This window comes from Vipera ursinii (genome assembly GCF_947247035.1).
Source record: "Vipera ursinii genome assembly, chromosome: 5".
Lineage (NCBI taxonomy): Eukaryota > Metazoa > Chordata > Lepidosauria > Squamata > Viperidae > Vipera > Vipera ursinii.
In genome coordinates this window covers 6271848-6343421 of record NC_139518.1, presented here as the reverse complement: position 1 = coordinate 6343421, position 71574 = coordinate 6271848, and the positions used below count along the sequence as shown (strand labels likewise).

At 45.2% G+C, this 71574-nt stretch overlaps 2 protein-coding genes across 2 annotated transcripts in view; one reads left to right on the top strand and one right to left on the bottom strand.

The window, feature by feature from the left end:
- Positions 1–17006: 17006 nt before the first annotated feature.
- EEF1AKMT4 (EEF1A lysine methyltransferase 4) lies at positions 17007–57381 on the bottom strand. The gene is made up of 3 exons (XM_083363242.1): positions 57168–57381; positions 36894–37177; positions 17007–17936 (listed from the first exon to the last, which is right to left on the bottom strand). The coding sequence occupies exons 1-3, from the start codon at positions 57346–57348 to the stop codon at positions 17649–17651; spliced, it is 753 nt and encodes a 250-aa protein (XP_083219368.1). The 5' UTR covers positions 57349–57381; the 3' UTR covers positions 17007–17648.
- Positions 57382–59164: 1783 nt separating this feature from the next.
- The window catches only part of ALG3 (ALG3 alpha-1,3- mannosyltransferase), an 18090-nt gene continuing 5680 nt past the window's right edge, over positions 59165–71574 (top strand). Inside the window, exons 1-5 of the mRNA XM_083363688.1 lie at positions 59165–59395; positions 61006–61105; positions 63701–63848; positions 66876–67036; positions 68974–69094. Of these exons, the coding sequence (XP_083219814.1) occupies positions 59203–59395; positions 61006–61105; positions 63701–63848; positions 66876–67036; positions 68974–69094 (723 nt within the window). The 5' untranslated portion in view covers positions 59165–59202. The remainder of the gene's footprint in view (positions 59396–61005; positions 61106–63700; positions 63849–66875; positions 67037–68973; positions 69095–71574) is intronic.

Here is a 71574-nt window from a genome sequence, read left to right as displayed (position 1 = left end):
GCTTAAGTAAAATGGTTGCAACAGATCAAGGAGAAGCGGCGGTGCAAGGGAAGAAAAAAAATAGCCCAACTCTTTTAAGAAAACTTACAGAATATGGATGAACAGAGTTGGAAGGGACCGTAGAGGTTGTCTAGTCCAATCCCCTCTCCAAGCAGGAAACCTGATCCCATTTCAGACAAATAGCTGTTCAATTTCATCTTAAAAGTCTCCAGGGTTGGAGCATCCACAACTTCTGGAGGCAAGTAGTTCCACTGATTAATTGTTCTGTCAGGGAATTTCTCCTTCGTTCTAGGTTGCTTTTTTTCCTTGATTCATTTCCATCCGTTGCTTCTTGTCCTGACTTCTGGTGTTTTGAAGAATAGCTTGGCTCCCTCTTCTTTGGGGCAGCCCCTGAGATATTGGAAGACTGTTAATCGTGTCACCCCTCCTCCTTCTCTTCATTAAACTTGTTGTTGTTGTTAGTTGCAAAGTCATGTCCGACCCATCGCGACCCTATGGACAATGTTCCTCCAGGCCTTCCTGTCCTCTACCATCTTCTGGAGTCCATTTAAGCTCACGCCTTCTGCTTCAGTGACTCCATCCAGCCACCTCATTCTCTGTCGTCCCCTTCTTCTATTGCCCTCAATCTTTCCCAGCATTAGGCTCTTCTCCAGCTTCATTAAACTAGACATACCCAATTCCAGCAACCGTTCCTTATATGTTTTAGCCTCCAGTCCCCTGATCATCTTTGTTGCTCTTCTCTGCACTCTTTCTAGAGTCTCAACATCTTTTCTGTAGAGCTTTCACCCTATTTAGAGTGGAGAGATGTCCATCTCAACCATTTCCTTTTGGTCCTTCACCAGGTTTTTTTTTTAACAGGGTCAGTGTGAGGCTACTTGTCCTGGATCTTAATTCTCACATATTATTTTTCTGTAATCCCTCTGGCTTGAAAGTTATAAAACAGGGGTCTTCAAACGTGGCCCTTTTATGACTTGTGGACTTCCTGGCTGAGGCATTCTGGCAGTTGAAGTCCACAAGTCATAAAAGGGCCACGTTTGAAGACCCCTGTTGTAAGACAATCGCTGTGTCCCCATCCTAGATATAATCAGGTCAATTAAAAGCCAGAAGATGTCCTTGCATAGTAGGGTTATCCATCAAGAGATAGGGATTGATCTGGATTAGGAGTGGGGCAGCGTCTTTTAGATGAACTCTGTCTAGAAAATTTGAGGTTGCAGGTATTCTGCAAATTGCTCCAAATGGGTAAATGTAATTACCGGACAAAGTAGATTGTGTGAATGTAGCTACCATAATACTGTATGTAGAAATGTCCTTTCTTGCAACTGTCACTCCCAGCCTTTGTGGCTTCTCCTATAACCAACTTCCCTCTAAAGTAGAGATGTCCAGGTTTGGCAATCCTATGACCCGTGAACTTCGGTTCCCAAAATTACCTAGTCAGCATTGCTGGCTGGGGAATTCTGGGAGCTGAAGTCCACATTTCTTAAAAGTTGCCATGGCTGGACACCCCTGCTCTGGAAGAAAGCCTGGGATTTTTTTCCCCCCCTGGATATTGCAAACTTCTCTCATTCTTGTTGTTATTTGGGGTACAAACTGTGTGGAGATGATTTCCAGGTAGCAACAATCAAAACAAAAAGCCTCAGGAAATATTTGAAAACTATAATAACCACAGAAGCTCTCCAGTAATGGGAAGGGTTATGACAATTTAATCACCCCTAATTTTCAGCTGTCCCCATTTTCTTGCAAGCCCACTAGCTGAGAACAACCAATAGATCAAATCTACTTTGCCCACCCCCCCACCCCAAGCTGTCCATACTATGCTAGATAGAACAAGTTTAATTGGCTCACCCACAGAGCTAAGCCACCATGCTTTTACTTGGGTTTTGCTAGGCACAATGTGTAGACATTGCCATGCTGGGTTGGAAATATGATTTCTGGCAGGGATACAACATAAAAATAAGGCTTGCAAACTACAAGCGTTCCCTTTGTGGTCTCTAGAGTCTTCTCCAAGTAGGACCAAAAATTCAGCATTATTTTATTTTATTTTATTTAAAAAAAAATCACACATTTGATTGGCAGGGTTAGGCAGCATAATAAACCGGAAACCTTGCAGAGATTTTGTAGAAAGTGTATTTTTTCCCCTTCCTTACAAATCTTCAGTCCTTTTAAAACTGTACCCACTTAGATCCCTGACTCGGTTTGTTTTTGACACTGTTCCTGTTGACAAGCTGTTAAAATCCAAGATGGGCCCTTAAGCTAACAAAGTGATGCTTCCGGTCTTATGGCTCCATATTATGTACCCGCTAGATTATAATGGCTTGTTTGACAAAGTATTTTTTGGAAATCAAACCACAGCTTAGTATGATGTCTAAGCTTTAGCCGTAGAATTTAAAATAAAAAAAGTATCCTGGGATTCTTACAAAGAAAAAGGTATTCGTAAATTAGTATTCTCTTCCTATGAAAAGTGAGTCATGGGCCACCATAGGGAAAAGAGGCTGCTGAGCAAAGTTGGCTGGCTAACAACGCGGCATATTTGAAGCTTGAAGCAGTTGCCTCAAATCCATCACAAGCTGTTCTGACAGCTCCAGATAGATTCTGAGCTGGGTTGAGTTCAAAGGGGTCTTTTCAAGCTTCCAGAATGGACAAAGAATCCCGTTTTTGAATTTGAAAGAAAAAAAAGAAAATCTAAATCAGAAACAGGGCGTTTGAACATGGAAACGTTTCAAACATTATAAATTTAAAATATTTGCCATACCTCCTGACAGTTTACAGGTCTTGCACGTAGAAAAGTCTAATTTGAACACCGGGGAAAAAAAATCTTCTCTTAAATCCTGTGTGTTGCATCCAGTAAGCACAAGTGGAGAAATGTACCACATCATTGGACGTGACCTCAGAGGCCATCTAGTCCAGCCCTATTCAATGCTGGGAGGAAACAGGAGGCATTCTCTAAAGCCCCTGAAAGCAGGACAAGAAACAGTAGATGGAAAGTAATCAAGGAGGGAAGCCAACCTAGAATTTACTAACAGTGAGAACAACTAATCAGCAGAACAGCTTGCCTTCAAAGGTTATAGGTGCTCCATCACTGGAGGCTTTTTAAGAAGAGTTTGGACAATCGTTTATCTGAAATGGTATAGGGGTTGGACTAGAAGACCGCCAAGGTCCTTTCCAACTCTGCCATTCTATTATCCTATCTGACTGTATGTTCCTCAAATCTTTGTGCATGTAGAAAATTAGCAGTTCTTCAAATGACAAGAAACAATGGATGGAAAGTGAACAGAGAGAGAACCCAACCAAGAACTAAGGAGAAATTTACTAACAGTGAGAAACAATCAACCAGTGGAACGTCTTCAGAAGTTGTGGGTGCTTTTAAGAAAGGACCGGACAACCATTTGTCTAAAATGATATAGGATCTCCTGCTTGAGCAGGGGGTTGGACTAGAAGACCTCTACGGTCCCTTCCAACTCTGTCATTCTGTTACATGTATTTGGAGGACTGAAGACTGAGCGTTGGGTTGGAGAAGTTTGACTTATGGTAACTTTATTTATTTTTATTATTTTATTATTTAAATTTATATACCGGCCTATTCCCGTAGGACTCAACTTTCCCAGAAGAAATACAATCTACAGGCAGTTTTCAATTTACAACCGTTGAAAGTTATAATGGCACGAAAAAACGGCTTACGATCAACCCTCATACCATGGTAGCAGCAATTTCTGCAGTCACATGATCTAAATTCGGGCACTTCACAAGCGGAATATATTTACAACGATCTTAGCATCCCGGGTTTATGTGTTCACCTTTTGAGATCTTCCCAGCCAGCTTCCAACAAGGAAAGTCAAGGGGGGAGGGGATGGATTCACATAACAACCAAGCGAGTCACTTATCGACTGCACTGATTCACTTAACAATGGTGGCAAAAAAAGAGTGACCGAGAATTAAAGGTCTTTTCCATTCAAGCAGTATAACATCACCATTTGTGTTCCAAAGGCAAAAAGGGGTCTCAATTGTCACGCAAACCCTCCATAGCCACTGCCAGGTTTCATCAGGTCAAAAATGTTGTGTCATTCACTTTTTTTGTTTATTGGGGATGGTGAATTTCAGATACTTGGGCAGGCACTTTTTCACCCATTAAGGCATTCAGACATATCTAGTTCAGGATATGTACTGTAGGTCTAGACGAAGGGGTAGGCAACCTTGGCTCTTTTATGACTTGTGGACTTCAACTCCCAGAATTCCTGAGCCAGCCATGCTGAGGGAAAAGGGAGAGGTTTCCAAGCTGAGCCAAGCTGGCTCAGGAATTCTGGGAGTTGAAGTCCACCAGTCATAAAAGAGCCAAGTTTGAACACCCCTGCTTTAGTGTATAGGCCAGGGGTAGGCAACCTTGGCTCTTTTATGACTCGTGGACTTCAACTCCCAGAATTCCTGAGCCAGCCACACTGAGGGGAAAGAGACAGGTTTCCAAGCTGAGCCAAGCTGGCACAGGAATTCTGGGAGTTGAAGTCCATGAGTCATAAAAGAGCCAAGTTTGAACACCCCTGCTTTAGTGTATAGGCCAGGGGTAGGCAATCTTGGCTCTTTTATGACTCGTGGACTTCAACTCCCAGAATTCCTGAGCCAGCCACACTGAGGGAAAAGGGAGAGGTTTCCAAGCTGAGCCAAGCTGGCTCAGGAATTCTGGGAGTTGAAGTCCACGAGTCATAAAAGAGCCAAGGTTGCCTACCCCTGGCCTAGGGGTAAGAATGCCTGTTGACACTTTCTCATGTTTCTGGAAACTGGCTAGAAAAATCTGCTCCTGGGAAGGCAGATTTTGCCCTCTTATCTGGACTTAACAAGAACATCCAGTTTGTTCCTGGGTGACATCAGAAGCTAGAAAATAATTATCTAAGGAGTCTCAACATGGCTTAAAGGACGGGAAACCGATGCTTCAATTTGAATGCCCCCCAAATGTAAAAACACCTTTCTCTGTCTTTCCTTGCAGCTGGAAAATTAGTCTCTAGGGATGAAGGAGAACCCAAGGGTATCTTTCTTCAGCTGGAGCTTTCCAGATGTGGTAAACTACCTACCTCACCATAGTCATATTTGCCATAGTCTTCCACTTCTGGAAGACCTCAGCTGAAGAAAGGTTGTCTTGGGTTCGTCTTCATCCTTAGAGACTAGTTTTCTAGCTGCAAGGAGAGACAGAGGGAAGTGCCTTTATACTGTGGGTCCCAAAGGTGCTTTTTCAAAAGGCAACTGGACTTCGTTTTTCCTTGAAGACGTTTCCTTGAAGAACTAAAGAAGCTTCTTGGATGAGAAGCAAAATATCTTCAAGGAAAAACACCATTGAGAGATAACTGAGAGTCTCCATAGACCTTTAAAATGGGGGGGGGCATTCAAGTCCAAACATCTGTCTCCCATCCCTTAAGGCTGTGTTTCCAAACCTTAGCCATTTTAAGGTCTGTGGACTTCAACTCCCAGAATTCCCCAGTCATGCTGCTTGGGGTATTCTGGGAGTTGAAGTCCATGGGCCTTAAAATGGCTGAGGTTGAAAAACACTGCCTTAAGCTGAGGTTTTGCTGCTTGCTTGTCAGTTCCCTCAAGTAGCTCATCCTTAGAGGGAGCTCCTCAAAATCCCATTGTGCCTTCCATGGACATACAGCCCCACAGAGAACTGGACTTTCCCAGAGGTGGGATTCAGCCAGTTCGCACCAGTTTGGCAGAACCGGTAGCTACTTTTTTTTCTTGCCCAGACCCAGAATGGACTTCCGGAAGTGGCACCCACACAAGAGAACCGGTTGTTCACATATTTGAATCCCGCCACTGGACCTGCCCCACGTTCTTGTTCAGCAATTTTCCATCCATGCTCTCACACCAGAGTGGAGAAAAAAATAAATAAATTCATCCACCGTCTTTGAACAAGTCCTCTCCTTGGCTTTTGTTGCCAAAAGAGGGGGGGGGGAAATCCCTGGAGAGCGTATAGAAACAAATCAACTTAATTATCTTCGACTGTTTCCAGAATGGCAGTTGAGAAATGAGGTATTTATTTTCTCCCCCAGCCTGGATAAGCAGGGGTGGGGGGAAAGGTATAAATCTGGGTCATGAGTGACACTAATAGGGCTATGCAGGCAAATCCTGATTTAAAGAAAAGAAAAGAAAATGTTACCAAAAAGCAAAAAAAAAAGAGGGCTCTTGTAATGCAGAGTTAATGAAAATAGAACGATGCCTCACAGTTATGATCAAGCTGGTTTGTGGGTAGGTGGGCCTTTCACACCTTCTGCGGATGGAAGAAAACAGGCCGTGAATCTATGCATTAGAATAAATAAAGGTGGAGGAAGGGAGCTGAAGGCCTGACAGACAGCTGCAAATGTTGTGCTTTCCCACATTTCTTTCTTCGTTTATCAAATTTGTTCAAGCTGCCCATCTCGCAACAAGCCACTGGAATCTTAGCATACGCAGCACTGACTATCACCAGTCCTCAACTTAACAGCAATTTGTTTGGTGACTGTTCGAAGCTGCAACGGCTACTACAACCGTTGCAGCATTCCTCTCAGGATCACATGATCAAACTTCAGACGCTTGGCAACTGATTCATATTTATGACGGTTGCCAAGCGTCCTGGGGAACCTTCTGACAAGCAAAATCCACGGGGAAGACAGACCCAGAATGGACTTCTGGAAGCGGCATCCACACAGAGAACCCAGTTGTTCACACTTTTGAATCCCACCACTGCTTGCTTCTGTATGCTATTGAGCTGCTAGGCTGACAGGACTTGAAGCGAGGACGGGAACTCGCCTCGTTGCGTGGAGCTTGGGTCTTGAACCTGGGCTGCCTGCTTTCCAGCCGTCAAGCCCAGCGTCTTAACCACTCAGCCGCCATGGCACCCTGGGCTAAGCCTAGGAATGCATGTTAAAACAGCGCCTTCAAATTATTCGAGATTTCAAATCCATCTCTCCTCTGATTCACAACATTCCCGGCCAAGCTCTGCTGTTATTGTTTAGTCACTGAGTCATGTCTGACTCTTTGCGACCCCCATGGACTCACAGCTCACCAGCCCTCCCCATCTCCCATTGTCTCCTGGAGTTGGCCCAAACCCGTGTTCTTTGCGTAGTCCGTGACCACAATTGATCCCCAAATTCCTGTTGCTAAGCAAGACATTGATGTGAACTTGAGTTCTGCCCTATTTTACGACTTTTCTTGCCACAGTTGTTAAATGAAGTTGGTAAGTTAGTAACTCGGTGTGTTACGTGAATCTGGCTTCCCCATTGTCTTTTGTTTGTCAGAAAGTTGCAAAACGGGATCGCGTGACCCTGGGACACAGCGACCGTCATAAATAAATACGAACCAGTGGCCAAGCATCTGAATTTTGATCATGTGACCACGGGGATGCTGCAACGGTCATAGGTGTGAAAAACTGTCATGTCATGTTTTTTTCAATGCCGTTGTAATTTCAAATGGTCACTAAGTGAGCATTTGTAAGTCCAGGACTCCCTGTAGTGGCTCTTACACTGTTGCTCAAGGCCATACCTGCCCTCTCTCTTTCTTATTTCTCTATCATCCATCCATCCATCCATTTATCCATCCATCCACTATAAGGACAGTTGTTTTCTAATGGAAACACGGAAGCCAAATTCTGTCAACATACTACATCTGATCGTTCAACTAGCCCCTTTTCTCTGGGGCCTCCATGTCCGGGGGTGGTGGTGTGTGTTTTCAAAAAAATCAAGGTGGCAGGTATGATTATGCAATCACAGCCCTGTGTCTTCTTACACACAGCTGCCATCTTGAATTTTTTTTTGACTTTTGCTGCCAATGACCCTATATTTTCCGCTACAACCCACATCCAAAAGATGCTGAGACTCTAGAAAGAGTCCAGAGAAGAGCAACAAAAATTATTAGTGGCCTGGAGGCTAAGACATATGAAGAACGGTTGCTAGAATTGGGTATGTCTAGTTCAGGGGTAGGCAACCTCGGCTCTTTTATGACTCATGGACTTCAACTCCCAGAATTCCTGAGTCAGCTATGTCAGCTATGTCAGCTATGCTGACTCAGGAATTCTGGGATTTGAAGTCCATGAGTCATAAAAGAGCCGAGGTTGCCTACCCCTGGTCTAGTTGAATGAAAAGAAGGACTAGCATTGTCTAAGGGTCTAAGCAATATCTTAGGGGTTGTCACAAAGAAGGGGGGGGGGCGTTCCACCTATTCTCCAAAGCACCTGGAGGCAGAACAAGAACCAATGAATAGAAACTCATCAAGGAGAGAAGCAACCTAGAACTAAGGAGAAACTTCCTGACAGTTGGAACAATTAACCAGTGGAACGGGTGGCTCCCAGACATTGTGAATGCTCCAACACTGGAGGTTTTTAAGAAGAGATTGGACAATGATTTGTTTAAATGGCCCTAGGGTCTCCTGCTTGAGCAGTGGGTTGGATTAGAAGACCTCCAAGGTCCCTTCCAACTCTGTTATTCTGCACCTAATCCAAACGTACTAAGACCTGCAAAGTCTGAAGTTAATATTGATCCTGAAGCGTTGAGTAACGCAGCTGCTGTGTCTTTAACCAGGCTGATAAAACATATTGTACTGCATATGGCTGTCTTTTTTTACTCACAATAACTTCTGTTTAGTTGTTCCACAAGGAAAAAAAAATGTTTACTTCTATAATTCGTGGCAACCCTGCTCCCAGTGAACCTCCTTCAGAGGCAGTGGGATCTGTACCGAAACCCCCGTGAAATTTGACACCGTTCAATCACGATGGACAGGCTTCCAAGAGACATTGATGATACCAATGAGCCTTGGTGGAGCAGTGGCTTAAGTAACACCAGCTGCCTGCAATTAGTGCAGGTTCGAGTCCCACCAGGCTCAAGGTTGACTCAGCCTTCCATCCTTCCGAGGTAGGTAAAATGAGGACCCAGATTGTTGGGGGCAATTAAGCTGACTTTGTAATAATGCCGCTTGGGGGGTGTGTGTGTGAAAGCCCTAACAAGCAGGCATATACATAGAATGAAGGCTACTGCTAAGCTTGTAAGCCGCCCTGAGTCTTCGGAGAAGGGCGGGATATAAATGGAATTTTTAAAAAAAGTGCTGAACGGTCACTGATTTTAAAGCAAGTTTCATTATATTTTTAATGGACATTTTATGAAACAATATCCATTTTAGCCACAGAAAATGAGACGTGCGGGCGTTCTATGAAATCCAGAATGAACACCTGGGACATTGTGGGCTATTCAACACTTGAAAATAAAGTTCATTTAGCGTCCGTTCCAAATTACGACAGCACTTGAATAAAGTGACTAATGACCATTTTTTCAGAGTTACAACCTTTGCAGCATTCCCAAAATCTTGTGATCAAAATTCAGAGGCTTGCTAACCGACTCATATTTATGACGGTTGCAACGTTTCCGGGGACACGTGACCCCCTTTTGCGACCTTCTCACAAGCGAAGTCAAGGGGGAAGCCAGATTCACTTAACAGCGGTGTTATCCACTTAACAACTGTTGTGATTCATTTAACAACTGTGGCAAGAAACGCTGTAAAAGGGGGCAAAACCCACTTAACGAATGTCTCACTTAACAGAAATTTTGGGCTGAATTGCGGTCGTAAGTCAAGTATTTGCCTGTACAAATACAATTCCTTGAGGTTATTAAAATTGGATGTTACTTTACATATGCATTTGTTTATTATCCCATCTTTATTTCTTTTAGAAATAACTGAAGGTGGCATTTTTTTTTACAAGGTGGTTAATAGATCCAGTACAACTTCTTCCTATTTTCCCCCACAGCAACAACAACCCTGTGAGGTAGGTTGGGCTGAGACAGTGTCTGGCCCATAATCACTCAGCCAGCTTTCATCGATAAGGCGGGATTAGAGCTCACCATCTCCTGGGGATTGGCCCAAAGTCACCCAACCGGCTTTCATGGAAAAGGCGGGATTAGAACTCACCATCTCCTGGGGATTGGCCCAAAGTCACCCAACCGACTTTCATGGAAAAGGCGGGATTAGAACTCACCATCTCCTGGGGATTGGCCCAAAGTCACCCAACCGACTTTCATGGAAAAGGCAAGATTTGAATTTGTGGTCTCCCGCTTTTTTCTAGCCTGCTGACTTAATCACTGGACCGAACTGGCTCTATTGCTAAGCACATTTGATTTGTGCTTAGATTGTAAGCCGCCCTGAGTCTTCGGAGAAGGGCGGGATATAAATGGGATTAAAATAAAAATAAAATAAATATGTCTCCTCTAGCTTTCTCCTTGTTACTATTACTTCTTGCTGCTAATAATTGGCTGTTAATGCAGGGAGCCTTCTGCCTAGTACAGGGGTCGGCAACCTCGGCTCTTTTATGACTCGTGGACTTCAACTCCCAGAATTCCTGAGCCAGCTATGCTGGCTCAGGAATTCTGGGAGTTGAAGTCCACGAGTCATAAAAGAGCCGAGGTTGCCGACCCCTGGCCTAGTAAATCCTTCCGCAGCTTCTTTGAGTTTGCCCCAAACCACACTTAGGAATTACAACTGCGCTGAATTCTTTAAAACAAGCCAGACAGTAAATCGCATCTGACATGCCTTAAGACTGCAGCTATGAAAAAGCTAGGCTGTTTTTTAGGCTCACCGAGCATCTAATTGGCTTGTGAAAAGTTCCTTATGCAACTGTCCATTTCTGGTTTAGGTCCCAGCTCTTGACAAGAGCGGCTGCCTTGGTGCAGAGTGAATTCAGAGTGGCTATACTTAGAAACTCAAGGGAAGTAAAATTTATTTATTTATTTATTTTTGTAACAAGAAGAGATCTTTTCACCGTGCCAGTACATGTTCCTGTTCTTTCCTTTGTGGCAACACACAAAACAGGGCAAACATGCATGGATCCTGTTCCTAAGCCGCCCAGCGTGACCTCTGGACGAGACGGGCGACACGTCAATCTAACACAGGTAGTCCTCGGCTTACGTCCACAATTGAGCCCTAACGTTTCTCTTGCTAAGTGAGACCATTGTTAAGTGAATTTGCCCCATTTTAAGAAACTTTCTTGCCACGGTGGTTAAGTGAATTGCAAAAGAGGGTCATGTGACACACACACACCCCCGGGACGCTGCAGCCGTCATAAATATGAGTCAGTGGCCAAGCATTTGAATTTTGATGACGTGACCATAGGGATGCTGCAATGGTTGTGTGAAAAATGGTCATAAGTCACTTTCCCCCCCAATACTGTTAAAGCTTTGATGAAATGGTGTAAATTGAGGACTACTTGAAAATAGAAGATTAGATATTAAGAATAGGAACGCCTCCTTTGTTAAGCCCAGGGCTCAGCAACCTGAAACAATGAAAGAGCCATTCGGAACCGGTTCCCTCACAAAAGGAAAAACTGGGAGCCACAAAAAATGTGTGCACAGGCGCGTACATGCGCGCATGCGCAGAACAGGGTTTGACTGAAGAGTGGAGCCAAGGCAAGATATGCACCTACCCTGCATATTTGAATTGATTGGTTGAAATTTTTTAGTCCCACTTTTTCTTTTTTTGGACTGCACATGGCAGAGGACTGGGAGCCGCAGGAGACGGCTGAAAGAGCCACATGCGGCTCCGGAGCCGCAGGTTGCAGACCTGTGGTTAAGCCCAACCATGGCATCATAGACTTGGGAGGGATATTGAAAGTTTTCTATCTAGTCCAACCCTCATGGAACTGTGTTCGCATTTCAGTTTTTCCCCTTCAGCTGTTTTAACACAGACCAGCCTGAGTTCAAACAAAATTGGCGTTTTATTGGTTTGTCTGTATTCCACTTTTAGTATTTGATTGATTTGACTTCAGACCTTTATGGATTTCCTCGTCCCTTGTTTTTTCAATTTAAAAAGATTATTGAGGTGGAGATACAGTGTTTGTTTCTGCAGAATTGGCAATAACGTTTTTAAAGAGGCATTTATTGTTTCAGGAATTGAGGTTTTAAACAGTCCTACGTTTCCCAGAATGTACTGCACCTGGATTTTTTTTTCTCCATAAATGTCTCCCCACTACCCCGCCGCCCAAATATCTATACCTTGAATATAACATTCCCAGTTACTTTTTTTGCATAATCTTTTAAATCTGTGGATCGTCCTGACGATCGTGTAGTTTCACCTCTGCATATTTTATGTAATTGGGAAGATTGCTGTGTACTTGCCAAACATTTGCTCACAGTTGTGTGTTGTAGCCTTTTTGTTTGTATTCACTGTTTTTTTTGGATTCTGCTCCTCTTTGTAGAATTTTGGTGTTTTAATTTAATTGTCCCACCTTTCTTTTTATATTTCTTATTCAATTCCAAAGTTCTCCCATACATTCCTTTTTTTATTTCTGGGGTATTCTGTTATTCATGCATAACCCACACTATTTTGTACTGGTTAGAAGTGTTTTGTTTTATTGAGCACAGTTTTAAAAATATTTGATTCAATTTCAGCACCATCCAATTCCAAAACAACTCTTTTTATTATTCACAGTCAGCCCACCCCCACCCCCAAATAACTTTGTATGAAAAACATTGCAAACTAAGATTCCAGAATAAACTATATAAGGGCGGCATATATTTTTTTTCCTTCACTTTCTCAGTTTGGTGTTTATGCTTTTCTTTGTCTTCCAAAAGCAGAGAGGAAAATAATTTCACACGCAACTGCATTTTTTCTGGAAACTATTTTGCACAAAAATGTGGAGGAATACAACTGAAGAGGTTTTAGATTTCCTTCAAACATATTTTCTTCTTATGCAACACTTTTTTTAGCCTCCAGAGGAAAGTTTTATTGAGAGGTGGGCTCACTTTGTACCCAGTTTCTCTTTTAGGAAGTAGAAACCTGTAGTCTTTTTTTTAAAATGTAGCAACCTTAGTCTTGATGCAGTTTTCGTAATGTATATGTTGTTTTCCTTTGATTTAGCACCATCCAGGCATTTTTGGACTACAGTTCCCAGAATTCAACACAACTGGGCAATTCTGAGAGTTGCCATTAGAACATTTGAAGGATTCCAGGTTGATCCCATCAAATCTGCATCATCACATCTGTTCATTGTATTTTTATCCTGCCATTTCTCTGATCTTTTTGGATTCACTCCAGGCGGCTGGATGCTGTTTATATTGCTCTTGACAGAAAATCAAAGCTAATGGACAGTGACTGGACAAAGCCCACAAAATTAATCTACAAGAAGGCTAATCTTGAAGGCTAATCCCAAATCCAAGTTTCCTCCCCATTCTAGCTGGCCAGGACCTCTTAAGCCATTAAACCACCAGGAATGGATTTCGTCCTATGCAAACGTGAATATGAAAATAGTTCCACTGGATTAAAAAAAAAATAGAAGCATGTAAAATGTGCTGTGACATCAACCGAAGACTTCAAAACACATTCCTTGGAAAAGCACCATGATCCAAGATGGCCCATTTGGCGGAAGCAGTTAAAGTTTTGGGGCAGTGTCATATATTTTTTTTCCTCACTGCAACTTGCAATGTGTCCATTCTGAGAACGAGCAGCAGAAGCAAAAACAGGATCTATCGAGGAAGAAAGACCAAAGGTCAGATCTTACTCAAAACCCTCCATTAATACGTCTAGTGCAAGGGTAGGCAACCTTGGCTCTTTTATGACTCGTGGACTTCAACTCCCAGAATTCCTGAGCCAGCATGGAACTATTTTCATATTCATGTTTGCATAGGACGAAATCCGTTCCTGGTGGTTTAATGGAGGAAGGGGAGGAAACTTGGATTTGGGATAAGATTAGCCTTCCTATAGATTAATTTTAATTTAATAAGAGCCTTGGTGGAGCAGTGGGCTGATGCCTCCTTAAGTAACACCAGCTGCCTGCAATTAGTGCAGGTTTGCATCCCACCAGGCTCAAGGTTGACTCAGCCTTCCATCCTTCCCAGGTAGGTAAAATGAGGACCGATTGTTGGGGGCAATAACCTGACTTTGTAATAATGCCGCTTTTGGGGGGGAAAGCCCTAATAAGCAGGCATATACATAGAATGAAAGCTATTGCTAAGCACATTGATTTGTGCTTTAGATTGTAAGCCGCCCTGAGTCTTCGGAGAAGGGCGGGATATAAATGGGATATAAATGGGATTAAAATTTTGTGGGCTTTGTCCAGTCACTGTCCATTAGCTTTGATTTTCTGTCAAGAGCAATATAAACAGCATCCAGCCGCCTGGAGTGATTCCAAAAAAGATCAGAGAAATGGCAGGATAAAAATACAATGAACGGATGTGATGATGCAGATTTGATGGGATCAACCTGGAATCCTTAAAATGATCCAATGGCAACTCCCAGAATTGGCTGGCTCAGGAATTCTGGGCGTTGAAGTCCACGAGTCATAAAAGAGCCGAGGTTGCCTACCCCTGGTTAAGGTGCCGGCTTAGAAACCAGGAGACGGTGAGGTCTAGTCTGCTTCAGGCACGAAAACCAGCTGGCTGATTTTGAGCCAATCACCGGGAGACAGTGAGTTTCACTTGTCACTGATCACAAGTGGCTTACATTGAGTGCTGGAGCCCTCAAAAATCTTCTTCTGTTGCCTCCTCTTCAGCGGCTGAATATGAGGGGAAACATCTTCAAGCAGCTGTTAGCACTCTAAAGCGTGAGGGGGAAAAAATGCTATTTCTAGGATATCTTCTCATGCATAACACTTGGATGCTTCTCCTGTTCTCCTTTATGCATGAAGATGGGTTGGGGAAGGACAAGAGATAAGACGGCAGTCATATGGTAGCCCTATTTCCTTTTTTTTCCCTCACAAAGACACCCCCTTGAAGTAGGTTCATGTGAGGGAGATCCCACAGCTGGGACCGTACTTCAGATCGCCCTGGCCGTGGTCGGGTCCCTAATCCCTACTTTTTAAAAATTATTTAAAAATCATTTACAGCTAGTCTTCAACTTACAACATCCGTTTAGTGGCTGTTCGAAAACGACATTGGAAGTGACTGATGACCATTTTTCACACTTAACGACCGCTGCAGCATCCCCAGGTGAACAAAATCCAGATGCTTGGCAACTGGAATGTATTTATGACAGTTGCAGCATCCCAGGGCCATGTGGTCCCCTTTTGTGTTGTGATTCAGTGTCAGTCTGTGCTCCCAGCAGCTGAGTCCGATGAATCTAAGGAGGAGGAGGAGGAGGAGGGGTTTGGAGAGCCTTTGGTGTCAGAGGGAGGCTCTGATGCACTGCAGGACTCTCAGACTGGCCCCTCCAGTCATGTTCCTCATGAGGCTCAGCTGTGTGAGTACAAGGTGTCGACTCAGAAGAGTCACAGTTGAATCTGTTCAGAGACGCTAGAAGCAGAAGGCAATCCAGCAGAGCAGAGCAGAGCAGAGCAAATCAATGAGGCAACTCAGTGAGAGGAGGAGAAGGCAGTGAGAAGCCACGCCTTGGGACTGATAATAAAAGGGGAAGGTGTGGGCGGGGCTGGTTGCCGAAGGCAACCGTTTGGAGACATTCTAAGAGAATCCTGGTCAACATGTTCTTGCTACTTCTGTTTAACTCATTTGTTGACTCTTGTTTGATATTTTGAATCATTTATTGAAGGAAATAGTCTGTTGCTTTTTTGTTTGAACTGTAAATAAATTTGGGTTGGGTTTTTCCAGCCTATTGACTGTAAAAAGGAAAAAGGGGTTGTCCCTGACACAAACAGGGCCGTAGGCTGGAACAGATCATTTTGCGACCTTCTGATTGACTTAAGCACCGTGTTACTAACTTAACAACTGCAGAAAAGTGGTAGCAAGAGGGGTCGTATAATGGGGCAAAACTCACTTAACAACTGTCTCGCTTACAAACAGAAATGTTGGCATCAATTGTGGCCGTAAGTCGAGGACTGCTTGTTTGGAAACAGGAAACCTTTCTCCTTTCGTCTCAGGTTCTCCTTCCTCAGGATGCAACCTGAGCATCACTCTATATTTTAGCAACTCTATATTTCATTGGGAAAAAAACAACTCACGGCACATTAACAACTTCAACCATTCAGGTATACCAAATATGCATAGTAGAAAATCAATGGCGGAGTTCCAGTTTCAGGTTGCAGAATTAATCTGAGATACTTCAACGGTGGGTGGAAAGGCCACTGCCTCCCAGAGGCATTAGGACTACAATCCCCATCACTCCCAGCCATTTGAAAGGCACTGAGTTGGAGAAAATTGCTTAAAGAGGCCGGCAGAGAGGACTTCAGTGGCCGGATTCTCACAATAGGTGACGTCCGTGTTAAAATGGGGTTCAGCAGTTCAAGAGTTGTACAGTAAGATGGCAACTAGATTTTTGTTTACTCTTTGTAGAAAATATTTTTTTTAAAAAAATAACAAAACAAAACCCAAGCACCTCACTCACAGAGGTTGTACAGGCCTCACACACCCTTGATCAGGGGTCTTCAAACGTGGCCCTTTTCTGACTTGTGGACTTCAACTCCCAGCATGCCTGGCTGAGGAATTCTGGGAGTTGAAGTCCACAAGTCATAAAAGGGCCACGTTTGAAGACCCCTGCCCTTGATAGACAGGTTGAGGGTTCCTCCCCAGAAGAACCAGAACAGTGATGACCCTCTAAAATGATCTCTCATTGGAGATCTGGATGGTCTCCTCGTTCATGATTTTTTCCAAAAGGTCTGTGAAAACAGAGGTGGCCGAGAAGAGCCTTGAAGACACTTAATGATTCAAAGCACAGCGGCAAGATTTTTTTTTTTTAAAAAAAAGCCCAAACTCTTCCGTTTCTAATTCCTTCCTTCCCTGCTTTTACCAAATCGGTTCACAACTCTTAAAATATGAGCTTGGTGGGGTGGAAGGGAAGAAAAATGACTTTCTGCAACCAAGTTGGCAGCAGAAAGCGTTCCAATCCAATTCCCCTGAGAACAGGCCACTCCCTTGCCAATTGAAGAGGAGGCTTGATTATTATTATTATTTAAAAAAAGAGTATTTAAAATGCAGGGAATTACCCCAGGTGACCTAGAGCAGGGGTCTCCAGCCTCGGCAGCTTTAAGACTTGTGGACTTCAACTCCCAGAATTCTGGGAGTTGAAGTCCACGAGTCTGAAAGTTACCGAGGTTGGAGACCCCTGCTCAAAGCCACTCCCACTTTCCTTTACATCCTGTGCGAACTGAGTTTGCTGTATTGCAACCGTACCTGGTTAAGTTCACCCAGGATGTAAAAGGCTTTGAGCAGGGGTCACCAACCTTGGCAACATGGCTGGCTGAGGAATTCTGGGAGTTGAAGTCCACGAGTGTGAAAGTTGCCGAGGTTGGAGACCCCTGCTCAAAGCCACTCCCACTTTCCTTTACATCCTGTGCGAACTGAGTTTGCTGTATTGCAACCGTACCTGGTTAGGTTCACCCAGGATGTAAAAGGCTTTGAGCAGGGGTCACCAACCTTGGCAACATGGCTGGCTGAGGAATTCTGGGAGTTGAAGTCCACGAGTGTGAAAGTTGCCGAGGTTGGAGACCCCTGCTCAAAGCCACTCCCACTTTCCTTTACATCCTGTGCGAACTGAGTTTGCTGTATTGCAACCGTACCTGGTTAGGTTCACCCAGGATGTAAAAGGCTTTGAGCAGGGGTCACCAACCTTGGCAACATGGCTGGCTGAGGAATTCTGGGAGATGAAGTCCACCAGTTGTAAAAATTGCCGAGGTTGGAGACCTCTGCCCTAGAGGAGGTATCTTGGTGCGGCCCTTTGAGACTTTTGCCCCAGAAGCAGATCCTTTCCTCGAGGTATTCCTTCCCTAGACATCAGAGCTGAATGTTGAAGAGGTAATTCTCGCAATCTGGCTCCTGAAGGAGGCACACAGGGCTGGGAGGCGAGGGATGCCGATGGAGGGTCTGCCCCAGGGCTATGTCAGAGGGGGTCATCTCCCCACCTTTCTTCATGACGTAGAGGAAATAGTGAAAGTCCTTTCCGTAACTGACATGTTGGATGGACCAGTTGTAGGCACGCTGGGCGTAGTGGCGCTTGCGGAAATGTGGCTGGGCGAAAGTGATGGAGATGAACTTTCCTTGGGGTTGCAAGACTCGGGAGACCTGGGAGAAAATAGGAAAAAGTTACAGAGAAGTCCGGCCCAGGCTAGAATTAACTACTCTGAAGTTAACTGGGTTTGGCATGCAGGTAATCCTTGGTCTACAACCTGTTAAGCTTTGTTGGTGCAACAATTATTGCTTCTTAGCTTGTCAATGAACTTGGGGGGGGGGAGGATGGAGAAATGGAACGCAGGCTACAGAGATAAGGAAGGCAGACCATGAGAATCAAGGATGATTCGCCAGATGTCGGACCAGACTCAGAGACATTTTCTCAAAGCAATATATTTCCACCTAATTGGGCAATGTGACCTGTTCAAGGATGGGAAGGGGAATTCTATACATTTACTATAGGGGTTTGGCTTGGGGTTTGCCAGAGCGGCTTTTGCTTTCATACATGCTGAAATGATGTACTCAGTAAAGTTCTACATTAAGAGATCAGAATATCTCAAAGGTGTTTCCTTGCTTGGGTGCGTCAGTCAGAACCTTGACGCAACTGAGCCCCAAATTTCTGTTGTTGAGCACGTTAAGTGAGTTTTGCCCCATTTTACGAACTTTCTTGACATGGTTGTTAAGTGAATCAAGGCAGTTGTTAAGTTAGTAACAGTGTTATGAAATGAATCTGGCTTCCCCATTGACCTCGCTTGTTTGAAGGTCGCAAAGGGAAATCACATGAACCTGGGACACTGCAATTGTCACGAGTTAGTTGCCAAGCATCCAAATTTTGATCATGTGACCCTGGAGAGGTTGCGATGGGTGATAAGTGTGAAAAGCAGTCATAAGTTACTTCTTTCAGTGCCGTTGTAGCTTCGGTCACTAAATGAATGGTTGCAAGTCAAGGGCCACCTGAGTAACATCTCTGTTGTTTCCTTCCCACACACCTCAGCTGCTCCCTGTGCTGTCATTTGAAATTTCCCACTTGGGCTGTTCTGCAATTTCTCTCTCTGTGTCCTCAGTTTGTGTCCTCTCTCTCAAGGCCCCAGTTTGGTACATTGGCTGACTACAGAGATGCTGGAACAGTCGTAAGTCTGAAAAATGGTCGTAAGTCACTATTTTCAGGGCTGCTCTATCTTCGTACGGTCATTAAAGAAATGGTTGTAGGTCGAGAACTACCTGTAAAATTGGAAGCAATTCACCTTGGTGGTTATTGTGGTCATAAATTGAGGACTCCTTGTATTTTATTGCTTTTGAAAAATGTTCACAGGGCTTGGAAGGTTTAAAGAGCACTATCATCTTGACAGAGAACTTTGCTCATTACGACACAAAAATAAACCTTCACAATCATCCCCAGATTTAAAGTGACAATAAAGATTCTATTCTATTCTATTCTATTCTGTTCTATTCTATGCTATGCTATGCTATGCTACTCTGTTCTGTTCTAATTTCTACATTTTTTTCTGTTCTGTTCTATTCTATTCTGTTCTATTCTATTCTTATTTCTACATTCTTTTCTTTTCTATTCTATTCTATCCTATCCTGTTCTGTTCTATTCTGTTCTTATTTCTATATTCTGTTCAGTTCTGTCCTATCCTGTTCTTATTTCTATATTCTGTTCTATCCTATCCTATCCTATCCTATCCTATCCTATCCTATCCTATCCTATCCTATCCTATCCTATTATTTCTCTGTTCTATTCTATTCTATTCTATTCTATTCTATTCTATTCTATTCTATTCTATTCTATTCTATTCTATTCTATTCTATTCTATTCTATTCTATTCTATTCTATTCTATTCTATCCTATCCTGTTCTGTTCTAATTTCTACATTTTTTTTATTCTATTCTATTCTATCCTGTTCTGTTCTATTCTGTTCTTATTTCTATATTCTGTTCTGTCCTGTCCTATCCTATCCCGTTCTTATTTCTATATTCTGTTCTGTCCTATCCTATCCTATCCTATCCTATCCTATCCTATCCTATTATTTTTCTGTTCTATTCTACTCTGTTCTGTTCTAATTTCTACATTTTTTTCTGTTCTGTTCTGTTCTATTCTTATTTCTACATTCTTTTCTGTTCTATTCTGTTCTGTTCTATTCTCTTCCATTCTGTTCTTATTTCTATATTCTGTTCTGTTCTGTCCTATCCTAACCTTATTTCTATATTCTGTTCTGTCCTATCCTATTATTTCTCTGTTCTGTTCTTAATTCTATTCTATTCTATTCTATTCTATTCTATTCTATTCTATTCTATTCTATTCTATTCTATTCTATTCTATTCTATTCTATTCTATTCCTATTTCTCTGTTCTAGTCTATGACAGAGGCCAAAGGGATGTTTAGCTCTTAACATTCAGTCAAAGCAACAGAGGCAAGCTTTTTCTATGGCAGAAATGCTACAAGGGCTATCGGTAACGGAGACAGCTTGTCTTGGATGGAGATTTTTAAAAAATGACTGCTTCACACACCACACCCTTCTGCTGCTTTCTGGGTTAACTTCAACTTAATGTCATTGAATTATCAATGCTTCCACTCGGCTGGCTTCACCCAGCATGCTAGCATGGCTAGAACTAAGCAAACTGGGGACGTAGGACTAGGCCAGCTGCTAAATCCTTACCCGATTTGATTAAAATGTCTGGCGTCAACCTTGTTGGTCCCGGAGCACCCTGGGGTGATGCTTAATCCAGGACTGGAAAATCGGGGGGGGGGGGGGAGAGAGAGGCTTCTCCAACCCCTCCCACCTTCCCACCCCCACACTGCAATCTGAACATATTTGGAAGGTGTCAGACCAGGAACAGTTAAGAGTTGTGGGTGCTTCTAAGAAAGACTTTAGAACTCCTGACAAGTTCACCCCACAACTGCACTCTAATAAGGCAAGTCTGGAGACTACCTCTTTCTCCTTTCTCTGCCTCGCTCGGTAAAGGCAGGCATAATCCGCACAACTCTGTGTACTAATGATCCTCCTGTGGAGGTGGTTAGCAGCGTCAAGTTTCAAGGTGTGCAGCTAAGGAGTAGGCTGGCTTCGTCGCTCAACAGCGAGACGCTGGTGAAACGGGCACAGCAGCGCCTGTATTTTCTGCGTCGCATGAGAAAAGCACATCTTCTTTCCCCTCTCCTGACCACTTACAACAGAGGGATGATCGAGAGTATCCATTCATATTGCACTATTGTCTGGTTTGGAAGTGTCACTGCTTCAGACCGGAAGGCGGGGCAGAGTGCTGAGGACAGCTGAAAAGATCATTGGCAGTTCCCTCCCTTCCATCCAGGACGTGGCACAGAAGCGGGGTCCGCAAGATTGTCTGGGATGCTACACATCCTTTTCATGACCTGTTTCCCTTGTTCCCTTCTGGGAGGAGGGGGCTCCGTGGTATCCGAAGCAGAACATCCAGATTCAGTCACAGCTTTGTTCCATACAGCATCAGCCTTATGAACTCTCAAGCTTCCTCTTTCCATTACGTATTCGTGATTAATATTTACATGTATATATGTATATATGTAATAGAGATGCGGTGGCTCAGTGGGTTAGGACGCTGAGCTTGTCGATCAGAAGGTTGGCAGTTTGGTGGGTCGAATCCCGAGTGCCGCATAACAGTGTGAGCGCCTGTTACTTGTCCCAGCTTCTGCCAGCCTAGCAGTTCGAAAGCACGTAAAAATGCAAGTAGAAAAATAGGGACCACTACGGTGGGAAGGTAACAGCATTCCGTGCGCCTTTGGCGTCTAGTCATGCCGGACACATGACCACGGAGATGTCCTCGGACAGCGCTGGCTCTTCGGCTTTGAAACGGAGATGAGCACCGGCCCCTAGAGTCGGAAATGACTAGCACGCATGTGCAGGGGAACCTTTACCTTTACCTATGTATATATGTAAGGTAAGCAGTATGTGGATCGAGAACTACCAGAAGTACAGGCAGGATTTCGAAGAGGCAGAGGAACTAGAGATCAAATAGCCAACATACGCTGGATCATGGAGAAAGCTAGAGAGTTCCAGAAAAACATCTACTTCTGCTTCATTGACTATGCTAAAGCCTTTGATTGTGTGGATCATAACAAACTGTGGCAAGTTCTTAAAGAGATGGGAGTACCAGAACATCTTATTTGTCTCTTGAGAAACCTATATGCGGGCCAAGAAGCAACAGTGAGAACTGGACACGGAACCACTGATTGGTTCCAAATTGGGAAAGGAGTCCGGCAAGGCTGTATACTGTCGCCTTGCCTATTTAACTTATATGCAGAGCACATCATGAGAAAGGCAGGGCTAGATGAATCAAAAGTTGGAATTAAGATTGCTGGAAGAAATATCAACAACCTAAGATATGCAGATGATACCACTCTAATGGCAGAAAGTGAAGAGGAACTGAAGAGTCTCTTGTTGCGAGTGAAGAAGGAGAGTGCAAAAGTTGGGTTGAAACTAAACATTAAGAAAACCAAGATCATGGCATCCGGCCCTCTCAATTCCTGGCAAATAGATGGGGAAGAAATGGAAGTAGTGACAGATTTTATTTTCCTGGGCTCCAAGATCACTGCAGATGGGGACTGTAGTCAAGAAATTAAAAGACGCTTGCTCCTCGGGAGGAAAGCCATGGCAAATCTAGACAGCACACTAAAAAGCAGAGACATCACCCTGTCAACAAAAGTGCGTATAGTCAAGGCTATGGTCTTCCCAGTTGCAATGTATGGCAGTGAAAGTTGGACCATAAGAAAGGCTGAGCGCAAAAGAATTGAGGCCTTTGAACTCTGGTGCTGGAGAAGACTCCTGCGAGTCCCTTGGACTGCAAGGCGATCAAACCGGTCAGTCCTAGAGGAGATCAACCCTGACTGCTCTTTAGAAGGCCAGATCCTGAAGCTAAAACTCAAATACTTTGGCCACCTAATGAGGAGGAAGGACTCACTGGAGAAGAGCCTAATGCTGGGAAAGATTGAGGGCAATAGAAGAAGGGGACGACAGAGAATGAGGTGGCTGGATGGAGTCACTGAAGCAGTAGGCGTGAGCTTAAATGGACTCCAGAAGTTGGCAGAGGACAGGAAAGCCTGGAGGAACATTGTCCATAGGGTCGCGATGGGTCGGACACGACTTCGCAACTAACAACAACAACAACAAATATGTAATAGGGACGTGGTGGCTCAGTTGGTTAGGACGCTGAGCTTGTCGATCAGAAGGTCGGCAGTTTGGCGGGTCGAATCCCGAGCGCCGCGTAACAGAGTGAGCGCCTGTTACTCATCCCAGCTTCTGCCAACCTAGCAGTTTGAAAGCACGTAAAAATGCAAGTAGAAAAATAGGGACCACTACAGTGGGAAGGTAACAGCGTTCCGTGCGCCTTTGGCGTCTAGTCATGCCGGCCACATGACCACGGAGATGTCCTCGGACAAGCGCTGGCTCTTTGGCTTTGAAACGGAGATGAGCACCGGCCCCTAGAGTCGGAAACGACTAGCACGCATGTGTGGGGGAACCTTTACCTTTACCTTTTTATGTACATATGTATACATATATGTATATAGCATGAATATATGTGTGTTATATATGTGTATAAACAGAATTTCATTTTTAATGTGGGCCAGTGCTCATAGTAAAAACGACAATAAAGTTCATCTTATCTTATCTTATCTTATCTTATCTTATCTTATCTTATCTTATCTTGTCTTGTCTTGCCTTGCCTTCCCTTACCCTACCCTGTCCTATCCTATCCTATCCTATCCTATCCTATCCTATCCTATCCTATCCTATCCTATCCTATCCTATCCTATCCTATCCTCTTGCAGCTAAATAGCAAGGATGAAGATTGCTGGAGGTTTTCTTCCTTGATATAGGTAGTCCTCGATTTACAGCATTCGTTTAGCGACCGTTCAAAGTCACAAAGGCACTGAAACGAGTGACTTGCGACCGATTCTCACACTTAAGACCACTGCAGCCTCCCTTTAGTCATGCGATCAAAATTCAGGCGCTTGGCAAACTGACTCGCATTGATGACGGTTGGTCATGTGGTCACCCTTTGCAACCTTCCCACCTAGCTACTGACAAGCAAGAGCCAATGGGGGAAAGCCAAATTTGCTTAATGACCAGATGGCTGACTTACCAACTGCAGTGGACTGACTTTAACAACGGTGGCTAAAAAGATCGTTAAGAGAGAAGCTCCAAAAGGAACTGAAGCGCAGGCTTGAAGGAGAGAAGAGTTGGTAGAAGAAAACTGCATTGGAGTTTGATCTGATCTTGCACGTGCTCCAGACAAGCCTTGCTAGATCTCTTACAGTATTAGTTTCCCTCTTAGATCTCATCTTACTCAGGCCTAACTACTGCTTCCTCGGCTCACCCTGACTCTTTGAATCCTAATACTTTTCTGCAAGACTAATTGTCATGCCGGCCTTTGCTACTGTTCTGTACCAGCCTGCTACCGGCCCTGCAGAAAAGGCAGGGACAACCCCTTTACAACCGGCAAGAGGCTGGAATTACGCCTGCCAAATTTATAGCTACAAAAACAAACAAGACACCAACCAAGAAACAGGAGCTTTAAGAAACATGAACCACCCGAGCGGTTGCCTTCAGCAAACCAGCCCTCCCAGACATTCCCCTTATATAGAGTTCAGGGCGTGGCTTCTCTCTGCCTCCTTCCGAGAAGCCCCATTGCCTTCCTCTGTTTACTCCTTATTGACTGCCTCCTGCGTCGGGCGTCCTTGAACATGGCCAGCTGTGGGTCATCTTCATCCACACTGTCAGGCTCACACAGCTGGGTCTCCGTGGTGACCAAATGGGAGGGGCCTGGCTGAGGGCTATCATCAGCAAGATCTTCAACCCCCTCAGCAAGGTCTTCAACACCCCCCTCCTCCTCTGAGTTGTCCGACCCAACTGCCGAACCCACAGACTGACCCTGAATCACAACAGCTTTGCTCTGGCGAGTTCTTAATAAACTGTAAACACCATTTTAAAAACAGGTGTTTTGATCTCTCTCTCTCTCTCTCTCTCTCTCTCCCTCTCCCTCTCTCTCCCTCTCTTTAATTGGATATATACCATTAAACTGTGGTCTCTCCCCAGATCAGGGATGGGCAGCCCTTTTTAGCTTGGGGCGATTTTTTTTTATCTGGGACAGTGGACAGTGGTTCGATGATGTCTCCTTGCCTACATGAGCAATAGATCCACCTGGTGTTTAAAGGGAGTTCAGGACATGGATTTGTGTGTGTTGGTCATTGAAGAGATGGGATAAAAGAGTACTGAGGCCTTTGAACCTTGGTGTTATACAATAAAACAGGGGTCTTCAAACTTGACGGCTTTTAAGACTTGTGGACTTCAACTCCCAGAATTCTGGGAGTTGAAGTCCACAAGTCTTAAAGTCACCACGTTTGAAGACCCTTGCAATAGCATATCATGGAAAAACAGCACAAGTAGTTTAGTGACTGCTCACAGTGGGACGTACGGCCCTTTTTCACACTTACGACTGTTGCCGCATCCTCATGGCCACGTGATTTACAATCAGATGCTTGCCCACTGGTTCATATGTATGACGGCTGCAGTGTCTCGGGGTCATGTGACCCTCTTTTGCGACCTCCTGACAAGCAAAGTCAATGGGGAAGCCAGGTTCCCTTAACAGCCGAGTTACTAACTTAAGAACTACAGTGATTCACTTTACCACCGTGGAAAGAAAGGTCATAAAATGGGACCAAACCCTCTTAACATCTGTCTTGCTTAGCAATGGAAACGTTGGGCTCCGTTGTGGTCTGGAGTCAAAGATCACCTGGACACGGACCACAGAACAAATTAATACAGAATTTTCACCTGAGATGGGAATGACCAGGCTCTAACCACGTCCATCGGCTTGGTTGCTGGTTGTCCTCTTCTGCTCTTTCCTTGAAATTTATGCAACATTATAGGCTTCCCAGGAGGAGCTGGGTCTACATCAGGGGTAGGCAAGCTTGGCTCTTTTATGACTGGTGGACTTCAACTCCCAGAATTCCTGAGCCAGCCTGGCTCAGCTTGGAAACCTCTCCTATTCCCCTCAGCATGGCTGGCTCAGGAATTCTGGGAGTTGAAGTCCACGAGTCATAAAAGAGCCAAGGTTGCCTACCCCTGGTCTACATGTAACACAAAGTTCCACAACCTTTTCTGGTTGGTGGTCCAGAGGGGGGGAGGGGGAGAAAGAGGGGATGGTTTTGTGGGAGGGATAGATGTGTGTGCGTGAGTACCAGCCAACCACTCAGGCCGCCTGGTTGCAAATAGGCCACGGCCCACAGGTTGAGGACCCCTGATGGAACGTGTCCAAAATATGTTAGTTTGATAAAGGCATGCCAGGTGCCCAGCCTCTAAATTTTGATCACTTGACCACGGGGATGCTGCAACAGTCGTAAGTGTGAAAAACGGTCAGAGGTGACTTAACCAAGTGGTTAAGTCTTTCTCTCTTTATTATTATTATTATTATTATTATTAATAATAATAATAATAATAATAATAATTATTATTATTATTATTTATTATTTATTATTATTAATTTTATTTAATTTCTATACCGCCCTTCTCCCGAAGGACTCAGGGCGGTGTACAGGGCAATACAATAAAAATACAATATACAAAAGTTAAAAAATATTAAATACTACAGCCCAATTCAATAAGTTAATACAATAATATTAAAATACCCCAAACCCATCAGACCAGGCCGGCTTGTTCAAATAGATATGTTTTTAGGTCACGTCGGAAGGAGCGAAGGTCGGGAGCCATCCGGAGCTCCACCGGTAAACGGTTCCAAAGGTCTGGTGCGCCCACAGAGAACGCCCTCCCCCTGGGGGCCGCCAGTCGACACTCTTTGACCGACGGCACCCTAAGGAGGCCCTCTCTGTGGGAGCGCACTGGACGAAGGGAAGTTGACGAAGGGAAATGTGAAAAGGCTGAGAGAAAAGGGCCCTCTTTTCCTTCATGCATTCACTCTAATAAACTATTCACTGTAAAGTGGAAGCAAAAACAGATTTCTGAGTTATTTGCTCTCTGCATGAGAATAGCAACATATCTCAAAACCAGCCGAAGAGCTTGTTTTCCGTGCAGAACACCATCTGTTGCATTAAATTGAGGGGACCTACTTGAATCTAACCCACAAGCCTACTGTTTGGATACGCCCACTGAAGGATTAAAAATGGGGCTGTGGGTGTAAAACGTGCCAGTAAGCCAGAAGGCCCACATCAGTTTCTGTACCACATCCAGGTAGTCCTCGACTTACGACTTGGTGGCTGTCCAAAGCTACTTATGATCCAGTTCTGAAGTTCCAATTGCTGGGCACCCCACTGTGGTCATGTGCCTGCATGCCAGGTGGTCAGCAACCTGCATTTATGGCCGTTTGCAGCACCGCATAATAACGTGGCCTCCTTTTATGACAGTTTTGCCCAAAACCCGGCGTTTTACTTCTGGTTTTCAGCAAAACCAGCCGGTAGTAAACAATGGGTTTGCTTAACAACTGCTGCATAAAAGGCTGTTTAGTCAGGCCGGTCATGCAGGTGATCCATTTTTGTGACCATCATGACTTGTGACCGTAATGGACAGACTTCATTAAGGTCATAAGTCGAAGGACTACCCTGTACCTTTTGGGCACCAGGGACCAGTTCCACAGAGAGAGGTTTTTTCGTGGATGGGAGGGTACGTGGTTTTGTGTGCTGGGGCTTTGCTTATTTGTGCAGACTGGTTGCTGGCATGTTGCGGACCGGTACCAGTCCACGGACCGGTGATTGGGTGAAAGCTTTGCCCATTGCCACAATCACTCCTGGTGGTAGAAGCTAAAGTCCAAAAAACATCTGGAGAAGATCAAGACTCAGATTAACAGAATAACAGAGTTGGAAGGGACCTTGGAGGTCTTCTAGTCCAACCCCCTGCTCATGCAGGAAACCCTACACCATTTCAGACAAATGACTCTTTAGCATGGGCATTCCTAATAGGCATCAAAGGCGGGGGGGGGAAAAGAAACAACATTTTCTAAGAGCTTCAGACCCAATGCAGAGTTTCCCTTTGGTCAGAGAGCACCTACAGCTCCATCTACAAATGAATCTCTTCTGCCTGAAACAAAGTAAGCCTGTGAAGAGCACCTGGTCAAATCCAGGAGCAGGCAGGCATTCTTGAGTTTAAATTCCAAAGGAAGAGTTTGCTGGAAATTTTTGTTCTTTTGCATTCCTTGGGATCAGTGCTGTGGGGATGGAAACAGATCAACCTAAACTGCAATTGTTAAGTTAGTCACACGGCTGTTCCATGAATCTGGCTTCCCCCTTAACTTTGCTTGTCAGAAGGTCGCAAAATGGGAATCACACGTGACTCTGGTACACACTGCACACGTCATAGGTAAGAACCGATTGCCCAGCATCCGAATTTTGACCACGTAGCCGTGGAGGAGGCTGCAATAGTTTGCATGAAGAACTTTTGTAACTCCAAATAGTCACTAAACGAATGGCTGTTAAGTCGAAAAACTACTTGGTAGTTTTTCTCCGAGAACGTATCTCCTGCTTAGAATGCCCAAATCCTTGTCCTTTACTTCACTCTTGTTTTCCTCTTCTTTTCTGACACTTTGTTAACACCCACCTACATTTTTCTTCTTTGCTCCCATATGTTCGAGATATTTTGATGGCAATTTGCGACTCGGAGCTTATCCTCCGATAATACGCAGTGCAAGGTTTTATTTAGGTTGCTGCAGAGATCCTGGGCTTAACGCTGCCTTCTATTGCTCCATTAGCAGGAAACAGTAAATTGTTTCCCTTCTTTCGTGTTTGTTTTTATAACCCTGGTTGAAAAGAGCCATCGAAAGATGAAAACAGTCAACCCATCGCTTCAGGTGTCCAGTTCAGGATACAGACCTGGTGATAAATGTTCAGTGCTTATCTGTGTTTCATGCTGTTGTATAGAGCTACAAGGGGGAAGACACCTCTAAAGGATCCACACAGCAAAATGCAAGTAGTATATTTTGAAGAAAAAAAAGGAGTTTTCAATCAGGTAAGTGTTAATAAACAATAGATGTACTTGAGGGCTATCTTCCTGGAGTTCTGTAGCATTCGGTGTGAAAAATACATTTTGTCCCACATTTAACATGGTGGATTAGCACAGTTCTTTTAACTGTTTGACCCAGTTACCCCTTTTTCTAGTCTAAATGTCATCATCACTCCACCCCCCCCTTAAAAAAACACCAGGCTGTGTGGTTTTACACACAAGCGTCTCAGTGGCAGCAGACCCAAACTGGACTCCTAACTAAGCAATACGATATCTTTTATTTCATTTTTAATTATATGATAATCAATATTTGAGAGTCAGTTTGGTGTAGGGATTAAGGTGCTGAGCTAGAAACCAGGAAACTGTGAATTTTAATCCTGCTTTAGGCTAAGCACATTGATTTGTGCTTCTTAGATTGTAAGCCGCCCTGAGTCTTCGGAGAAGGGCGGGATATAAATGGGATTAAAATAAAATAAAATAAATAAATAAAAGCCGGTTGGGTGACTTTGGGCCAATCACCAGGAGTTTGGGAGTTCGAGTCCCAGTTTAGGTATGAAAGGCTGGGTTCTTGTTCAGCAGCACACATTTTTGGGGGGGTTCCTTGATGTGGGTGTGAAAATAACATAGGCAAGCACTTAAAAATGGTAAAACTGGGCTATTTTAGTCCTTTCGACAAATTATTAAAATCTACCATGACAGAACAGGAGGTAGTCGCTTCACCTACATTGATTGACCTGCTAAGACAGTTGCTGAGTAAAATTTGCCCCGTTTTATGACCTTTCTTGCCACCGTGGTTAAGCGAATCACTGCAGCGGTTAATTCAGTAACACGGTTGCTAAGTGAACCTGTCTCCTCCATTGACTTTGCTTGTCAGAAGGTCGCAAAAGGGGAATCATATGTTCCCGGGACGCCGCAAACATCCTAAACACATCAGTGGCCTAGCATTCAACTTTTGATCACGGGACCACGAGGATGCTGCAAGAGTCGTAAGTGTGAAAAATGGCCGCGAGTCACTTTTTTCAGTGCCGTTGTAAATAGGAATGATCACCCAGTGAATGGTGGTTAACTCAAGGGCTACTTGTCTCAGAGGGAATGAATGCACAGTCCTAGCCAGTGGGTTTCTGCACGTTCCTGGAGAGACTTGAAAATCGTTCTGGGAGGATACAGTGATTTGCATAAGATTAAAGGTAATATGGTCTCACCCAGTCTCATACCCAGTGAATATAGGAAGTCCTCAGGATCTCACCAATTACCTTACAACAATTCAAAGTTATGATGGCCACAGAGAACGAAAGCTCTGTGGCAGGGGTCCTCAACCGTGGATTTGTGGACTTCAACTCCTAGAATTCCTCAGCCAGCAAAGCTGGCTGAGGAATTCTCAGCATTGAAGTCCACAAATCTTAAAGTTGCCACAGTTGAGGACCCCTGCTCTACGCCCTTTAAAGCTGCTTCTCATAAAAGGTGGCACAACCCGCACGCGGTCATGTCAGGCGGATCAGCTTTAAGGCATTTCCATGGCCATGTGACCAAAATTTGTGAGTTTTTTTAATTATTATTATTGATTTCCAGCCCCCCAAAAAAGCCCCCTCCACCCATTCAAACAAATGGATTTGCTTAGTGCACTGTGAAAAAAAGGCTGGAAAATTACAGCCAGTTGTACAGGTACCTCGACTTACCGCTGCAACGACTTACGACCGGATTTCCAGTACCAACTACAGTCGTAAAGCAAGGACTACCTGCAAGTTGAGCGTGCATCTTAGCCAGCATGGTCAAAGACTTCCTGAAAACGGGGGGAGGGGGAAGCAAACATGGCAGAGCAGAGAGGCTAAGCCTTACCTAGGAAATCTCCCCATTTTTAATGTTATCTACTGGATTCGACTGAGCTTATAGGCTGCTTCGCTTATGGACGCTAAGCAACATCCATTCCAACTTTGTGATGAACTGGGTTAAGAAAAAAACGATCCAGCGAAAACAAAACAAATCAATGTTATTACCCAAGCAACGCAGAGGGCTGGGAACAATCATTACAATAATATAAACCCAAATCAAGATCACCACATTCCAGCCTGGAGGGCTTGATGGAATTACCAGATTTTAATGACCTTTGTAGAAACCAAGAGGGAAGCCACGGCTAGCCGGCTCTGGGGAAAAGTGTGAACAGCCCCATTAATGGGGAAAAAGAAGAAAGAAACTGCTAAGGGTGAACGTAGAATAACAGGCTGGGAAGAGACCTTGGAGGTCTTCTAGACCAACCCCAGGACCATGGGAGGAGATCCATGATGGCGCAGGGGTTAGAATGCAGTTACTGCAGGCTATTTCTGCTGATTGCCGGCTACCTGCAGTTTGGCAGGTCGATCCTCACCGGCTCAGGGTTGACTCAGCCTTCCATCCTTTTAAGGTCAGTAAAATGAGAATCCAGATTGTTGGCTGTAAACTGAGAGGGCTGTAAAGCACTGTGAAGCAGTATATGCCTGAGTGCTGTTGCTACCCTATAGGATTCCAAACTTCCTTTGGGCGTGACGGGATGATAGACAGGATCATACAAAGAATAATAGAATATCAGAACAGAACAACAAGAGATGGAAGGGACTTTTTTGTTGTTGTTAGCTGCGAAGTCGTGTCCGACCCATCGCGACCCTATGGACAACATTCCTCCAGGCCTTCCTGTCCTCTACCATCTTCTGGAGTCCATTTAAGCTCAGGAAGGGACTTTGGAAGTCTTCTAATCCAACCCTTTTCTCAAGCAGGAAACCCTAAACCAGGGGTAGGCAACCTCAGCTCTTTTATGACTCGTGGACTTCAACTCCCAGAATTCCTGAGCCAGCATGGCTCAGCTTGAAAACCTCTCCCTTCGCCTCAGCATGGCTGGCTCAGAAATTCTGGGAGTTGAAGTCCGCGAGTCATGAAGGGGCCAAGGTTGCCTACCCCTGCATTAGGCCATGTTTCTCAAATGTGGTCCCTTGAAAATGTGTGTGAACTTCAACTCCCAGAATTCCTGAGCCTGAATGGCTCAGCTTAGAAACCTCTCCCTTCCCCTCAGCATGGCTGGCTTAGGAATTCTGGGAGTTGGAGTCCATGAGTCATAAAAGAGCCGAGGTTGCCTACCCCTGCCCTACACCATTTCAAACAAATAGTTGTCCAATCTGTTCTTAAAACCTCCAACTTGTCAAGGTTCCAATATGGCGAGACCAAACAAATCAGATGAGGCTAGAGATTTCCTCAAAGATCATGTTTATTGGTTAGACAGTATCAGCACGGTCAAAAGTGAAACTAAGTCTGAAATTCCCTCCAAAGAGTTACACAATTACAAAATTAAACTTCCCACCCCTGTGCTATGCAAATAGGTAGATTCTCCAATAGAATAGTTTGGTGGGCTTTCTACCCAACTGCTCCCCCTCCCAATCTTAACTGGCAGAAATGACCTTGGTTCCCACGGGACATTGAATTGTTTAGACAGGCAGAATTCCTCCGCACCCCCTCCGATGATCGTTGTGGCAACCTAGAACAAGCAAGATGGCTGCAGCCAGGTTTGTTGTATAGTTGACACAATGTTGGAACACCCACAACATCTGGAGGCAAGCTGTTCCACTGATTAATTATTCTCACTGTCAGGAAATCTCTGTTCTAGGTTGCTTCTATCCTTCATGAGTTTCCATCCATTGTTCCTTCTGCCCTCAGGTACTTTGGAGAACAGGTTGACACCCCCCCTCCTTCTTCTTTGTGGCAGCCCCTCAAATATTAGAGCACTGCTATCATGTCACCCCTAGTCCTTCTCTTCATTAAACTAGACATAGCCGATTCTTTATAGGTTTTAACCTCCGGTCCTCTGATCATCTTTGTTGCTCTTCTCTGCATTCCACCAAGGGACTAGCTAGGGAGGAAGGGAATTTGAGGGGACCTCAAATGCAAAATGGCCTCGTTCCCGAGCTTGCCCAGAATCAATGGCCGGAGCGGACGCCCTTCCCAGGCCCACAGGGACAAACTTGATGTGAGTTGTCATATTCCTCCCACTTGAAGCCAAAGGGACAACCTAAAAAACAACAACAAACTTGGACAGCTTCACAGCAAGGGGAAAAAAATGAACTGGGGAGGATGGAATCATGACCAAAAGAGGTGGGGGGGGGAAAGCATCTTTCTGCCTTCCGGGAACACGTGGATAGTAAACACGTGTGCATGCGCATACACAGTAAAACACCCAAACACACCCAAACAGGCCCTGTCTGATTCCTCCTCCCTCCACCCCCCAACCCTCCCCCCCCACAGGCAAATTCAATATGGTTGCTGTAGCTCAATTAGCATCCCGGAGAAAACCTTAGTTCTCTCTCCTCCCTCCCCACACACACCTAGTCAATACCGCCAGTCAGGGATGGGGGTTGTCATGGAAACAGGGAGAGCCAGCCGGGCAGATTTTTTTTTTTCTTTTTCTTTCCTGGGGAGGGCAGGGAAGAAACCTCCAGCTAATAAGATGCAAACTGGGGAGGAAAAGAGGTGGGGAAGTTGGGCAATTGAGATAAAATGGGGGGGGGGGAGAGAGAGTGTAAAAGGACAAATTCCACCTCCCCCGTGAGACACACTGCACACACACACACACCCCCGCGCTCAAAAAAAAAAAAATCTTGCAAGGCCAGGCTTCTGAGAGAGTGGGAGGGGGGCACGTTTTTTTGGATGGTTCCTTCCTGCTCCGAATCCTTTGCCAGGGCTGCCAGGCGCTTCCCCGGGGCCGCCGCCCTCCATCAGGAACCTAAAGAGGCCTTGATTGGAATGAGAGGCCCACCATCTGCAAGCTGCTATTTGTGACAGGGAAGCGTTGCCGTGGCAACAGCTGGCAGCTGTGCTTTGTTCTGGCGGCTTTGGGAAAGGGAAGGGCGAGAGGAAGCCGGCACTTTGGCATGGAGGGAATCTCTTAGGAACGAAGACGGCCGGTCGGCCGGTCCTGCAGGTGCGCACGAAAACGCCACCGTTGGGCTTCCTGGCCAGCCTCTAAAATCGGCCGGGGACGATTGATCCGGTTCCCCCTTTGCCTGGAATCTTGCTCTATGGGAAGACCTCGGAAAGACTTCCCTAGCTCAAACTTCTGGAAGGACACCGGAATCCATCAGCCACAGTTTTCCCCACTGCCAAAATAATAATAATAATAATAATAATAATAATAATAATAATAATAATAATAATAATAATAATAATAATTATTATTATTATTATTTAATTTCTATACCGCCCTTCTCCCGAAGGACTCAGAGAGGTGTACAGGGCAAATACAGTAAAAATACAGTGTACAAAAGTTAAAAAAGAATTAAATAATGCAGCGCAATTACAATAAAAATTAATACAATTAATATTAAAATACCCCAAACCCATCAGACCAGGCCGGCTTGTTCAAATGCCAAGGCGGGGAATCTTCCCTCATCCCAAGCCGGGCCTTTTTCTCTAGGAAGGAACGACTTACAGGTGGCCCTTGACTTGCAACAGTTCATTTAGGGACCGTCTGAAGTTACAACAGCGCTGGGAAAAAAAAAGAAAAGAAAAAGGACTTGTGACCGTTTTCCACACTTAACGACCCTTGCAGCATCCCGACGGTCACATGATCAAAATTTAAGACGCTTGGCAAAGTGACTCCTATTTATGACGGCTGCAGTGTCCTGGGGCCGCGCGATCCTCTTTTGCGACTTTCTGACCAGCAAAGTCAAAATGGGGAAGCCGGATTCACTTAACAACCGTGTGACTAACCTAACAACTGCAGTGATTCACTGAACGGCTGCAGCAAGAGAGGTTGTAAAACAGGGCAAAATTTACTGAGCAGCTTTGTCACTGAGCATGGGGTAGTTTGGGCTCAATCATGACTGTAAGTCGAGGACAACCCTGTAGGGCTTTTTTCCTTGGAAGAAATAAGGCGAAGAGAGGGGGGCTTTATGATGTGTCTTGTCTAGGCCTGAGGGAGAAATGCGCCCATCGTTTCTTCTCACCTTCTTTCCTAAGATTTTCCAAGGAAGATCCATTCCTGAAATGGCTGAAAAGGCTGAAGAGCCAAGCTTGCACAGCACACATGATGGGATTAAAATGAGGTGGGAGCATCGGGACTCCTACGCTGTGCAAGCCAGGTGCTGTCTTAGCATGCTGGGTGAAAAAAATTCACAGATGTGATTGAACAGATATGGAACAGAATAACAAGAGTTGGAAGGGACCTTGGAGGTCTTCTAGACCAACCCCCTGCTCCAGCAGGAAACCTTATACCATTTCAGACAAATGGCTTGTCCAGTCTCTTCTTAAAAACTTCCAGTGTTGGAGCATTCACAACTACTTTAGGGAAACTCTTCCACTGATTAATTGTTCTAACAGTCAGGAACTTTCTCCTTAGTTCTAGGTTGCTTCTCTCCTTGGTTAGTTTCCATCTGTTGCTTCTTGTCCTGCCTTCGGGCGCTTCGGAGAATAGGTTGAGCCCCTCTTCTTTGTGGCAGCCCCTCAGTTATTGGAACATTACTATCATGTCACCCGTTCCTCCTTTTCTTTAAAGCAGGCATAGTTTCCCATTTCAAAACTTCTCATAACCATGAGGACTAGAAACATTAAGCAAGATCAGCAGTGATGTCCAACTAAAGCAACTATTTTCCTGCACTGGTGCAACCCACCTTTTAGCTTTGGTTCGGTCAGAAAGGCTCACAGAATGCCTACCCCGAATTTTGTTTAATCAAGGTGCAGTGGGTTGTGTGAATCCAGCAATTAAGTGACAAAGATTACCTGGAACTTTATTTCACACAAATTGCCCTAAGTTTTTTTTCATGGCTGACACTGGTCAGGTATTTTATTTGGCAGCTCTGAGGGTTTGTGGGACACTGTGTTGGTGGTGGAGAAATCATGTTTAGATGCAAGGAATGGGGTGGGGGGTTAGCCCGCCGGTTTCAGCTTGGTGCAGCTGATTGGGGATTAGGAGATTTGAGATCCAACCTATCTGGAATGTGAAAATAGCAGTTTAGAATACAGAAAAAACAGCACTGGGTTGGGCGAGGAGCTCTCGGTCGGCGGACCGGAGGGAAAGAGAGGGGGAAGCATTTTACAAGTGTGCATGAACACACACAGACACAGAGGCTGCGAGCACGTGCGACACAACCCGGGTGGTGCTAGCACCAACGTGACACTCTGTAGCACCGCCCTGTTTTTGCTGTGCAGTACCCCGTTTTCGCCGCACATTGCCCCGTTTTCACCATGCGGAGCCCCATTTTCACCGTGCAGCGCCCCGTTTGCGTAGCGGCATTGGCGTCAGGGGGAGTGGGAGTGTGAGCGCGTGCACACATGCGCATGCATTGGCCAGCTGGCTCTGTGGCCCGCTGGCCAGCAGGCTGCAGACCTCAGATTGGGGACCCCTGCTTTAGGACCACCAGAATGAAGAGCTATCTGCAGTTCAGACAAACATCCAGCTCAACTAAAGTATCACTGACTGCCAATTGAATAAAATTACAGATCTGGCTTCAAAATTTCTCAGAACCATGAGGACTAGGAGTATAAGAAAGTAGTTACGTATGTCCACCTGTCTGATCTTTAAGTGGGAAGAGCTGATAGAAGAAACTCTCTAAAGCAGGGATCTTCTAACTTTGTCTTTTTATGACTTGTGACTTCAACTCCCAGCGTGCCTGGCTGAGGAATTCTGGGAGTTGAAGTCCACAAGTCATAAAAGGGCCAAGTTTGAAGACCCCTGCTCTAAAGCGAGTGTTTTTCAAACTTGCCAACTTTAGGAGGTGTGGACTTCGACTCCCAGAACTCCCCAGCCACCATGGCTAGCTGGGGAATTCTGGGAGTTGAAGTCCACACCTCTTGAAGTTGGCAAGTTTGAAAAACAGTGCTGTAAATTAGGGGTCCCCAACCCCTGGTCTGTGGACCACTAATGGGCTGCAGCATACCACCAACCGGTCCACACAAACAAGCAAAGCCCCATCCATGGGATGCAGGCAACACACAAAACCACACACGCTCCGGTCCATGAAAAAACCTTTTTCCACGGAACCGGTCCCTGGTGCCCCAAAGGTTGGGGATCTCTGGTGTAAATGATCCAGAAAACCAGGTGGGTAGCATTTTATCTAGAAGGATCCACGCTACTAACCTCAGTTAACACTTGGTCCAGAAGTATCTTGGCCTCTTGGGAGACATTCCAGAGGTCCTTTTCTTCTACCATGATGGAATCCACAAAGCCCTTCTCCAAGACCACGTCAAAGCTTCCATCCATGAAAGTCAAGAACCGGGCATCCATTACTGCCCAGTGTAAGCCTGAGCAGTGGGCATAACGGTCTTGCATGCTTGAAATGCAGACAGCGGAATAATCTATGTTGGTGATGTCTGTGTATCCAAGTTGGAAAAGATCGTAGCTCAGAGCACTGTTCCCACAACCTGCAGAAGACACCATTGTGAGTCGGTTATTCTCAAAGATTTCCCAGAAGACAATCGGTCAGAGATGCAAGCTGGCAACATCAGCCACTCCAGCTCTTTAAACTTTTTCACAGCAAAATATTTGACATCTATCAAGTCATGTATTTAACAGAACAACAGAATTGGAAGGGACCTTGGAGGTCTTCTAGTCCAACCCCCTGCTCAGGCAGGAAACCCTATACCATTTCAGACAAATGGCTGTCCAGCCTCTTCTTAAAAGCTTCCAGTGTTGGGGCACCCACAACTTCTGGAGGCAAGTCGTTCCACTGGTTAAATTCTTCTGTTAGGAAATTTCTCCTTAGTTCTAGATTGCTTCTCTCTCCTTGATTAGTTTCCATCTATCATTTCTCATCTTGCCTTCTGGTGCTTTGGAGAATAGCTTGACACACACACACACACACACACACACAAACACACACAAACCCTTCTTTGTGGCAGCCCCTCAAATACTGGAAGACTGCTGCCATATCACTCCAAATCCTTCTTTTCTCTAGACTAGCCATACCCAGTTCCTGCAACTGTTCTTCATATAACCTCTTCGTTGCTCTTTTCTGCACACACACACACACTCTCAACTTCTTTTTTTATAATATAGCGACTGGATCAAGCATACAGGATTGCAAAAGAATCACACTGAAAAATTAAAAAGCAATACTATTCCAGATGTCAAGGAACAGTTGCCAGAAATCCGCGATCTATCTGTTTTGGAAAAGACAGCATTTTCTACTGATCAAAGGATGCAGCAACGTGTGTTAGTCTTGTCAGAGAGCTGGCCATACTTTATGCTGTATTTTGTACATATTAGTGTATTCATTAGGAAACCAGCAACTATTGACAAGGTACAAAATACAATGTAGATTCCCCCCCCCTTTCCTTTTTTTCTCGTACTTCCTTTGTCTAGATCAGGGGTAGGCAACTTTGGCTCTTTTATGACTCGTGGACTTCAACTCCCAGAATTCCTGAGTGTCAGGACCCACCCCAAACCACGTCTTAACAAGACAAAACTCTTGGAGCCAAATCTTAGTCCAAAAGGAATCTTTACTATGACATGCTTGGTTGTAGGAATACAAGACAGGACTTAATATTGTTCTACAAACGAAACCCTTATAAAGAGTTCCCGGTTCAACCCCCCCCCCCTTAACCCCATTTGGTCAGTCCCCCATCATTCACCTCGTATCATCCCTCTCCTGGGAAAAAGGAACTTACGACCTTTTATGTTTATTGCTCTCTTCCTTGACACAAGCCAGATGCTACCTACCCTAACCCCCCCTTTTGTTCCCCCAGTTCAAAAGGCTTCTCTTTTCCTTTGAAATGCCTAATACAGGCTCAATACACATTCGTTCCCTCCTCCTCGGGAGATGGCAGAATCCATGGAATAATGTTTTAAACATACATTTATGAATATGATATAAATGGATTCTGACACTGAGCCAGCATGGCTCAGCTTGGAAACCTCTCCTTTCCCCTCAGCATGGCTGGCTCAGGAATTCTGGGAGTTGAAGTCCACGACTCATAAAGCGGCCTAGGCCTAGTCCAGAGGGGTAGGCAACCTTAGCTCTTTTATGACTCGTGGACTTCAACTCCCAGAATTCCTGAGCCAGCATGGCTCAGCTTGGAAACCTCTCCTTTCCCCTCAGCATGGCTGGCTCAGGAATTCTGGGAATTGAAGTCCACGAGTCATAAAAGATCCAAGGTTCCCTACCCCTGGTCTAGATTTTTAGTAACAGTAACAGTTTCTCTGAGGTTGTCTCTTTTCAAATTTTTGAAAGTTTTTTTTTTTAAGTTTAAAGATTTTGTTACTCCTATAACATTTTTAGACAGACAGACCGAAAAATAGATAGGTATTTGGTCATGCCAGTCCAATGCTCTCATTAGCTTAATGACGAGAAACGCAAGCTACAGCTTCTGGGTTAAAAAAAAAACACAAAAAAACCCTACCAAGTAAAAACAGAGCTGTTATATATCGGGGAGTCAAAGTCTCACTTTACCCTGAAATATTTGTATTTTAGTTTGCATCTTAGTTTTCTGTAACGCCAAGCTGTTCAGGAACTTGCATTTCAAAAATTCAACAGCTAAGAGTGTAATGCCCACATTTTATTCCCATTCTGTTTCTAGAAGTGAACGAATCCAGAGCTGCGTAAGGAGAGCACACAGGATCTAAAAAAATAAAATAATTTTTTTTACCAGATTTGTATTCTTAATCTGACAGAAGGGGGAAGTTATTAAAGTCAGAGCTGCGGAGAAACAATATTCATTCAATTTAATTGTAACTACCTTTAAATGTATATGGAATGAAACAGTGGTGTGATTCAAATACATGAACAGCCAGTTCAACCAAAAATTAGCTACCAGTTCTGCCGAAATGGTGCGAACCGGCTGAATCCCACCACTGGACTGAAATCAAATGTAGCTTTTGTCCGAGTTTCACACATTATAGTTAGACTTCGACTTATGACCGATCTCTTAGCTAGTTATAATGGACAGCCTCCCCTGCAAAAAAGTACAGGTCGTCCTCAACTTTTAACCGTTTGTTTCATGGCCGTTTGAAGTTACAGTGGAACTGAAAAAGGTGACTTAGGATCCGTTTTTCACACTTACGACCGCTGCAGCATCGCCACGGTAACATGATGAAAGTTCAGACGCTTGGCAACTGGCTCGTATTTGTGAGGATTGCAGTGTCCCAGGGTGGTGTGATCCTTGGGGTGGTGTGATCCCCTTTTGTGATGCAAAGTCAACGGAGAAGCCCTTGTTACTAAATGAACACCTGCAGTGATCCACTTAACAAACATGGCAAGAAAGGTTGAAAAATGGAGCAAAACTCACTTAACGACTGTCTTGGTTAACAACAGAAATTTTGGGCTCAGTTGTGGCTGTAAGTCAAGGACCACATGTGGTTAGGATCCAGTTTTGAAGTTATAACGGCCACCCCACCAGTCACGTGTCTGTACTTTGGGCTCTGGGCAACTGGCCAGCATTAATCGCCATTTGCAGCATCCCACAGTTATGCGATCACGATTTATGTTGTTTTTGCAAATAAAACAGCATTTACTTCCAGCTTTGGACAAAAACGCCCCATAGCAAATAAAAAGTTCGATTAAACGACTGCTACATTCACTTAACAACCTGTGCAAAAAAAGGTTGTAAAAATGGTCTCGTGATGACCCACTTACCACCGGCATGATTTATGACTGTAATGGGCAAACTCTGTTGCGGTTGTAAGTTGAGGATTCATTTTATTTTCTGGAGCATGGACAGAGTTCACTGGGTCGGATTTATGTAATCGAACGCTTTTCTGTGGAAATGTTCTCGGGTTATAAAAGTTTAGCATGTCAAGGTTTATTAGTCTATCCTCATAGCTTTGCTTGCTTTCTACATGCGGGGAATATTTTTCTAGAGAAAAAGATTGCAGGAGGACAATCCAGACATAGATCTAAACTGAATGAAAACATTAAAAACAACATACAGCCAAAACTCTTGAGCTAGGATTCTTTCTGGAACCCAGAATGCTTCTGAGCACGTCCAGAGTACATGCCTGAAATGCACAGTGGGCCTTTGCTGAGATTCAAGCAACAGGAGATCTCTCTCTCTCTCTTTCTTCCTCCTATTTAAGCCAGAGCTAGAGACCTTTCTGCTTCCGAGAACAGAACCCACCACCCTGTTTGCTTGCCCAATTCCAGTGGTGGTCAGTTTAATGAATTTGCAGCCTCAATATTTCTCTGAGTAGATTCCCCGTATCCAAAGAAACGCAAGTGGCAGGACGGCGAGGAGAAGAAAAGAGAGGAAATGGGGGCAGAGTGGGTGCTGCAGATCACAATTAACCTAATTAGTGAGGAAGCAGCGGTTAATGAGTGGGTTGCAATAGGCACTTTAATTACTTTTGCACAGAGCTTGCAAATTCATACGTCTGGCACCTTCTCGGAGGGAGAGAAGGCACAGAGGCCTGGCATCTAAAAGCAAGACACCTGGATCAAGTTGATCCTTGGATGCTTGATCCAAGGGGTCCCCCAGCTCACCTCCTCGAAGCTAATATGCAACCCCCAAAGTAATACGCAGAAGAGAGCCGTGCTACGGCACGGGATTTGGAGCAGAATTCTCCTGCTTTCTGCTTGGCAAGTTTCTAGTGCTCATGAGTGGCGAGAGCAGCTGACTGATGTGGCAAACACCGCCACCAAAGGACACATCAAACAGGGGAATTCCTGCTACCCCCAAACCAAGGAGAGATAAAAGAGGCTTAATGTATTGTGCAAAGCAGGAGCTGGCCAGGAGCCACTGGCCTCTGAAAGTGCAGAAGCTTCAGCTTTTAGTATAATCCCCGCCACAAATCCCATCATTCAGAGAAGAGCAACTAAGATGATCAAAGGCCTGGAGACTAAACCTACGAAGAACGGCTGTGGAACTTGGGTCTGGCCAGTCTAAAGAAAAGAAGAAATATGGGAGACATGATAGCAGCAGTGTTCCAGTGTCTGAGGGGCTGCCACAAGGCAGAGGGGGCCAGGTTGTTCATCAGAGCACCAGAGGGAAGGACAAGAAACAATGGTTGCAAACTGATGAAAGAGAGAAGCAACCTGGAACTAAGGAGAAACTTCCTGACAGTGAGGACAATTAACCAATGGAACAGCTTACCCCCAGAAATTGTGGTTTTTAAGAGGAGACTGGACATTCACCTGTCTGAGATGGAGTAGGTTCTCCTGCTTGAGCAGGGGGCTGGACTAGAAGACCTCCAAGGTCCCTTCCGATTCTATTCTATTCTATTCTATTCTATTCTATTCTATTCTATTCTACTCTACTCTACTCTACTCTACTCTACTCTACTCTATTCTATTCTATTCTATTCTGTAATTCTATTCTACTCTACTGTACTCTACTGTACTCTACTCATTTCTGGTCTTCCAGAAGACCAGAAATGGTCAGAACATTTCTCTTCTGCTTTACAAACCAGGGTTGTTTCCATGCTGACTCCACGTTTTGGAGGAGCAAAAAATGGGAAATAAATTGCTTTCTTCTGTAAGGGGCAATTGTGATAAAGCATAAAAAAAAAAGTCCAACGTCTTGCCCACTCAACCCTGATTCTCAGTGTGCACATTCAAAGTTTCATAAAAGCGAGTCGTATTTGCCACGTTCTGGTACATAAAAAAAAATACAGGTAGTTTTTGACTTACGACCCCAACTGAGTCCAAATTTTCTGTTGCTAAGTGAGACAGTGGTTAAAAGTGAGTTGGGCCCCTTTTTATGACTTCTCTTGCCACAGGTGTTAAGCGAATCACTGGAGTTAAAGTCAGTAACACGATTGTTAAGTGAACCTAGAACTAAGAACTAGAACGATCTGGAACTAAGAAGAAATTTCCTAATGGTGAGAAGAATTAACCAGTGGAATGCCTTTGCCGTCAAAAGTTGTGGGTGCCCCATCACTGGAGGTGTTTAAGAAGAGACTGGATAGCCGTTTGTCTGAAATAATATAGGGTTTCCTGCTTGAGCAAAGGGTTGGACTAGAAGACCTCCAAGGTCCCCTCCCAACTCTATTGTTCTATGTTCTGAATCTGGCTGCCCTGTTGACTTTGCTTGTCAGAAGGTCGCAAAAAGGGATCACAAGACCCCGTCCCCCCGGGACACTGCAATCGTCATAAATATGAGTCAGTTGCCAAGTGTCCGAATTTTGATCATGTGACCATGCGAGACGCTGCAACGGTCATTAAGTGTGAAAAAAAATCACTTTTTCAGTATCGCTGTAACTTTGAATGGTCACTAAACAAATAGATGTAGTCCAGTCTAGTAATTCTCAACCTTTGCAGTCCCAAGATATATGGATTTTAATGCCAAGAATTCTGGCGGTTGAGGTCCACGGATGTTATACTTTATTTTTATTTTATTCTTTATTTCTATCCCAGTTCTTATTATTTTTAAAAATGACTCAAGGTGGCAAACGCATCCAATACACCTTCCTCCTCCTATTTTTCCCACAACAACAACCCTGTGCTCAACCAGTTGGCTTTCACGACTAAGGCGGGACTCGAACGGATGATGGTCTCTTGATTTCTAGCCTGGTGTCTTAACCACTAGACCGGGAGTAGGCAACTATGGTTTGTGGACTTCAATTCCCAGAATTCCAATGTTCTGGCTCAGGAGTTCTGGGAATTGAAGTCCAAAGGATGTAAAGGGGCCACAGTGGCCCATCCGTGCACCAGCCCAAACTGGCTCTCATCTGTAGTTTGCTAAAGTTAAGAAACTGGTCTAACGAACAACTGTGAAATTTTTAGTCTCCCATCCGAGACTAAACCAGATCGGACCTTGCTTAGCTTCCAAAAGCAACCCAGGTTGGAGATGTAAAGCCAGCCTATGTCAGTGTATGTAGAGGCAGGGATAAAAATAATTATAATGCCACCGGCAAGGAAAAAAAAATCTCTGAGCCATCACTGACAACCTCTCTGTATAAAACAAAGAGGCTTGAGGATATGATGGCTTTTAAGCTACCCATTTGATGCCAGAACAAAAAAAGCATAAGTTGTTCTTGTGGAAGCAATATTGTCGCATACGGCCACCACCCAATAGGAACAATTCCAATGCTTGTCTCTGGATCCGGCTCAAAACAAGCCTTGGTGGAATCCTGATACCCAGAGGGAGTGTGTTATAATGATGATGATGATGATAAAGTTGGAAGGGACCTTGGAGGTCATCTAGTCCAACCCCCTGCTCAGGCAGGAAACCCTATACCATTTCAGACAAATGGCTGTCCAGTCTCTTCTTAAAAACTTCCAGTGTTGGAGCATTCACAGCTTCTGGAGGCAGGTTGTTCCACTGGTTAATTGTTCTAACTGTCAGGAAGTTTCTTAGTTCTAGGTTGCTTCTCTCCTTGACTAGTTTCCATCCGTGGCTTCTTGTTCTGTCTTCGGGAGCTTTGGAGAACAGCTTGACTCCCTCCTCTTTGTGGCAGCCCCTGAGATATTGGAACACTGCTATCATGTCCCCCCTCCTCCTTCTCTTCATGAAACTGGACATACCCAATTCCATCAACCGTTCCTTATATGTTTTAGCCTCCACTCCCCCGATCATCTTTGTTGCTCTTCTCTGCTCTTCTCTACTTTTTTCACCATTGAAATGATGGATGAAAACTAATCAAGGAGAGAGAAGCAACCTAGAACTAAGGAGAAATTTTCTAACAGAAGAATTTAATCAGTGGAACGACTTGCCTCCAGAGGTTGTGGGTGCCCCAACACTGGAAGCTTTTAAGAAGAGGCTGGACAGCCATTTGTCTGAAATGGCACAAGGTCTCCTGCCTGGGAAGGGCGTTGGACTAGAAGATCTCCAAGGTCCCTTCCAATTCTGTTGTTCTGACTTGATAGATCTGTTGTTCTGACTTTTTTTTTTTAATCCCATTTATATCCCGCCCTTCTCCGAAGACTCAGGGCAGCTTACAATATAAAACACAAATCAATGTGCTTAGCAATAGCCTTCATTCTATGTATATGCCTGCTTATTAGGGCTTTCGCCCCCCCCAAGCGGCATTATTACAAAGTCAGCTTATTGCCCCCAACAATCTGGGTCCAGATCTGTTGTTCTGACTTGATAGATGACTTGATAGATCTCAAATATTTAGCTGTGAAAAAGTTTAAAAAGTTTCATTTGGTTAGATAGTGCCCAATGTTCAGGTCTCTCATAGCATTTGATGGTATACAGGTAGTCCTCGACTTATGACCACAATTGCTGTTGTAAAATTGTTCAGTGCATTTTACCCCATTGCACCACGTTTCTTGCCACCAGGGTTAAAGGGATTCCCACACTTGTTAAGTCAGGGCTTTTCAACCAGTGGTATGGGTACCACCTGTGGTACCTTGGCACCTGGCAGGTGGTACACGACCATCCTAGAAAAGTGGTAGCGGGGGAGGGGAATGAGCTGAACCGGTGGCAGCACCGCACAAGCCTGAGCGAGAGACGGCTGGAGCTGCAGGGCTGTCAGGGCTCAGCGGAAGCGCCAGGATCAGTGCCAGGCTCCAGCTGGAGCTCGGCGCTGATCCTGGCGCTTTTGCTGAGCCCAGAAGAAGCGCCGATCAGCTGGAACGTTGCAGCATCTCCAGGGTCTTGTGATTTACATTCAGATGCTTGGCAACTGAATCATATTTATGACGGTCACAGTGTCCCAGGGTCATGCGAAGCGAACAAAACCTGCTGCAACCAGAAATGCTCAACAGAAATGCTCACAACAATGAAAACCTCGGACAGGAGGAAGAGCGCCGCCGGGCGGGCAGGCAGGTGTCTTGCTCGGCTGTGGCTTGGGGGGCACTTTTTTCAGTGCCATTGTGACTTCGAACACTCACTCAGCAAACTGTTGTAAGTTGAGGACTACCTGTACTTCATCACTTTTTTCCTTTTTTTTTTGGTCATCAAGTTTTTGACACCTTGCTAGGCGGCTGGTGGTAACTCTGATGTTGCCATATCCTAAAAGCGGTACGATGGCTGAAAAGGTTGAAAAGCCTTATGTTAAGTTAGTAAACATGGCTAAGGTCGCAAAAAGGGGATCGCGTGACCTCCAGGACAAAGCAAGCATCATAAATACGAACCAGCTGCCAAGCTTCCAAATTTTGATCACGTGACCCTGGGCGACGCTGCGAAGGTCCTACATGTGAAAAAGGTCACGAGCCGCTTTTTGAGGGCTGGTGTAACTTTGAACAGTCACTAAACGAAGTGTTGCGAGTCGAGGACGGCCTGCAATGCCAGAGCTAGGTTCTTATCATGCTTTGCTGGGAGCAGATTAGCCTTCAAAACCTCAACTTCTGCAGTGATGGGTTAATTGGGAGACTGGAGGCCTCTCTCCCTCATCTCACCCCGGGATCCTTTGTGCTACTTTCTAACCAAGGATGCATCTTCTCTTAATCACCGATCAGACAGACGGGTCCCCTAACAGGATCAGGGAATTAGTCCACATTAATCTCAGAGTGCTTGGGAAAGGAAGCCTTTCTCTCTTGATCAGATTAAGGAAGGTCCGAGCTAAAAGCTGGAGCAAAATAATCAGATTAAAGAGATAAACCACTCTAGGTCAAATAGAGGTGCGGAGCTGTTCTGAGGCTGCTGGGGTTTCCCAACCAGCAAAGTCCTGCGGGGTTTTTTTTTTTTTTAAGCTTATAGATCCACGAGAAACAGGAAGCCCAGGAAACCCGCAACGGTGCATGAAATCCTTCCTAGAAAAATTGGAGACACAACTGGGGTGCTCAGGAAGTCCGATCGGCATAACCAAGGACGGCGCTTGAGGACCTCTCGGGAAGGATCAGTGCCTCTCCAGGGTCTTGTGATTTACATTCAGATGCTTGGCACCTGATTCATATTTATGACGGTCACAGTGTCCCAGGGTCATGTGAAGTGAACAAAACCTGCTGTAACCACCCAGCAGAGGGGTGGGGGGAGATAAAAACCAAACACCCCCGCTGCCAATCCTCAACAGAAATGCTCACAATGAAAACCTCGGACCGGAGGAAGAGCGCCGCCGGGCGGGCAGGCAGGTGTCTTGCTCGGCTGTGGCTTGGGGGGCACTTTTTTCAGTGCCATTGTAACTTCGAACAGTCACTCAGCAAACTGTTGTAAGTCGAGAGCTATCTGTACTTCATCACTTTTTTCCTTTTTTTTTTTTGGTCATCAAGTTTTGGATACCTTGCTAGGCGACTGGTGGTACTCGGATGTTGCCATATCCTAAAAGTGGTACAATGGGTGAAAAGGTTGAAAAGCCCTGGACTAGAAGACTTCCAAGGTCCCTTCCAGGTCTATTCTGATTGACTGATTTAGCACCCTGGAGCATTGGGGATCTATGGTTGGGGACCACTTTTTAATGTGGAACAAAGAGGGACCGAAACCTCTTTAAAAAGGTAACCCCCCCTTACTGCTTCTGTCCAGCCCATCAATTTCCACATTCAGACTGAGGGAAAGCAAAAGAAGAGAGACGCTGTCCTGAGCAAGCAAGCCAAGCCAGATGTTATTATTAAGTAAGTTTTGCCCCATTTTACGACTTTTCTTGCCACAGTTGCTAAGTGAGTCACTGCAGTGGTAAAGTGAGTAACACGGACGTTAAGTGAATCTGGCTTCCCCATTGACTTTGCTTTGTCAGCAGGTCGCAAAAGGTGATCATGTGACTCCGGGACAGTCATAAATACAAGTCAGTGGCCCAGGGTCTGAATTCTGATCACATGATCATGGGGATAGTGCAGGGGTAGGCAACCTTGGCTCTTTGATGACTCGTGGACTTCAACTCCCAGAATTCCCGAGCCAGCCATGCTGAGGAGAAAGGGAGAGGTTTCCAAGCTGAGCCGTGCTGGCTCAGGAATGCTGGGAGTTGAAGTCCACGAGTCATAAAAGAGCCAAGGTTTTCTACCCCTGGCCTAGGCCGCTTTATGACTTGTGGACTTCAACTCCCAGCATTCCTAAGCCAGCCACGCTGAGGGGAAAGGGAGAGGTTTCCAAGCTGAGCCATGCTGCTCAGTAATGCTGGGAGTTGAAGTCCACGAGTCATCAAAGAGCCAAGGTTGCACTACCCCTGGGATAGTGCAATGATCGTTAAGTATGAAAAATGCTCGTCAGTCATTTTTTCCAGTGCCGTTGTAATGGTCACTAAAGGAATAGTCGTAAGTTGAATGCACCAAGGAGAGAAGGAAAATTAAATTTAAATAATAAAAATAAATAAATAATCTATTTGGATGCCAAGGTGACTACTGCAGTATTGTCAAGTTCAGAGACATCCCTGGAAATCTTCTCTGCAGGGCGGTGGAGGACAACACTTTCTTGGAAACACTTGAGAACTAGAAACTTGTGACCACCCTTCTTCTAACCACCAGGTACGAAGATTCCATGGAAAAGCCTCTGCAAATGCAGAACACACCACTCCGCAAAAGTGAAACGCCAGGACAAAACCATTCCCGTTGTCTCTCCTGTGTTCCAGAAAGCTATTTTCCAAGTATTAAATATTGCATATTTGTTTAACGGAGGAGGGAGGGACAAGAAGCCTGAATTTTGACAATATTATTTTTAAGGGAATACGATTTTACAGGAAGAGTGCCTGAAATTCTGGATTAAGCCTCTGAGTCAGGGTATAATTTTTTTTAAAAATTTTTTATTTTAATGGACACGTCATTTGCTGGTAAATACTAAAATAGGTGTATTTTTATTAGTGAGACACAGACCAAGTTGACGCCAATATTAAAGACTCGTGAATTAGCAATCCGCATATCATTTTTATGGCAGATGTCAAAGCACCCTTGGTGAAGAAATTATTCTTACTCCACAATACATGTTGGAAAAGCTGTGGGTGAAGAAATCTGAGCCAGATTTTAAAATAATCCTGACACATGAGCTCAAATCACGTGTACAGTGAACAACGAGCAAAGCAAAACACCACACCAGGAAGGAGTGTGTGTGTGTGTGTGTGGTTTGTGATTTTTTCCTGCTTTTTAAGCATCATTTTTTCAGTTTTAGCAATCACAAGGAGGTGAGTCCACATGTCCATTTTGATTTGTCAATTTCTCTCTCCAAAGAACAACAACAACAACAAAAATCATGTTTTTTTGGTCCCAAATACTTGGTGAGTGATTTGAGAGCTTGTTTTTTTTCTATCTTTGCTTTACACCCAAGCCAGAGCCTTTGGTGTGATATTCCATGGTTTTAGAAAGTTTAAAGGTACGGGAAATGGAAAGTAAGTTTCTAGTCCTCATTTTGTTACAGGAACATAGAAACTAAGGCAGAAATCCAAAGGTGGATTCTCCCTTGTATCCATTCATCAAAGTAAGTTCAGAAACCAGACAGACTAATTTTTCCATATTTGTAAGGATATTCTTATTGTACCTATGATAAGAACAGATTAACTAAGATCCAATTTAGCTAAAAAAAGGAATGAGTAGCATGTACACTATCTTGAGTTTCTGGAAAATGGAAGAAATAAACCCCACATACTATTAAGAAAGCTAGACAGAGGGTCTAGGCCAAACCTGACGACCTTAAAGAGGTGTGAACTTCAACTCACAGAATTCCCTAGCCAACTGACTAGAGAATTCTGGGAGTTGAAGTCCGCACTTGAGAGTTCTGGGAGTTCTGCGAGTTGAAATCCACACTTTTTCAAGTTGCCACGGTTGACTCGGCACAGCTGAGGTTTTGAGAGAATGTTATGGGTGCTTTCACAAAATGGCAGCTATGGTGGGTTTGGACAAACGCAACACACCTATAACCCAAAAGCTAAACATGGCTGCTGTCCAGCCTTTTTCACTCCTCAGATACTCCTAACTTGGTCCTTTTTTTCCTTGAAGGTGGGCACACTTCCAAGCCAAGTGTGAATCTGGAACTAGTTTGCTGATGGTTAAGGCTCCAAGCTAGGAACTAGGAGACGGTGAGTTCTACTCCTGCCTTAGGCATGAAAGCCAGCTGGGGAACTTTGGGCCAATCACCAGGAGATTGTGAGTTCTAGTTCCGCCATAGGCCTGAAAGCCAGCTTGGTGAATTTGGGTCAATCGCCCGAAGACTGTGAGTTCCAATCCCACCTTAGGCATGAAAGCCAACTGGGTGACTTTGGGCCAATCAAGCAGGAGATGGTGAGTTCTAGTTCCACCATAAGCCTGAAAGCCAGCTTGGTGAATCTAGGTCAATCGCCCGGAGACTGTGAGTTCCAATCCCACCTTAGGCATGAAAGCCAACTGGGTGACTTTGGGCCAATCAAGCAGGAGATTTTGAGTTCTAGTTCCACTATAGGCCTGAAAGCCAGCTTGGTGAATCTAGGTCAATCGCCCAGAGACCCGTGAGTTCCAATCCCACCTTAGGCATGAAAGCCAACTGGGTGACTTTGGGCCAATCAAGCAGGAGATGGTGAGTTCTAGCCCCGCCTTAGGCATGAAAGCCGGCTGGGTGGGTCAATCACCCGGAAATTGAATTCTAGTCCCGCCTTAGGCATGAAAGCTGATTGGGTGACTTTGAGCAAGTCACTCTCTCTCGGCTCAACCCACCTCACAGGGTGGTTGTGGGGAAAATAGGAGAAGGAAGGAGCATTAGATATGTTCTCTGCCTTGAGTTATTTATAAAACTAATAAAGGCAGATATAAGTAAGTAAGTGCCAGCTCCTGGCCTTCATTATTTTCCAAGAAAGGTTCTAAGATCTACGTAGGGCAGAGGCATTAGAAATAGTTAATGCCTGAGGCTCTGACATGCTTTTCAGCCTATTTAGCCTTTTTTTAAAAAATAAAAATAAAATAAAATAAAATAAAATAAAATAATAAAATAAAATAAAAGACTCACAAAATAAAATGAAGTGGGGCAGAATCTGATTGCTCCCGGGCACCACGTTGGGGGATTCATAAATTAGTGTATCCCTTATGGAGAATCCCATACTGCCCCCTAGCGGTCATAAGGAGCAAGTGGATATTCTTTATTTTACCAGAAATTTTACCAGACTGAAAGCTGTAGCTAAAAAGAGAGATTTAGCAAGCTAACCTATTTGCTTATCTACGGTTTATTAAATAAACCACAATTCAATAGAATGTATATGTGATCTTTAGTCATAAACCATTGTTGAAGAACCACAATGGATGGTTTTGCATTAAAACAAGTCACATTATAGCTTAGCATGAACCTTGCCTAAGGCGAAAATATAAGTGAAGTCAACAAGGACATCTCTTTCCTTGCTTATTTTTTGTTCCTGAATTTTGCAGAATTTGGAACCGTTCCCAGATCATGAAACAATCAGATTACATACTGCTCGTTTAAGGAATCTGGCAATTGCCAAATTTATTCAAGCTACTTATCTCAGACTTCACCTGGAAATTGCAGGATTGCCACACAGAGGTAAGCACTGGTCATACTGCATGGTTATAAAGAGATGAGTAGTCCTCGGCTTACGTCTGTAATGGCACCTGCCAATTACAATCATAAATCGTGACAGTTGTAAAGTGGTCATCACGTGGCCACCCCAAAGTTATGCCTTTTTTTCTGGCAGTGATTGTTAAGTGAGCCCATTGTTCATTAGGGAACGATTTTGCCAAAAATTGGAAGTAAACGATTTTTGGCAAAAACATCGTATATCGCTGTCAGGTGATCATGGGAACCTGCAAACAGCCATAAACGTGGGCCAATTGCCAAGCACCAAAAATGCGGTTGTGTGATCATGCGGGACTCCCTTAGCTATTGAAATTTGGGAAATTGGATTGTAAATACTTTTGGGGGGGGAGCCACTGTAATTTCAAATGGTTGCTACGTGACCGGTTGTAAGTCAAGGATGTCTTGTAAGGTATGTGTCTTTTGTGGTTCAGTCCAAACAATATTTCAATTTGTTAAAAAAAAAACAAAACAATTTCCTTGGTCATTTGAGCCTCTGCTGGGCTTCACAACCACCCTGTGAGGTATTCCCCTCAGAGGAACAGTAATAAAAATGCGAGTTTGATCCATCCCATCCATCATTCTGTCTGTCAGAATCCATTTATATCATATTCATAAATGTATGTTTCAAACATTATTCCATGGATTCTGCCATCTCCCGAAGAGGAGAACGGATGTGTATTGAACCGGTATTAGGCATTTCAAAGGAAAAGAGAAGCCTTTGGAACTGGGGAAACAAAAGGGGGGACTAGCATCTGGCTTGTGTCACGGAAGAGAGCAATAAACATAAAAGGTCCTAAGTTCCTTTTTCCCACGAGAGGGATGATACGAGGTTAAGGGGGGGGGGTTAAACCGGGAACTCTTTATAAGGGTTTAGTTCGTGGGACAATATTAAGTCCTGTCTTGTATTCCTACAACCAAGCATGTCATAGTAAAGATTCTTTTTGGACTAGATTTGACTCCAAGAGTTTTTGTCTTCCTAAGACGTGGTTTGGGGTGGGTCCTGACACTGTGACTGATTCACACATTGCACAAAATCAGGGTTGAAAAATAAATCGGAACTGATTTTTTGGACAAGCTGTAGTAGCCTGGTTTACATACCATGCTAAAAGATAATGGATGCGTTTATCCGTGGCCAAAATGAAGCCACATCAGGGCAGCTTTTCCTGACTTGCTGTGTTCTCTTAAATCCTTAACTAAGTTTAAGACCAGGGTTCAAATCCACCATTTTTACGATGTTCTCCAAGAACCTCTTTCAACACAGAGGGGTAATCAAGTATGATGGGTGAATCTGAAGCCTCAATCCTTTGGAAAAAGTGCAAGGAAGAGCAACTAAGATGACTGAAGGCCTGAAGACTAAAACATATAAAGAAGGGTTGCAAGATTTGGGTTTGGGTAGTCTAGAGAAAAGAAGGACTAGGGGGGGGGGGCATGGTAGCAGAATTCCAGTATTCGAGAAATTGCCACAAAGAGGAGGGGGGTCAACTTATTTTCCAAAGCACCAGAAAGCAAGACAAGAAACAATGGATGGAAACTAATCAAGGAGAGAAGCAACCTGGAATTAAGGAGAAAGTTCCTAACAGTGAGGACAATTAACCAGTGGAACAGCTTGCGACCAGAAATCATTGGCACTCCATCACGGGAGGTTTTTAAGGAGAGACTGGGCAGTCACTTGTCTGAAATGGTATAGGGTAGGGGTAGGCAACCTTGGCTCTTTTATGACTCATGGACTTAAACTCCCAGAATTCCTTAGCCAGCCGGCTAAGGAATTCTGGGAGTTGAAGTCCATGAGTCATAAAAGAGCCAAGGTTGCCTACCTCTGGTATAGGGTCTCCTGCTTGAGCGGGGGGTTGGACTAGAAGACCTCCAAGGTCCCTTTTCCAGCTCTATCGGATTATCTAAGGGAGCACCTGCTGCCAGCGTCAATTACCCATCGTCCTGTGCGCTCCCACAGGGAGGGCCTCCTCAGGGTACCGCCAGTCAAGGATTGCAGGCGGGCGATCCCCAGGGGGAGGACGTTCTCTGTGGGCGCGCCTGCCCTATGGAATCAACGGCCAACGGAACTCCGGACTGCCCCCGACCTTCGTTCATTTCGCCGGGACCTAAAAACCTGGCTCTTTGAGCTATCTGGCCTGGACTGAGGGGTTTTAATGATTTTAAATTGTGATTTAATTTTTGTGGCTAGACTTAATTTAATTTATTTTAATTTATTTTAATTTTATATTGGATTGTTTTTAAATTTTGCCTTGTAAACCGCCCTGAGTCCTTTGGGAATAGGGCGGTATATAAACCGAATGAATAAATAAATAAATAAATAAAATATTTGATTGATTGAATCTGAAGGGGCTACCAGTTAGAATATGAGTGCTACGGACCTCTGATTATGGGTAGTTCTCGACTTACAACCATTCATTTAGTGACTGCTGAAGTTACAATGGCCCTTATGACCGGTGCTAGCATTTACAACCGTCACATCATCCTCGTGGTCACATGATCAAAATACGGGCACCTGGCCCCTGGCATCCCAGGGTCATGTGATCACCATCTGTGGCCTTCCCAGCCGGTTACGATCAGTGGGAAGCCGGGTTTACTTCACAACTGGATGATTCACTGAACAACTGAAGTGAAGTGAGTAACAACTATGTGTCAACCTCCACTTGAATATCCAAACAAAGTCCAGGATTTGTTTCCTTTCTGAAAATATGACTAAATTATGCAAATAATTTTTGTGTAATACCTTCCCACACTTTCAGTTTCTTAACATGCAGTGACTAACCCAGGGGTAGGCAACCTTGGCTCTTTTATGACTCGTGGACTTCAACTCCCAGAATTCCTGAGCCAGCATGGGGGAAACTTTGGCCCCTTCATGACTTGTGGACTTCAACTCCCAGAATTCCTGAGCCAGCCATGCTGAGGGGAAAGGGAGAGGTTTCCAAGCTGAGCAGTGCTGGCTCAGGAATTCTGGGAGTTGAAGTCCACAAGTCATAAAAAAGCCAAGGTTGCCTATCCTTGGACTAGTCCAGGGGTAGGTAACCTCGGCTCTTTTATGACTCATGGACTTCAACTCCCAGAATTCCTGAGTCACCATAGCATAGCATAGCTGACTCAGGAATTCTGGGAGTTGAAGTCCATGAGTCATAAAAGAGCCGAGGTTGCCTACCCCTGGACTAGTCGGAGGCTCTTGCGGCTTTTGTTGAGTGACTGATCTGTCTTTTCAGTCTTGACACCATAGCAAAAAAGATCATAAATTTGGCCACGACTCTTAGCGACTGCCTTGCCTTAACAATGGAAATTCCGGGCCCAAGAGTGGTCATACATTGAGGACTGGCTGTAGGTTTCCAAGGCAAAATTATGACCAACGGCTGTTGATGACCAGCCCCTCTATAAATTGGTCTAATCTACTATTTCTCGAACTGTGGTCCTAGGACCCCTGAGGAGCCCGCAAACACTCTCTCAGGGGCCCTCAAATCAAAATTATTTGCCAACCTGTATTGAAAAACAGGTTTTTCAGGGACGCAGTGGCTCAGTGGGTTAGGACGCTGAGCTTGTCGATCAGAAGGTCGGCAGTTTGGCGGGTTGAATCCCAAGTGCCGCGTAACAGAGTGAGCGCCTGTTACTCCCTCGGGAAAAGGGCGATATATAAATCGAAACAATCAAATAAATAAATAAATAAAAATACTCGTCCCAGCTTCTGCCAACCTAGCAGTTCGAAAGCACATAAAAATGCAAGTAGAAAAATAGGGACCACTACGGTGGGAAGGGAACAGCGCTCCGTGCGCCTTTGGGGTCTAGTCATGCCGGCCACATGACCACGGAGACGTCCTCGGACAAGCGCTGGCTCTTCGGCTTTGAAAAGGAGATGAGCACCGGCCCCTAGAGTTGGAAACGACTAGCACGCATGTGCGGGGGAACCTTTACCTTTTACTGAAAAACAATATTAAAATCCCATCAAACGATTGTGAGACCCACTAGTGTCAAGAAATGTGTTATTTTAATTTTTAATATGGTAAATATTGATAAATATAATAAACGCAAACAAGAGCTCTTCTGGAGACCTCCGTACTATTTTAAAGGGGGGGGGAAAGGGTTCTGAGAGAAAAAGGCTGAATAAACACTAATCTATTTTATCATTCTAACAATGCATAACAGAAACGTATTTCTTCATCTTTTCTGAAACATCTATCCCGCAGCTTCATTAGGTAGCCTCACAATCCACTAGAAAGAGCAGAAAAACTTTACAAAATGCCAATGGGATGCTGTGAAGAATTTATCTGGAGACTTTCAAGAAGAGATTGGACGGCCATTTGTCCAGAATGATATAGTCTCTCGTTTGAGCAGGAGGTTGGACTAGAAGACCTCCAAGGTCCCTTCCAGCTCTGTCATTCTATTTACATTACTTTGGATTCCATTTTTCCGCTTGGAACATAAGTAAAAATACATACTATATCTCTACGGCTCCAACATATTCTTGCAACAATCCTGTAGCGTAGGCAAGCCTAAGAAACAATAACTTACCATCAAGGCAGAAAGTTTCCCTACCTTGAATGAGAAGCAATCTGGGACTCTCTGGTCCAAATCTAATTTCAAAACGTCCATTATAAAAGCTGCTACTTGGATAAATAACAAATACCCTTTGTGTAATTATTTTCCCCTACCTACGCTGACAGGACCAATAAATCTCCAATTTCATATAATATACATACATACATACATACATATTTATTTATTTATTTATTTATTTATTTATTTATTTATTTATTTATTTATTTATTTATTTATTTATTTTTATTTATTTTAATTCCATTTATATCCCGCCCTTCTCCGAAGACTCAGGGCGGCTTACAAGCTTAGCACTATATTTGGAGAACATCTGTCTACCATTTCAGACAAATAGTTGTCTAATCCCTTCTTAAAAACCTCCAGTGTTGGGACTCTAGAAAGAGCGCAGAGCAACAAAGATGATCAGGGGACTGAAGGATAAACATTTGAAGAACGGTTGCAGGAATTGGGCATATCCAGTTTAATGAAAAGAAGGACTAGGGCAGGGGTCAGCAACCTGAAACAGTGAAAGAGCCACTCGGAACCGGTTCCCTCACAAAAGCAAAAACTGGGAGCCGCAAAAAATGTGTGCACATGTGCATACATGCGCACATGCGCAGAATAGGGTTTGACTGAATAGTGGAGCCAAGGCGAGATATGCACCTACCCTGCATATTTGAATTGATTGGTTGAACTTTTTTAGTCCCACTTTTTTGGGGGGGGGACTGCACATGGCAGAGGATTGGGAGCCGCAGGAGACGGCTAAAAGAGCCGCATGCGGCTCCGGAGCCGCGGGTTGCAGACCTGTGGACTAGGGGAACATGATAGCAGTGTACTAATATTTGAGGGGCTGCCTGCCACAAAGAAGAGGGGGTCAACCTATTCTCCAAAACACCCGAAGGCAGGACAAGAAGCAACAAGTGGAAACTACTCCAGGACAGAAGCAACTTAGAGCTAAGGAGAAAATTCCTGACAGTCAGAAAAATTCATCAGTAAAACGGCTTGCCTTCAGAAGCTGTGAATGCTCCAACACTGGAAGTTTTTAAGAAGAGACTGGACAGCCATTTGTCCGAAATGGTATATAGGGTTTCCTGCCTGGCCAGGGGGTTGGACTAGACGACCTCCAAGGTCCCTTCCAACACTATTATTCTCTTACTCTTGCGTTGGAGCACCCACAACCTCTGAAGGCAAGTCGTTCCACCGATTGTCTAGATCAGTATTCCTGGAGCTTGGCAACTTTTAAGGTGTATGGACTTCAGCTCCCCAAAATCCCCCAGAAACAGTGTGTGGATCAGTGTTTCTCAAACGTGGACCGCGGATTCAAATTCTCAAGCCCATTTTAATGCTCTGAAGGAAGAAGAAACGAACCCCTTTCCGATCCACTTCTCTGATTCCCCCCCTCGTATTACTTACTATACCAGTTATTTCTCAAGCGGGCAAACTTTTAAGAGAGGTGTGGACTTCAACTCCCAGAATTCCCCCGGCTCTACGAGGAACAGGAAGCGCACCCGTCGGCGGTCCACGTGCGCCCCTTGAGCCTCCGCTTCTTACACCGTCCCAGCCAGGGTTGGAGGCGATCGCTTACCTAGCACCAAGATCCGGTCCCCCGGCTTCAGTTCCGCCTCCAGCTCTTCGCGGAAACGCTCCAAGCCTCCGAACCACTCGGTGGGCTCGGTCCCCTCCTGCTCGTAGCGCGCCTCCCAGAAGCCCCGCTCCCGGTAGCTGGCGTTGGAAAGCGGACGCTGCCTCCGCGGGGCTTCCTCCATAGGGAAGCCGGGGCTGAGCTGCTCCGCCGCCTGAGCCTGGCAGCCCCGTCCACGTGGCCTGCCCAAAACCACGTGGAGCTTCCGGTTGCCGAGCGGTGGAGGGCGGGTCAAAGCGCTCCCCCCGGAAACGCGACCCCGGAGGTTTTGGGTCCGTGCGAGCGACTGTCCGCTGCTTTCCGGGCTGCGGCGTTTCCTTCCTTCCAGGTTGAGGCTCCTGAGAGAGTTGGACGTCCGATACAGGGGGATGTTTGTAGCTCCGGGTTGAAATGAAGGCTCGGTCCTTGGTGTTTTCCTGAACCTGGCTGTTTTTCTTGCAGACGTTTCCGTTAGCCAGCTAGCCTTGATCGTGTTACCTGGTTGGGGAATAATAATAATAAATAATAAACCTTTATTGTCGAAGTACAACATGTGTACATTGAGATTAGCTGAGCCTCCCCCGTGCTCTCTCCCCCCAACACACAGTGACAACAAACCCTCCATCCCACCACACTATGTGAATCAACTACATCACACACCGGCCTCCCAAGTCAATTCTGCATAAGATTATGTCCCATTTAAAAGCCTAACAGCCCACGGATAAAAGCTATTTTTCAGCCTGTTGGTACGGCTGGCTATATTCCTATATCTCCTACCGGATGGTAAAGAGATACCGTCCAGGGTGTGAGTCATCCCTGAGAAGACTGCAAGAAAACAGCCAAGTTCAGAGAGCACCAAGGACCCTCTCAGTTGGGGATTTGCACAGGCTGCTGATGCTATGATAGACTAGGAGATTTTAATGCCAATTGAGCTTAGTACATTGTGGATGAATACTTGTAAAAAAAACCCTATGTAAATATAATAAAAACGTGTTTCTGGGTTAAATGTCTGGCTCTACATGGGGTAGGCTCTCGTGCAGCGCTCTCTCCCTCCTCCAGCCCCTCCCTCCCCCCGTCTCCCTCTTTCGCCTCCCGCCCCCCCCTTCCCCATGTCTGATAATCGTGCAGTACGTTCTGCTGTAAAGATTGATTTCCCTTCAATTTTCATGGTTTTATTTTACTGGAGTAAAGTTGGGACGCTCATAAGGCTGCAGGTAAAAATCAAGCACATTCTTACAACACCTTTACCGTGGATTCAGCTCTTGGTAGCCATGACAGAGCTGTGGCAAGCCAATAAGCGGGCATGGAAAGGACACCACCAGGAGAGCCTCTGGTTCTTTGGCATCTTGGGTGAAGGCAAGGGGTGGGGGTGGGGGAAACGCCTTGCGCATTCTTTTTTTTTTATTGAAAAGTTTTTCAATACATTTTATCTTTAACAAAACAAAACCCCTCCCAACCCAGCCCAACCCTCCCTCCCTCCCCTTCCCCCCTCCCCGACTTCCCAGAGCTAAATACAAGGTATAAAAGTAAAAACAATCATAATCTACCATATGCTAACAACGAGTTATTAAGTCTATCACACTTTAACTCTTGTAAAATGACTACAAGCTATAGAGATATCACATCAATACTTATTCAAATGCTAAATGAAACTTTTTAGTCCCATATTTATTCTGGATGTAATCAATCCATTTTTTCCACTCCACAATATATCTCTGTTGCGAATGGTCTCGCGCATTCTTGCAAAGAAAACCACCCGTCCAGTTGCAGACTTGACAAACGCTCGGCTTAAGACAGGAGTGCTGAGCTGGCTTTGTTTGACCTCCAGCTGGACGGGAGACCACCGGGGAAATCCCGGAGCTGCGGCACCCCGGGGCAGCCGTCGAGGACGGGACAACCTTGTGGGGGGGGGGCACTTCCGCGCCCGGAACTGTCGACGCCGGGCGAGGCCAGGAGGGGGAGCGCTTTGGCAGTGGCACCAGCGGGCCGCAGCAGGGCTATGGCGCCGGCGCCTGGGCCGCGGAGGAAGGGGGCGGCGGGGCCAGGATACCGGGTCTTGCTCCGGGTCCTGCGCCGGACTTGGCAGGAGAAGCACCTGGTGCTCTTCGAGCCGCGCTTCACCCCGCTGGTGGCCGCCTGCCTCTGCTTGGCCGAAGTGGGGGTCAACTTCTGGGTCATCCAGAGGGTGTCGTGTGAGTCGGCTGGGGCGGGAGCTGCCCCTCCTTGGGCATCCCAAAAGGGTTGGATTCCAGTTCCCATAATGAGTGCAGGCTCGGGTAACAGGGGACTTGGCCAGATCCATTGGGAGGACGCCCCATTGGTGGGGGAGGGAGGAAAGGAGGGATGACCGGGTGCAGGTGGGTTCTGGGGGATGTACTTGGGTGCATTGATAAACCTTGAGGACTAGAATCTTGATGAGTAGAGGGATGTCGACTTAGAGTGGGTAGGCGAGGGGGCGCCAAGAATAGGATTCGAGCCGTGCAGGTGTATTTTTGGCCAGCCCATAGTCTAAACCAGTGTTTCTCAAACTTAAAAAAATGTATGGACTTCAGTTTCCAGAATCTCTTAGCTGGCCAGGGGATTCTGGGAGTTGGAGTCCGTAGATATTAAAGTTGCCCAGGTTAAGAAACACTGCTCTAAACTGCTGTGCCCTTCCTTATGCTTTGTGGGTGTGTGGCAATCATGGTATGCCATAGTGTGTTGCTACAAGGCACGATGGCAAGAAATATTTCTTTTTCCCTCCGCTTGTAATCTTGAAGAAAGAAGGGAAGAATCTCTCCACCTCGTTCATAATTTTAACCAGGCATTGTGCTTTGATTATTTTTTTTTTATTAAACTAAATAGCTGGAACCAACTCTTGTAGATAAGTTGGATCTCTATCTAGAATAGAGGGGAAAAGGGGAAAAGACATTAGGATGTTACGTATTTTGAACTCCTCTGCCTCAAGAACCAGTTCTTCAGAGGGTTCCCCCCAAAAAAACCTGGGCATTCACACAAGCTGTCAGTATTAGCAATCTGAATGTTAAAGGAAAAAGTCCTTAACAGTAAGTAACATTTGACAGTGAACCCAATTTCCAATAGAGGCAGGGGATTTTGGGGACTTGATTTAATTAATTTTTAATCTGATTTTAATTTTTGTATGTTTGTTTTTAACCCTCCCTGTAAACCTCCCTGAGTCCTACGGGAATAGGGCGGTATATAAATTTAATAAAAATAAAATAAATAAATAAATTTCTCTAAAGTGGACAGACTGGACAGCCATAGTCCAGGTTGATTTCATTTAGATTCTTGCACTGAGGAAGCATACGTGTGTATGTGTCTCTGGGTGTGCATTTGACAACCTCAGTGACCCTTTCCAGCCCTTGCGTTACAATCATTCTTGGTCAGTTAACGATCAAGCAGAGAGGCTTTTGCATGTACACTAAACTTAGTATTCACGTTAGACGTTTTTATAGCATAGCATGTGTTTGCAAACCTAACTTATTAGTTCACTCTCTTATATCAATCCTGAAAATGGGCTAATCAGTAACCAGGTTAGGTGTGTTGGTGAACATACCCAGTAACTTTCTGAAGTCAATGGAAATATGAGTTCACATGTTATTTTAAACTAAAATCATGAAATCAGTTTCGTGAGCCTGTACCATGTGTGCAGAAGCCATGCAGAGTAAATTTTCTGTCAATTAAATCAGTAGTATTAGCACAGTTTAGGGCAGTATTTTTCAGTGTTGGCAACTTTTAAAAGATGTGGACCCCAGATCCTCTGGCTGCTGAACTGATGAGCATCTGTGTACTTTCCCCACAGATACTGAGATTGACTGGAAAGCCTACATGGATGAAGTGGAGGGGGTTGTGAATGGGACCCTGGATTACACCCAACTAAAGGGGGAGACAGGCCCCCTTGTGTGAGTACTTTACTTACTGAGGCTCCTGTGGGTCCGTCATCATCAACATAATATATCAAACTTGTATGGTACCCAACATCTCCCAATGATTCTGGGTAGCTCACAACAATCAAAATTCTGTTACTGGCAGTCCTCGACTTACGTTCATTTAGTGACTGTTCAAAGTTACAACGGCACTAAAAATAGTGACATGGCCATTTTTCACACTTTCGACTGTTGCAGCATCCCCATGGTAAAAATTCAGACACTTGCCTGAACTGACTTGTATTTATGACGGTTTCCATGTCCCGGGGGTCACGTGATTACCTTTTGCACCAAGTCAACCGGGAAGCCAGATTCATTTAACAACCGTGTTACTAACTTAACTGCAGAGATTTACTTAACAACTGTGGTAATGGGGGAAAACTCATTTAACAACCGTCTTGCTTAGTGGGAATTTGGGGCTCGTAAGCCTTCTCAACAATTCAGCTCTTAATAATTCTTCTAAACAACAGCACAGTGGGGGCCACCTAGACTTTTGGGGGCACCTTATTCCAGAGAGCAGGCGCTGCTGCAGAGAAAATGCATTTTGGGGCTCTTGAGATACGACATTGTTTAATCGAAGGGACCCTAAGCACATCAGCCCCACAGGATCGAATTGGTCAGCTGATTCTATGGGAGACAGTCCCTCGAGCAACCAGGCGTAGTTGCTGTGTAGGAGTTGTGAGTCAGGGACAGAGGGAGGGAGGGAATCCTGTCCTGGGAAAAAAGAGAATAATAATAATAATAATAATAATAATAATAATAATAATAATAATAATAATAATAATAATGAAGTTGGAAGGGACCTTGGAGGTCATCTAGTCCAACCCCCTGCTCAGGCAGGAAACCCTATACCATTTCAGACAAATGGCTGTCCAGTCTCTTCTTAAAAACTTCCAGTGTTGGAGCATTCACCACTTCTGGAGGCAGGTTGTTCCACTGGTTAATTGTTCTAACTGTCAGGAAGTTTCTCCTTAGTTCTAGGTTGCTTCTCTCCTTGATCCGTTTCCATCCGTTGCTTCTTGTCCTGCCCTTCGGGCGCTTTGGAGAATAGCTTGACTCCCTCTTCTTTGTGGCAGCCCCTGAGATATTGGAACACTGCTATCATGTCACCCCTCACCCTTCTCTTCATTAAACTACACATACCCAATTCCAGCAACCGTTCCCTATATGTTTTAGCCTCCAGTTCCCCAATCATCTTTGTTGCTCTTCTCTGTACTCTTTTTAGAGTCTCGACATCTTTTTTACATCGTGGTGACCAAAACTGGATGCAGTATTCCAGGTGTGGCCTTACCAAGGCATTGTAAAGTGGTATTAGTATTTCATGCAATCTTGATTCTATCCCTCTGTTAATGCAGCCTAGCACTGTGTTGGCTTTTTTGGCAGCTGCAGCACACTGCTGGCTCATATTTAAGTGATTGTCCACTAGGACTCCGAGATCTCTCTCACAGTTGCTACTATTGAGCAAGGTACCACCTATACTATACCTGTGCATTTGATTTTTCCTGCCTAAATGTAGAACCTTACTTTTTTCACAATTGAATTTCATTTTGTTAGATAGTGCCCAGTGTTCGAGTCTGTCCAGATCCTCCTGTATCTTAAGCCTATCTTCTGGAGTATTGGCTATTCCTGCCAGCTTGGTGTCGTCTGCAAATTTGATGAGTTCCCCATCTATCCCCTCATCCAAATTGTTGATGAAGATGTTGAAGAGCACTGGGCCCAGAACAGAGCCCTGGGGCACCCCACTACACACTTCCTTCCATGTAGATGCAGTTCCATTGAGGACCACACGCTGAGTACGGCCTGTCAGCCAGCTACGAATCCATCTGGTGGTGATGCTATCTAACCCACATTTTCCTATCTTATCAAGTAGTAGGTTGTGATCTACTTTATCAGATGCCTTACTGAAGTCCAAGTAAATTATATCTACAGCATTCCTCTGGTCCACTAGTTTTGTCACTTGGTCAAAGAATGCAATAAGATTTGTCTGGCATAATCTGTTTTTGACAAACCCATGTTGGCTTTTAGTGGTAACTTTGTTCGCATCAAGGTGTTCGCTGATTTGTTGTTTGATTGGGCACAGCAAGTGTCAGGCTTGTTCCAGCTTGAGCATTTAGCAAAGAAAGACCATTGACTCCATTCCTAGCAACAGATATACTTTTACTAAAGTCAAGTGCTTTCAGCATAGGCAAAGCCGGGTCTTGAGTATTCCTGCTCAAAACCTGCCTTTTCCCCAATTCCTGCCCCCTCCCTTCTTGACCAATTCGTGCGTGTCCAATAGTATTCCGATTTGGTGTTGGGGTAACCGCTTTAAGGTTTGGCATCTCTTTGGTGTACTTTCACATTGCGTTCTCACCCTTCCTGTATATGCTGGTCTGTTCCGGATTGGCATCTGGTTTCTGTCATCCTGTCATCCCTCCCCCCCTACATTCCCCTCCTTCCCCTTCCCGCAATTTATAGCAGGATGCCAGTGAAACGAAGCAGGCTGAAGCTTTGACACTGGCAGACCTGACACCAAGGAAGTTTCTCTTTGCTTCTTCTTTAAATCCCCCTTTCTCTCTCCCCCAACTGCAGGTACCCTGCTGGCTTTGTTTACATCTTCATGGGCCTGTATTACGCCACCGACCGAGGCACCAACATCCGCCTGGCGCAGTACTTCTTTGCCGCCCTGTACCTGATCACCCTGCTGCTGGTTTTCCGCATCTACAGCCGCACCAACAAGGTCAGGAGCCGTAATGGGATTTCTGGAAGCCCTAAAGCCCAGCAGAGAATGTACTGTATATGGCTAAAAGCAAAGGATTAATGGGGGCAGTTCCCCATTATTGATTTTACGGAGCATCAGGCATACAACGTACATTGCAAGTCAAATAAAAATTAAAAAAACGGGGTTTTTTTGCCGCCGCAAAGGAAGTCCGGTGTGAAGTATAGGTAGTCCTTGATTTACAACCGAACCTTCCAAAAAGGCACTTAATCGAGTTCTAAAGTTCCAGTGGATTCTCTCCCCGGCCCCGTGGTCACGTGAGCATATTTTGGGCCCTCGAAAACTGGCCCGTATTTGTGGGAGTTTGTAACGTCCCGTGATCACGTGACTCTCGATTCACAGCATTTTTTGCTGCAAATTGGTGTTTAACCTCTAGCAAAAACACCCCCTGGCAAACAATGTGTTCGCTAACCCCTGCGGTGTTCGATTTAACAATCACTGTGGTCGGTCAGGCTGTGATCCTGTTTTATGATTGCAGGCAGGCTCCCTTACAAGTCGTAAATTGAGAACTTCCTGTAACGCTGCGGAATTTATGTGAAGCTTTTTCTTTCCCCCCCCACCCCCCCCACCCCTCCCTGAGTTTTCAAGCCACTCTGCTTTTGTGCTGAAGGGTTACACATAAATCCCTGCATTGGAAACAAAAATAGAGCTGTGACACATTTGGTCACCGCTGCTGGTAAAAGCAAGGTCGAATCTCCTTGTGTTGATTTTGACTCCTGGTGAATGTACGGGAACATCCCTTTTAGTGGGGGTTTTTTGTTGTTGTTTTCAGCTTCCAAGTCTAAGCTACAGCCCTGTGATTTCCTAGTGGCCTCCCATCCAGGGACTAATTTGAACCCACCTCATTCAGTTATTTAAAGAGCGGCCCAGCTATTGTGACCTGTGCCAGGGGTTTGTCAAACAAAAGAAAGCCAGGGTTGCCCTCGTGGGGGTTGGAACTGAGGTCTTCACTCTGTATGGAAAGGAAATAGGGGTGTCCCGTTAAAGTGAACTGGGTGGGAATACAGGTAGTCCTCGACTTAGCACCACGGCTGAGCAAAAAATATCTGTTGCGAAGTGAGGCATTTGTTAAGTGAATTTGGCTCCGTTTTTACGACCTTTCTTGCCACAGTTGTTAAGGGAATCACTGCAATTTTTCTTAAATTAGTAACAGTTGTTAAATTAGCAAAAGTGAAGGGAATCTGGCTTCCCTGTTGACTTTGCTTGTCAGAAGATTGAAAAAGAGGATTCCGGGACACTGCGACCGTCATAAATATTTAATTTAATTTAATTTAATATGAATCAGTTGCCAAGCGTCTGAATTTTGATCGTGCGTCCACGGGGGATGCTGCAGTGGTAGCAAGCGTGTGAAATAGACAAAAGTCCCTTTTTTTCAGTGCCGTTGTAACTTTGACCGGTCACTAAACGAACTGTTAAGTCGAGGACTACCTGTAATGTAATTTCTTTTGAGGGTTGTGAGCGACCCAGAATCGTTGGGAGATGTTAGGTGCCGTACAGGTTTGATAAATTATGTTGGTGATGATGATGATGAGGGATCCACAAGAGCCTCAGTAAGGTTGGAAGTTGATAGGTACTCTCCCAAGGAGGCCTGTGTCCCCTTTTAGTCGGGTGTAATCCAGGGTCCCATTCACAAGACCCTCCACTTCATCCATGTAGGCTTCAACCACCTGTATTGCTCCCTCAGACCTCAGTCTCTGCTGCACTGGTGGTGGGTGAGCCTGACTCCTCACCGCCCCCCGCCCCCCAATTCTATGTGGGACAAACGGGAAGGCGGTTGAAAACAAGGGTTCATGAACACCAACTAGCAGTTAAACGGCACGAGCCAAAATCCCTAATCTCAAACCACGTTGATAATAAACAAGACCAGTTCGAATGGGAAGGAACACAGATCATTGGGCCTGCCAGCACCCGCCACACACGTGAATTGATGGAAGCCTGGTATTCTAGCAAAGGAGCAATTAACAAGTATGCTGGATCTAGATCAGGGGTAGGCAACCTTGGCTCTTTTAGGACTGGTGGACTTCAACTCCCAGAATTCCTGAGCCAGCACGGCTCAGCTTGGAAACCTCTCCCTTTTCCCTCAGCCTAGCTGGCTCAGGAATTCTGGGAGTTGAAGTCCACAAGTCATAAAGCAGCCTAGGCCTAGGCCAGGGGTAGAAAACCTTGGCTCTTGTATGATTCTTGGACTTGAACTCCCAGAATTCCTGAGCCAGCACGGCTCAGCTTGGAAACCTCTCCCTTTCCCCTCAGTCTGGCTGGCTCAGGAATTCTGGGAGTTGCAGTCCACGCGTCATAAAAGACCCAAGGTGGCCTACCCCTGCATTAGGCCATGTTTCTCAAATGTGGTCCCTTGAAAATGTGTGAACTTCAACTCCCAGAATTCCTAAGCCAGCATGGCTCAGCTTGGAAACCTCTCCCTTTCCCCTCAGCTTGGCTGGCTCAGGAATTCTGGGAGTTGAAGTCCACGAGTCATAAAGCAGCCTAGGCCTAGGCCAGGGGTAGAAAACCTTGGCTCTTGTATGATTCTTGGACTTGAACTCCCAGAATTCCTGAGCCAGCACGGCTCAGCTTGGGAAACCTCTCCCTTTTCCCTCAGCATGGCTGGCTCAGGAATTCTGGGAGTTGAAGTCCACCAGTCATAAAAGAGCCAAGGTGGCCTACCCCTGGCCTAGATCCAGCATACGAATAGATAAGAAACCAGGCCATTCGAACGGCCAATCAACGAGAGCCAATCAGCTGCTCAGAATTTAAATATAGCTCCACACGAACAACCAATCACGTGTCCCAACTGACCACGCTGGTACACAAGACATTTATAAGCCAAGGAGAATAGGGCCCGAGCATCCTGCTGATGATGTTACCTAGTCTGGTAACGAAACGTTCAGAAACTCAACTGCAACGAGCTTTGGAGAGCGAGCCGCTGCCATTATCTTAAAACCCCCAAGCCAGGAGTGTTTCCTGTTATCATCCCTGCCCGCTCTTCTGCAGGTCCCTCCCTACGTGTTCTTCTTCATGTGCTGCGCCTCCTACCGCATCCACTCCATCTTCGTCTTGCGCCTCTTCAATGACCCGGTGGCCATGGCAATCCTTTTCCTGGCTGTCAATCTCTTTCTGGAGGATCGCTGGTCCTGCGGCTGCTTCTGCTTCAGGTGAGCAATCCCTGGGGTCCCCTTTGCTGGTTAGGGGCAGGGTGGGGCAAGGGAGCACCTTGCAGACCTGGCCCATCTCTAGCTTGGTAGGCTCAGGTCCTCTGTTTCTGATCAGTTGCTCACGGTGGAAAAAGCTTCACCTTCTGGGCTCGAGAGTGTGTGTGTGTGTAGGGTAGGTCTCCAACCTTGACAGCTTTAAGGCTTGTGGACTTCAAGTCCCAGAATTCCCCAGCCAGCCGTGCTTGGAGACCCCCTGGGCTAGAGACGGGTGTTAATCCTAAGAGGGTTTGGCCCTTGATTGGCTGTGTTTCCTTCAGTTCAAAGTCCTGTGGTCTGGGTGTTGGCTTGACAAAACCCCTGCACTCCTCACTGGGGGGGGTCATTAACCAGGTTTAATGCCTTGGCGTGATAAAAGATGCTCGGCCCTTTTACCCTAGTCAGCAAGCTACCGGTAATCCTCAACGGCCGCAGTTGAGCCCCAATTTTCTGTGGCTAAGCGAGGCAGTTAAGCGAATTTGGCTTCCCGATTTTTTTTTGCTTGTCAAAAGGTCACAAAAGGGGATCACATGACCCTGGGGAGGCTGGAACAGTCACGGGTGTGAAAAATGCTCTGAAGTCACTTTTTTCCCAGGCCCTTTGAAACTTTGAACCATCACTAAACAAATGGATGTAAGTCGAAAACCACCTGTACAAATTTATTCATTTTTTTTTTAAAAAAAACCCCTGTGTATTCAGTTCTGTCCATGTCACTGTCACTGTTTACGACGTTCTAAAGGCAAAATATAAAACAACAAAAACATTAAAAGCATTCAGTGTTCCAAATGAAAACGTTAAATGGCACTAATTTACAACATTTTTGCCACCAAAAAAAAAAATTAGTATATACCCTCCATGGTGGTTGGTTTTTTTTCACCCAAAAATTGCACATTCGTTGATTCCCGAGCATCATATCCTTTCTTGTCTCAGCCTCAGTTTTGCCTGCCTTGTATTCCAGTCGTGACTTAGGCTGGGTTCATAGATTAGACCAGGGGTAGGCAGCCTTGGCTCTTTTATGACTGGTGGACTTCAACTCCCAGAATTCCTGAGCCAGCATGGCTCAGCTTGGGAAACCTCTCCCTTTCCCCTCAGCGTGGCTGGCTCAGGAATTCTGGGAGTTGAAGTCCACCAGTCATAAAAGAGCCTAGGTTGCCTACCCCTGAATTAGACCAAGCCATCACTGATTTAAGGGATGCGGTGGCACAGTGGGTTAGGACACTGAGCTTGTCGATCAGAAGTTCGGCAGTTTGGCGGGTCGAATCCCGAGTGCCGCGTAACAGAGTGAGCGCCTGTTACTTGTCCCAGCTTCTGCCAACCTAGCAGTTCGAAAGCACGTAAAAATGCAAGTAGAAAAATAGAGACCACTCCGGTGGGAAGGTAACAGCGTTCTGTGCGCCTTTAGTGTCTAGTCATGCCGGCCACATGACCACGGAAACGTCCTCGGACAAGGGCTGGCTCTTTGGCTTTGAAACAGAGATGAGCACCGGCCCCTAGAGTCGGAAACGACTAGCACGCGTGTGCGGGGGAACCTTTACCTTTTACTGAAAAACAATATTAAAATCCCATCAAACGATTGTGAGAGCCACTAGTGTCAAGAAATGTGTTATTTTAATTTTTAATATGGTAAATATTGAATAATATAATAAACGCAAACCTTTACCTTATCACTGATTTAGCTTCATGTATGTGTAAATCTAGCCAGTTGTGGTTTCTTCAGTTAGATCAGGGGGTCTTCAAACTTGGCCCTTTTATGACTTGTGGACTTCATGGAAGGGCAGAGATTGTCTCTGGTTGCTGCTCGGATGGTGTTTAAGCATAGATGTAGCCTACAGAGCTGGCGTTCATGGGAATGGGGCTGGCCACTCACCCATCTAACATCCCTCCTGCCTTTCACCTTTCAGCCTGGCTGTGTCTGTAAAAATGAACATCCTCCTCTTTGCGCCAGGCCTTCTCTTCCTCCTCCTCCGGTGTTTTGGACTGCGAGGTGCCATCCCAAAGCTCGCCATCTGCGCCTTTCTGCAGGTAAGTTGAGGAAAGACTGTCCCTCGGGATTGGAGGACCTGCTTTGTAGCAGCAAGGCCTGGGGGGAGGGGGGAGGCTGGGGCTGCGTAAGTGGAAGGAGAAATGGCCTGGGTTCATAAATGGTTCCTCTCCCTATGTGCAATTAGTGTCAGACAAGGGACTTTGCTCACAACTGGACTCTGACTTGTGTTGTGTCACCCTTCATTGTTCCTTTGAGCTGGAGGACTTCAGAGTTTTACTTCCCGTTGAAAGCCATTTGTATACGTCAATTAATTCGATAATTGCCCAGAAACAAAATTGCATCTTCCCATCCATCCATTGCCAACAAATTGAGGCCTTTGAACTCTGGTGCTAGAGAAGACTCCTGCGAGTCCCTCGGACTGCCAAGGCGATCAAACCGGTCAGTCCTAGAGGAGATCCACCCCGACTGCTCTTTAGAAGGCCAGATCCTGAAGTTGAAACTCAAATAATTTGGCCACCTAATGAGAAGGAAGGACTCGCTGGAGAAGAGCCTAATGCTGGGAAAGGTTGAGGGCAAGAGAAGAAGGGGACGACGGAGAATGAGGTGGCTGGATGGAGTCACTGAAGCAGGAGGCGTGAGCTTAAATGGACTCTAGAAGATGGTAGAGGACAGGAAGGCCTGGAGGAACATTGTCCATGGGGTCGTGATGGGTCGGACACCACTTCACAACAACAACATCCATCCATGCATCCATCCATCCATCCTCCCATTTATCATTCCTATATCCTTTCTCCTTTCCTCCCTCCCTCCATCTTCAACCTACTTCAGAGATGATTTAACCATGGGACGTCCAAATAATACTGAAAACGTCGTGTCATCTGCATTTCTCTTGCATTATTTTTCCCACCACCTTCTTATTGTCTCCTCTTTAGTCATCTGCTTTCAAATCTGCAGATTTCGAGGGTTGAATAACTCGAGGGACAAGTTACACGAAGGAAGCCATAGGACCAAGGGGTTTCTTCTCCAACGGGGGATTACTTCACAATTTTTGCAGTTGGCATTCTTTGTGCAATAGTTGTGCAGAATCGTCATCAGCTGCCCAAAAGAAAGACCGGGATGTTTCTCCATAGAATTTTTGTTTCTTAAACAAGGGAGAGAAAATCTTAACAGATAGTCCTCTCGTTACGACCACAAGTGAGCCCAACGTTTATGGTGCTAAGTGAAACATTTGTTAAGTGGATTTTGCTCCACCTTACGACTCTCTCTTGCCACAGTTGCTAAGTGAACCATTGCGTTGGTTAAGTTAGGAAGACGGCGATTAAGTGAATCTGGCTTCCCCGTTGATTTTGCTTGTCAGAAAGTCGCAAAAGGGGATCGCAGGATCCCAGGCCACTGCAGTGGTCGTTAAGTGTGAAAAATGGCCAGAAGTCACTTGTCAGTGCTGTTGTAACTTTGAAAGGTCACTAAATGAACACAGGGCTACCTGTGTTTATGAATGTGAAGAAAGCAAACAAACAGGTTTTTCAGCAGAAGTTGGAGAAAAGAGTTGTACGGGCATAGCTCGTGAAAAGCTTTTTCGGCAGGGGGAAAACCTGGGGCCTGTTACTGGGTTGTTATAACCCTGGAGAAATGAAAGTTAGATTGCCAAAATTAAATGCCAGGAGCTGCCTAACAACCTCTCGGAGGGTAGGGTGGGGAAGCTAAATTCCTGCAAGGTAAGAGAAAATGGGTGGATCCTCTACCCCTTTTTTAAACCATCTATTCCACTGCGGGAGCACTGCATCACAAACTGACAACGGTAACAGATAGATAGACAGGAGATAGGGGATGACATTTTGTGATGACCCAGGGCCCCGAACGGAGGCAAAGCAGTCAGCTGGCAAAGAAACAGTTCTTTAATCACTGCCCAAGTTCCCCCCAAAAGCTCCCACATAAGCTGGCAAGAGTTCAACGAATGCACACACGGGCAAGACAGATAACACAAAAAACGTAAAACAGTCCTTTTTAACTCTTGGCTTGCCTGCAGTCTGCAAAGAGAGACTTTAGAAATGCCTTCTGTGGTTGTGAAGCAGGAAACCAACCGGTCCGGATTTCAAAGGGTCCAAGTTAGACAAGAGCACAATTCACTATCTCGAGATAACACGTTTGTTCCCAGCAAATGCCCCACCCCACAGCGTCTCCTTATATCTTAGTCCCCAGGTGCGCCTTGTGAAGTGGGGCAGGACACAATTGAGCCTGCCTCCGTTGTTCTCTCCTCCACTCTGGTCTCCTTGCTCTAGGATCAGGGGTGTGGGTGTGGGTGTTGGGGGGGGGCTTGCTCCTCGCCTGTACTCTGCCTTCCCTGTACCACACCTGAAGGACCCTGGTCTGCCTCAGCCTGCTGTTCCCTACAGTCCTCCGAAGCCACGGACACCCCTCCCGAGCCTTAGCAAAGCACTCCACGTCGTCCTCAGAGTCAGGCTCGGACGGAGGCATGACACATTTCAGGAGTCTTTGTAAAATGGAATGTGAAATAATG

Coding starts and splice junctions, on each gene's coding strand:
- EEF1AKMT4 (XM_083363242.1), bottom strand. CDS start 57,348: ATGGAGGAAGCCCCGCGGAGGCAGCGTCCGCTTTCCAACGCCAGCTAC. Junction 37,178..57,167: donor GGACCGGATCTTGGTGCTAG/GTAAGCGATCGC, acceptor TGTCTTCTGCAG/GTTGTGGGAACAGTGCTCTG. Junction 17,937..36,893: donor TGGACCAAGTGTTAACTGAG/GTTAGTAGCGTG, acceptor ATTTTCTCCCAG/GTCTCCCGAGTCTTGCAACC.